The 70,235-nt window shown below is 34.9% G+C and overlaps 7 protein-coding genes and 1 long non-coding RNA gene across 9 annotated transcripts; 5 read left to right on the forward strand and 3 right to left on the reverse strand.

Annotated features, from left to right (window-relative positions):
* Nucleotides 1–101: 101 nt before the first annotated feature.
* On the reverse strand, nucleotides 102–2,008 carry LOC132180108 (uncharacterized). The gene is made up of 3 exons (XR_009440019.2): nucleotides 1,773–2,008; nucleotides 341–406; nucleotides 102–215 (listed from the first exon to the last, which is right to left on the reverse strand). It is a non-coding gene; the product is annotated as an uncharacterized LOC132180108 (long non-coding RNA).
* Nucleotides 2,009–6,987: 4,979 nt separating this feature from the next.
* On the reverse strand, nucleotides 6,988–9,102 carry LOC132179406 (ATP-dependent RNA helicase). Its single transcript, XM_059592134.2, has 2 exons — nucleotides 8,693–9,102; nucleotides 6,988–8,017 (listed from the first exon to the last, which is right to left on the reverse strand). The coding sequence occupies exons 1-2, from the start codon at nucleotides 8,912–8,914 to the stop codon at nucleotides 7,703–7,705; spliced, it is 537 nt and encodes a 178-aa protein (XP_059448117.2). The 5' UTR covers nucleotides 8,915–9,102; the 3' UTR covers nucleotides 6,988–7,702.
* A 9,409-nt stretch (nucleotides 9,103–18,511) lies between these two features.
* Nucleotides 18,512–21,835, forward strand: GILP (GSH-induced LITAF domain protein). The gene is made up of 3 exons (XM_059591292.2): nucleotides 18,512–18,821; nucleotides 21,280–21,406; nucleotides 21,527–21,835. Exons 1-3 carry the CDS (start codon nucleotides 18,628–18,630, stop codon nucleotides 21,608–21,610), a joined length of 405 nt encoding a protein of 134 aa, XP_059447275.2. The 5' UTR covers nucleotides 18,512–18,627; the 3' UTR covers nucleotides 21,611–21,835.
* Nucleotides 21,836–32,286: 10,451 nt separating this feature from the next.
* On the forward strand, nucleotides 32,287–35,761 carry LOC132178979 (zinc finger protein CONSTANS-LIKE 15-like). Its single transcript, XM_059591579.2, has 4 exons — nucleotides 32,287–33,261; nucleotides 33,691–33,891; nucleotides 35,216–35,445; nucleotides 35,534–35,761. The coding sequence occupies exons 1-4, from the start codon at nucleotides 32,401–32,403 to the stop codon at nucleotides 35,634–35,636; spliced, it is 1,395 nt and encodes a 464-aa protein (XP_059447562.2). The 5' UTR covers nucleotides 32,287–32,400; the 3' UTR covers nucleotides 35,637–35,761.
* A 4,282-nt stretch (nucleotides 35,762–40,043) lies between these two features.
* LOC132178982 (leucine-rich repeat protein 1-like) lies at nucleotides 40,044–41,674 on the forward strand. Its single transcript, XM_059591581.2, has 7 exons — nucleotides 40,044–40,116; nucleotides 40,283–40,415; nucleotides 40,501–40,572; nucleotides 40,661–40,804; nucleotides 40,907–40,987; nucleotides 41,173–41,225; nucleotides 41,670–41,674. The coding sequence occupies exons 1-7, from the start codon at nucleotides 40,044–40,046 to the stop codon at nucleotides 41,672–41,674; spliced, it is 561 nt and encodes a 186-aa protein (XP_059447564.2).
* An 8,249-nt stretch (nucleotides 41,675–49,923) lies between these two features.
* On the forward strand, nucleotides 49,924–51,387 carry LOC132178981 (leucine-rich repeat protein 1-like). The gene is made up of 7 exons (XM_059591580.2): nucleotides 49,924–49,996; nucleotides 50,148–50,280; nucleotides 50,378–50,449; nucleotides 50,546–50,689; nucleotides 50,787–50,867; nucleotides 51,077–51,129; nucleotides 51,275–51,387. The coding sequence occupies exons 1-7, from the start codon at nucleotides 49,924–49,926 to the stop codon at nucleotides 51,289–51,291; spliced, it is 573 nt and encodes a 190-aa protein (XP_059447563.2). The 3' UTR covers nucleotides 51,292–51,387.
* Nucleotides 51,388–56,730: 5,343 nt separating this feature from the next.
* LOC132178720 (leucine-rich repeat protein 1) lies at nucleotides 56,731–59,461 on the forward strand. The gene is made up of 7 exons (XM_059591237.2): nucleotides 56,731–57,017; nucleotides 57,134–57,266; nucleotides 57,902–57,973; nucleotides 58,433–58,576; nucleotides 58,709–58,780; nucleotides 58,876–58,947; nucleotides 59,068–59,461. The coding sequence occupies exons 1-7, from the start codon at nucleotides 56,933–56,935 to the stop codon at nucleotides 59,144–59,146; spliced, it is 657 nt and encodes a 218-aa protein (XP_059447220.1). The 5' UTR covers nucleotides 56,731–56,932; the 3' UTR covers nucleotides 59,147–59,461.
* A 1,098-nt stretch (nucleotides 59,462–60,559) lies between these two features.
* On the reverse strand, nucleotides 60,560–68,380 carry LOC132177571 (hydroxyproline-rich glycoprotein family protein). 2 transcript variants are annotated; one of them, XM_059589945.2, is made up of 11 exons: nucleotides 68,076–68,378; nucleotides 67,588–67,660; nucleotides 66,699–66,773; nucleotides 65,821–65,882; nucleotides 65,671–65,739; nucleotides 63,900–63,928; nucleotides 63,590–63,797; nucleotides 63,240–63,500; nucleotides 62,783–62,836; nucleotides 61,495–62,488; nucleotides 60,560–60,822 (listed from the first exon to the last, which is right to left on the reverse strand). In XM_059589945.2, the coding sequence occupies exons 1-11, from the start codon at nucleotides 68,187–68,189 to the stop codon at nucleotides 60,812–60,814; spliced, it is 1,950 nt and encodes a 649-aa protein (XP_059445928.2). In that variant the 5' UTR covers nucleotides 68,190–68,378; the 3' UTR covers nucleotides 60,560–60,811. The 2 variants fall into 2 exon arrangements, with proteins under 2 accessions (XP_059445928.2, XP_088371562.1); XM_088515436.1 differs by lacking the exon at nucleotides 60,560–60,822 and having other exon boundaries at nucleotides 61,332–62,488; nucleotides 68,076–68,380.
* Nucleotides 68,381–70,235: the final 1,855 nt, after the last annotated feature.

Below are 70,235 nucleotides of genomic sequence, written 5' to 3' on the forward strand. Positions count from 1 at the left end.
GTCAAAAACTCAAATATTCAAGCTGCTTAAACGACATGTTATGCAAAAACACACACACACACAAAATAAATAAATAAATAAAAAAAGGAAAGTACATGTTGGATGGAAGAACCTGCATGTGGACAGTTTTTCTAGAAGCCCTCCAAATAAGTGAGAGTTGCGTGTAAAAGCGCAGTCTTGCTTAAGAAACGGCGCACAAGGAGTTTCCTTGAAAACTGCGAGTTTATGACGATAGATACAAATTAACAGGAGAACTACAATTATATTTATTCAGATTTCGTGAATGTCAAAATCAGTGTTGTGGGTATTATAAGTTGAGTAGTAGGAGGGAGTTTTCAACCTTTCTTTCGGCGGATTTCGTGTCCGGAGTGGCGGTTAGATGCCGTGATGGCTTGCAGCATCGGTCCTGGTAATTAAGCCCCTAATTTATTATTATAGAAAAAAAAAAAAAAAAAAAAAACAGAGCATTTTCTACTGAATTGGCTGCCTTGATTGATGAGAAAGTCAACATACAATTGAACCACAAAATCAACACTATGATTAAGTGTAACAAAGACAATATATGTAGAAAAGAAATAGATAATTAAGTTCAGTCATACTTTATGGACAAGTATGGAGGCAGTATAAATTTTTTATAATATATAATCTCCTAAATGAGTTTCTTGGACATAAATGTTTGTAATTGTACTCACTCATCGATGAACTTGAAATGAAGATAATCTATGTCATAAAATAGATTATCAATAATAATAATCCATTTTATGATTTACATATTTAATGGTATATATATTGTCATGTTTAAATGACATGGAATAATGTATACCGTCAATTTTTTTTTTAAAAAAATAGATCATCTCCAATGCACTTAAAAATGGAGAGGTAGATACCCAAAATTCAAAGTAAACATTTTTAACACACCCTTAGGTACTAAAGTTCCCAATTGCCAGAATATCAAAAAGCTAAGACATGGAAATTTGTGATGACTCTATTGAGGTCACGTTGGGATAACTAAATGGGATGGAAACAACCTTTATCAATAAATAAATAAATAAAAAACAGCTTGCAACAATAAATGTGTGAGAGTGCCACATGCGATGCCGTATATGCCGAGGAACTTTCCTCCAAGAGATCAAAACCGAAGATAATTTATTTTTTCCTTAAGATGTTATTGTGAGTCTTTAACGAGCAATGCTACCTACTGCCACTATGTCCTGACTAAACATAGAAAATAACTAATTTCTCATAACCCACCTCATAAAACTTGCATAGCAAATCATTTCTTTTATATATATATATATATATCCAACAATAAGCGATCCATGAATTCACTGCGGTGACATTCTTCTGGGATGATGCCAAGAGCGGAGGAGGAAGGAGATAAAATCACATGGGCCCAATCAACAATGAGCTTGGATGCGAAAATCAGAATGTCCAATGGGCTTTGATTTCTGGGCCCACCTTTACTTCACCATAATGAAGTGAAGGAGCAATACTTGTTCTCCCCAAAAATAGCAAAATATAAGGTATTCAAGGGATAGAGAGGTCTTTCAATTCCTTTTAAATTTTAGATTTTAAAATAATCCCTCATTCATCTCATTAAATTTTAAAACATGATTTATTTTAGACGCTTAAATTAGATAAATGAATGAGATTTATGAATTTGAGAATCTCAAATTTAAAAGAAATTTTAAGAGATCTCAACCCGTATTGAATGAGCCATAAGTAGCGCTCAGCTAAAGATTGGAAATCTGATCATGAAACCGTAAATGTACCTTTTTCGTCTTTCATAATTCTGAATTTTCTCCTCGCATTCATTTTCTTCTCCATTACTTTAGACTCTTTCTCTCCACCATCAATCTATAGAAATAGAATAGCTCTCTCCTCCTTTGCTGCCTCTCCATCTTTGCCATCGTCAAATTTGATTCTGCCCAACTTGTGGACCATTGACGAACCGGTAGAGAATTTCCAGCCAGTCTTTCAAACACCCAAATCTGGCAAATGCTTTGGGTCTGCTGCATCTGCAATTTGAATTCGTAACGCGCTCCCTTCTCTTACTGATTTTATAAACGGACAGGGTCTTGGAATGAGGGACTTCTGGAGGCCCAAGTAGCCCAAATGGAGTAAGGCCCTGCTCTATTCGTGGCTCACTACAAATATATCTTAAACCAGTCCACCTACCTATAGTAAGGCTTAACAATTTTTAAAACGATTTTTGAACTCGATACGAAATTCAGCAGGTTACGATTAAGGGGTATGAACTCAACATGCAAAATTTAGAGCTGACAAATTTTTATATGAACTTAACATAAAATTAATGTGTTATGATTTAGGGATATGACTCATTTAATTAAATTTATCAAACTATGGTTAACATATATGATCTTATATCAATCTCTCGACATGATTCAAACTCGGCAGTTGAACATGAATTGTTACCTCTAACTATAATAGCTCCAATTTTTAATGGACACGGAAAGAGTTGAAAACCAAGGTGACTCATATCACTATATGACAAATAACTGATGGAGACAAAAAATTGGATGGATTTGGATTCCTATTATTTATTATCTAAGATGGAGTAGGGGTCAAAGATAATAAAAAAGAAACAATGAAAATGACTTTCCTGCTCGAGTAAGGAAACTCTTGATTAGATGAGAAAGCCTCTCTTGGATAGAAAGAGTAATGCTAGTGTATAAAACGGATGCCCCTTAGGTCTGAAAATATCAATAAACAATTCCAGAATGGGCAACTTCCGAATGAATAGCTTGATCGCCAAAAGGTAGCAGATATCATGGTCTATATAGATTCAAAATCAGTTGAATAGCGTTGGCCACACAATCTCTGAAACACACAGAAACAGAGAAAGAGACAGAGACAGAGGAAAGAATCTCATCAACAACAGGCTACAGCCTCTATTTCCAAAATGACATTGAATAAATCCTTTCAATGCTACATGTACATCATTCTTCAGCTACCATACATTATATTGGGAGAAACTATTGGTGATCACATGAACACTCAAACCAAGAGATTCTCATAGACGACATTAGAGACAGACAGAGAACCTGCTACCACGTACAGCTCAGCAACTACAAAAGCAAATTAAGGCATTTTTTGCACTTCAATCACAACCGAGGGAAGCTACGCTATAGCCGGAGGCCGATTTCAATTTTGTTTTTGTTTTAATCCCCCTGGACAAAAATTTTGATTTTTGCAACAATAGTTTGGATCTTAGAGTCATCTTAAACAAATCTAGACGACCCTAATTTTGCTAATTGCTTATTCATAAAGTTTTAAGTATTGCATTTCATTATCTCTTTTTGATTAATATGAGATTAGCATATACTTATATAAGAACGGTTCACCCACCTTACCTTTTTCATATTTCGATGCAAAAATTTATGAAGATGTGGAATTCAATTTGATTTGCAAATTCAATTAATTTGCAAATTGCAATTAATCTGATCAATCATTTCTTTTTTGAAACCATTTTACGGTCGAAGTAAATGGAGCCTAAGATTGTATTAGAAAGCAGAAAGGGATTACATGCATGACATGGCAATGTTGTAGGAATGTAGGGTCCATCAAGTTTAATTAGCAATGAGAGATGGAGAAAAATTAATAAGTGGAGTTGAGGAGAATGGAAAAATGACTGACATGTAGAAGTGTCGAAAGATGCCAAAGGGCAAAGAGAAGAAGGACGACAACACAGGAGGGAAGTGGACAAAGTGAGATTCTCTAATGAGAACCATTTGAATGGTAAAAGGATAAAAGATAAATGGAGATTTGGGGTCCTTATCTTTGCTCCCAGTTACCAGTATCCGCGCCCTTTTATCCATTGACCAATTCTATTTCTGCTCGAGAGAGAGAGAGAGAGAGAGAAAAGGACACAAAGAACGAGAGCTAGGGTTTCCTATTCACTCTCCCCTACTCACTCTATCACCAGCTGCTCTCCATCTATCTCTTTCTTATATACTGCACCGCACCTTTCACCCTCACTGCTTAGATTCCCGCCTGCCAACCGACAAGAAAAGGTTCTCTTGGTTTCTCCACGGTCCAGCTGCTATGGCCTATCCCTCCCCCACTGGACCATCCTTTCTTCTGTACCAAAAAAGCATCCCTCTCTCTCTCTCTCTCTCTCTCTCTGAAATACGAATCTTTTAGGATGAAGGGCATCACCTCCACAGTGCATATATACAACTGCACTCTTTCGCATGCATGCCCTTTTACTTTTACATGCAAGCTTCAATTATACCTTTCTCCACCTTCAGATTGTCAACTTGTTTAACTTGTCTAATTTTGTCATGATTCTACTTTACAATTCCAAAAAAAAGTAGTTCCTGGAATTTGAAATCTTGTATAAGACAATGCTAGTTAAATCATAGTTGGTGATTACTGACCATATTGCTTGTCCTTCACCATGCTGCAAAACTGAGAAAAGCTGCTCAATATATTCCTGTTTGGCGTTTGCACTCTATTATGTTATACTGTGCCCAAAAAAAGTAAATTAAGAGGACCATTAACTTAACGTACGAATCTTTTTTACTCAGATCAAATAACCATATATATCTTTTGAAGATACACAAATCTTTAATTAAATTAGCACAACAAGAGTATATACTAGATAATGGTACAATTAATTAAATGTTTTTAGGTCCTATTGTACGTGTAACTTACGTACGGTTCACACCAAGTTGTTAAATAAATTACTTCGCATTCTAATTCTTTTTTTCTTTTTTTTTTCCTCCTTTCTTCAATTAGAATTAAAAGTGAAAACGACACCTGGTAATAGTTCCATTTCCTTTTTTGAGTAGTAAAAAAATAAAAAAAGTACTGAAATCTGTTACTTTTGACAACTCTTAACTCGGACATGTCAACCATGAAGAACCGGAACAGCTAGACTTATAATCAACTTTTGAGGGTGAAAAAGCATCATATATCATATATTTTCTCCGACATAGGATTTGTACGGCCAGATCTTTCTCTTAATTTCCCAATCTCCTCCTTTACACGCTCAGGTTAAAACAAACAAAGTAAGACGTTTATGGTACACGTTATGCTTAAGGTGGAAGTTTACCTAATTCTACTTCTTTTTTTTGGTAGAAAAACGGACTTATCTAATATCCTCAGCTTGTAGAAATAAGTCTATTATTTTACTTTTTAATTAATTATTTTTTTAGAAACCAAGTTGGGTGTTACTGAGCACAAGTACCTCCAAATCTAGGTTAATTTTTGCCCTATTTTATTAGACATGTATGATGATCATAAAACAAAGGGAAAAAATATTGTTCCAATATCATGGAGTTGATTTTTTATTTTTTTATTTTTATCAAATCTCTTACTTTTATTAATTTTATTTTTATAAAATACAACATCATACTTGTAATATTGTAACACATGAACATGTTACACGATCGATCGGACCAAGACCACGTCAAAACGTTATGGATTGCCTTGTGAAAAAAAAAAAAAAATCTAATCTGTAGCGTTGACTTTATTAAGCTGGATGGAAATAAAAGGTTTTGACATGTTAACAATTTTGGCAGTTTATCAAAGAGTGAGATTTCTAATCATTACAAGCCATTCAATCAGCTCCCTATAATAACGGGATCTTAAATTTGTCAAACATTCCCGAGCAGTTGACCAAAACAGAAGCACTTCATCATTAATTGCCAGAGTAGAACGTGAAGAGTGCTACTTACGTGTCGAATAGTAATTGGAAGAAGGTTCCTATTTATATGCTGACACCTGCTGATCTTCTTTGTTCCTGGCCGCATCCAATTTGCGCAAATTCAGAATACAAATCGGACCTTCTCAGGATTTTAATTTGTTTAGATTTCCTTTAAATTAGAAAAAATGTCTTGAAATTTAATTTATTAAACTAGCTAGCTAGAAAGGTTTTTTTTTTTTTTTTTTTTTTTAACGTGAGCACGGATGTTTTGAACATGCTCTAAAAAAATATATTAATTTAATAAATTATATATATATATATATATATATATATATATATATTCCAATTAAACTTGGATGGAAACTCTATCAGATCAAATCGTATACCATGAACTCTTCTTAAAAAAAGATATAAGTACTGTACCCAATTAGGAGATATGAAGTGTATGTGTTGGGACAATTTGTTGATTTTTTTTTCAATGGTAGGATGGTTTTTCTGTAATGTTAAGGTCACAACATAAATCCAACTTATGGCCAACTTCTCTCTTACGTGTCATTTTTAAAAAAAAAAAAAAAAAATTGATAGAGAGGACTTTGAGATTCTAAAAATTTGAAAAAAAAAAAAAGAAGACAATTTGTTTGATTTAATATTCAAATTTTTTTTACATGTAGGAGATAAGTTGGCCATGAGTTGGATTTGTGTTGTGTCCGTATCAAACCTCGCTATGAAAACGGTAAAACTTATTTTGGGCTTGTTTTGCTAGCCCACTCATCTTTTCTTTTTCTTTTTCCTTTTTTATTAAAAAATCAACACACTAATAAACAATTTTCAACCCAAAACACACCAAAAAAAAAAAAAAAAAAAAAACTCAAAACATCTTTTATATATGTTACATAAGAACATTTTTTAACCAAAACATTATAAAAAAAAGTTATCAAACACACCCATTAGTTGCGGGAACAATAGAAACATTTTGTAAATTATGTGCTTCTCTACGTTGACTTGGGTTTTTTATTTGAATAATGCTACTTTTTACACCAATTTATTATACTCATTTTAAATTACTTTTATTTTTTTTTTTGACGCGTCAACATATGTGAACTTGAATTTGAGAAACAAGAATGAAGACTAGTATTACTCTTTGCATTTAGAGAGGCCAAGTTAATATATAGAAAACTGAAAAAAAAAAAAAAAAAAAAAAAAGAAGAGCCAATAAGTAGATGGCTCTAGAATACAATTTGTTCTCAATCTGACTATTATTAACAGCACTACCATATATAGGCTAGTCACCTAAATTCTTTGGCCTCGTGCTCATTGACAGCGTCGCATGCCAAACCCGACTTTAAACACAACCATTGTGTCTTGTCTCTTTTTCCCCCCAAATAAATTGAGATATCAACTTTTCACACACTGGATGATAAGCATATAGGCTTGACTTCTCAGAAATACGAGAGAAACAAAAATTAAATGATAATGAAAGACATTAAAAAAAAAAAAAAGGGTATTAAATGAAAGACAACAATGGATATTCTCAGTTCAAATCCTAATTCTAAATTATGGCAATATTAAAGGTCGTAATTAAAATCAAAAAGGAAGAAGAAGGGAATTAGCAAGGCAAAGCCTGCATATATAAAACACTCCTCCAAGGGGGCATTATTAATTGCAAGCTAGCTCTACCGTCTACACGTTCTAAGAGAACGAAAGCAGCAATCATTGCCAATATTATTCCTTATATCTTCAGCCTTTGACCTTGATTCTTGCATTGTAGAACTCATTTCTAATCTCTATCAGTACCCACTTCAATGGCTTTCGAGAGAAACCCAAATTCACGAATTAGAAAATTAAACCAAAAAAAAAAAGAAAGGAACAGCAAATAGTGGAAAAAAAAAAAAAAAAAAAAAACCAAACCCATTTGTCTCCCATTTCATCAATCCACAATGAAACTTTTCAAAGAACAAAGGGGTTTTTGTAGAAAAAAGAAGAGAAGGATTAAAAAAAAAAAAAAAAAAAAAGATAAGAAATTAATGTCATTCACGGAGATCCATTTTCGGATCGATCAAAGTGGAGAAGTTGACCGCCGCATTTGGGGCAATCTTCAACCTGTTTGGGCACCATGAAATACATGAGACAGCTCTTGCACCCGGCCACAACCAAAACATGGTCTTTATGGTCTTTCTCTACCCTGTAGGGCTCTCTGGAGGAAGGTGAGGATTCTGACGAAGACTCCTCGCTGTCGTATGAGCTATCATCTTCTGAATAGAAATCTCCGCTGCATTCTGCTGTGGTCCTCGGATCTTCTTTTGCTTTCATGCCATTCCTCCAGTTTATATAGTAAATCTCCCCTGTCTACCAAAATACCCAAATAAATAAAGGAAAGAAAAAAAAACCTATGTAATTTGTTCATGAAAATTGTGGAAGAAAAACAAGCAGCATTTGAACAAAATATACTTCTATTTCCTTTTGCACAAAACAAAAAAGTATCAATATTTTTGGAACTACAAACTACATGACCAGTCGACACAGCAAATCTTCTTTTTCTTCCTTGGAAAACCACTCCCTGATCAACCTCAGGAGAGTAATTTTCTTCCCTAAAGGAAATGTACCCATCAGAGAAATTTGTCACATGATCAAAACCCCTAACGGTTTACCAAATGCAAACATCGATCTTATGCTCAAACCCAGAAAAGGTCAGCGATTTGTTTCTGTTTAAAATGATAAAAGAAGGGATGAAGTTAATGAAAACGCCTTTTCCTTTTTAGGGTTTCTCCTTTCTGGCCTTACGCCCATTATCGACCCTTTTAAAGGATGTGTGGGAGAAAATGAGACCAGAACATATTAAATATCCAAACGCAATATATATATGGAATTCAAGTATAACTCCTATATGCTTTATAAATGAAAAAAATCAAAAAGGAGGTGCAAGATCTGCCATGTTCTAGCATTTATTGAAAGAGAAAGAGAAAAATAGACTGAAAGGGTTTTCATTTATGTATTACAAGAAAGAGGAAATAAAAAACGAACCTTTAAATCGAGGCATTGCTCCCATTGGTATGGGAGAGACATATCGGAGTTGAGCTCTAAGGCGGTGTCGGAGGTAGGGAGATCATGATTATCCGGTGTCTCATCTGAGCTTCCTACGCCAAAACCTGCGCCTGAACCGCTTCTTGTTTGGTGGTTTAGCGAACAGTTCCGAAGAGACCTCTCTAAAGAAGCAGTAATGGTCGCCATGTTTGGAGCTGTCATTACTTCTTCAACGACAGAACAAAAATCTTCTCTGAATGATAACTGAGGGAGAGAGATTATGGTGGGTGAGATTTTGGGAAGGAAAATATAGTGGTGCTAAGCCAAAGGTGGGGGAGGGGGGGTGGTTTTGTTTGCTCACTGGGAGATTAGCGGTAGAAAAAGAAATCGCACGCCCTACAAGTGCGCGTAATGATGTTTGTGGAGAAGCACCGGTGGGTCCAATGCCTGTGCACACTAGGAAACCTCTATGTTTGACATTTTGTCTCCCTCACTGTATTGGCTCAGTATCGCACACGCAATGGAGGTGCGTGAATTCCAGACCTACCCCTTAACTACTTATCTTTATGCTCGGTTTAAAAATAAAAATCTTGGGAGGGTTAAAAAGCGATCCGGTAAAAACGCAGTTACCGAAAAGAATGCCGGAACCCGGAAACTGTCTTTAACGGTCACTGGGTTTTTGAATAAGTTCGGTAGCATTTTTTAATTGGCGGGACGGTGTCTGCAAGCCAGCTTGCTCCATTATCTTATCTTATTTTAGATGGGTAAAAACTAAAAAGTCTTGTGATGTGAAATAAAATGCTCTTGAATTTGTGGTAAAACTCTTTTACATTCATCTACGGCCTTCAATCATCATAAAATTAATAAATAAATAAAAATGAAGAACTTAATTACTCTAACCTAACCCTTTTTTAAGAATGAGGCATCCTGGCCTTTAGAGAAAATAATTGTAATCTTCTATTGTATTTAAAGTCAAAATAAAGTAATCTAAATATTTAAAAGTCAAGACGGCCAGCTTTTGAAATTTCATAGAGACACATCGAGCTATTTTGGCATCGAGTACTGGTATATATATATTTGTAGCTAGGAAATTTCCTCATGATGGGCTTACGGCAGCTTAGAAAGCAAATTAAGATATAGAAATATCACAGTCCCCAAGGAGTAGCACAATCGGCTAGGGACCACGCCTCATGAAGCGAAAGTTACTAGTTCGAATCTCCCCACCCCAAAAAAAAAAAAGACATAAAAATATCACACGTAATTCAGGAATATAATAATAATAATAATTCTATAAACATTAAAAAAGAAAAAATTAAAGATGATGAAGTTTTTTCATCAAACAAACAATCACACGAACTAATGTTGTGTGGGTGGTTTTTGGTGCAAAACACAAAGGAATTAAAGGTTATATATGTACGTGTGATTTCCAAGCCTCAGGTTGAGGCTTGAAAATGGCAAGAAAAGGTTAAGCAATGGTTTGAATATGTTAATGACTTGGAAATTGAGAGGGTGAATTGAAGTTGTAGAGGGAAGGAGAGTATCATCGGACAAGAAGAAAGAGACGAGCATGTAAGTAAGAGTGGACAGGCCGAATGTATTGGGGGAGCCGCCGTGGATGGTAAGAAAGAGATATAGTGGAAGAAAGAATAATGTTATACCCTATGCTTTTTGTATTGTAACTTCACAATATATATTGAGATCCTCGAGGCAATGTGAGGGCATGCAATTCTTCAAATCCTAACCGTTGATTTGTCAAGATCATGCCCGACAAACCAGTATTTTACCCCCTTTTTCTTTTCCCTTTGTTTCTCATATGTATAAATATATGTTGCCCCCCTTTTTCACTTCCATGGCTGCCGGCGGCCGTGGAGGAGAGAAAAAGAAAATGGGTGACAATTATTATGTTTCATGACGTGGCATGATTATGACTGTTCATTTTGCAATAAATGGCCAGGATTTAAGAAATGTAAGTGGAAGGCATATCCTAGTTATAACAGGGAATTTGGATCCCCACAAGATGGTTGGAGCTGTTGGGAATACTAAGAGGACCCAATATCAATCGGATTTTTCCAGATTGTGGAATCTATTCTGAACTCTGCAAAGTTCTTTGTCAGTATGGCCCTCTCTCTCTCTCTCTCTCTCTCTCTCTCTGTGCGCTAATATTCCTTCTGATACCGGCAGGGGTCCTTGGGATGTTTCATTGCTTCTTTTTTTTAAAAAAAAAAAATTATTTGCATATAACTTCAGGAATGGATCACGGATCTTGAAGCAAATTCAAAAACAAAATATCTACAGAAAAAATAATAATTCAAAATAATTATCTGTCAAGGTATTCTTACATGCATGATTGGCAACTTAGCATTTATTTACTTTTTTCCTTTTCAATTTTTTAAAGTAGAGGTTTCTAAGTGTTTGTCAGTTGTCACACTACTGGCGCGCAGTGAACAAACCTATAGCAAGACAAAAACAAAACAAAATGTACAAAGAAAATGGTTGTGCCCAACACCTGTTTATATTATAAATAAATAAATAAGAACACACATGATGACGCTCAGTTTTATTATTATTATTATTATTATATATATATATATATATATATATATATATATATATATATTTTATGAGTGACTCACGGTAATGCCAATTTCATAGTTAAAGCTTTAGTTTCTTATTTAGATTTTTTTTTCTTTTTCTTTTTTTAGAAAATGAGAGAGATGCGGATTCTAAGGTGCCCAAACAAGCCTTTCACCTATTTAGATAATTTGAGATTCGCACCCTAATCTCTTATTCCTTACCTGAATTCGAATTCTTTTGAATTCAGATATAAAATTTCAATTTTTTTTCATTTCATATGGTCAAGCACTCGAGCACATTCTTTATAATTAAGGGTTAATCAATATGTAAGTAGTTGAAACATAGAAAGTTTGTGGCTTGTTAGGGTAAGTTTATGAGCACTAATTAAAGGTTAATTTAAATTTGTATTTGAAATATCCCCGACACAGTGTGATTAAAATAGTGGAAATCAACATGGTATGTTTGGGCGGATTTCCCAATTCATTCCCTGCACATTGCGAGGTAGTTTAGTAATGTGGACAAAGGGAACATCCCCTAGTGGCTACCGGCGTGCCCCTCGCTAATGCCGATGGCTACGCATTCTCATTAGTACGGTGGAAATTATATAAAAATCGAATTCTCTGGATTTATCAATTCAAATCATTTTATTTATTTACTGTTGGATTTCCCCGTCATAAATCGATCAATATGAAGCCATTTTGAAAATAAAATTAGGGCCAAGAAACCCATGATTTTGGATATAAACTTGACCATCAAACCACGAATTAAGAACATGCAGGCCATGAAATTTGGCTTCCTTGCAAGCAACACTTACACGGATCCATTAATAATCCATTATCATTTTTTTGAGCCTGGTCTAATTCGATAATTCTGATTGACTCTTAACTTTTACTTCTCTAAGGTAGAAGCAGCTGGAAAATCACCTCATCGATCGGAGGTGATGTCAGAGATTTTCTGATTGTTTTCAACTCCAATTGAAGCAAAAAGCTAGAGGAAATGTATCTAACTCCGGTGGAATCAATGCACAAACCCTATACTCCCAGCCTTCTTCATGCTCATCAAAGCTCCACCACAAGCCTTGAGAACAACATTGCAAGTACGTAAAGCGATCAAACCCAACACTTTGTGTTGCATATGAATATGATTGTAATTATAAATAGCTTTAACGAGTAAATCATAAATGTTGTTACTTTAAGCCTCCATTTGTTTCAATGTAAAATAATTTCGATTAGATTAGCGTTTGACTCATATCGACCTCCGGTAGCAATACAAAATGAATTACAAAATAAATAAATAAATAAATAAGCTCAAACTTGAAAAATGGTTTACTCTTTCTTTTCTTTTTTTCTTCTTTTTTTTTTTTTAAAAAAAAAAAACAAAGTTTTGGTCTCAATAAGTGCGTGCTCAACTCTGGGCTTTACCAACTCGCACCTTTGTGGGGCTGTGGTGACGGGCTCGCCGCTTAGGCAGTAGCTATGGCTCAAACCGGACATTCCATGGCGAGGGGGGGCCCCTATGGTCACGCCCAAGGGGGGAAATCTACACTGGTCGCCCCTCCCCCCTCTTTTTCAAAAAAAAAAAAAAAAAAAAAAAAAAAAAAAAATGCTAATTCTTATGGAAACCATGTTACAAGGAATGTTTTCGGCTTGACTACAATTTTTGATAATTTCGAACACCAAATTTATTTATTTATTTTTTAAAAAAAGTTTTCAAATTAAAAAAATATTTTATATCAAAAGAATGGAGCCTTAGTTTCAATTATCCTCTTAATGTTGAGAAATAATCTCACATTGCCTGTGGACAAAATCTTGGACATGTTTATAAGGAATGGGTCACCCTCTCTTGTAGAACCGGTTTTATGAGATGAGTTAGGCCCACGAATTTCTTCATGGTATCAGAGCCTACCACAGGACAAATGGGGGTCCACACTACTTATCCCGTGACAAAGATCAGGAAAAATACTGGCCTGCATGTGAGGGAGGGTGTTCAAAAATAGTCTTACATTGCCTGTGAACAAAATCTTGGACATATTTATAAGAAATTGACAACCTTCTTTTATAGAACCGGTTTTATGAAATGAGTTAGGTCAACAAATTTCTTCACTTAAAAATGAAAGAATTGTAATTACATCATAATTTTATACTAAAAAAAAAAGGAAAATTACAGTTTACCCCCCTAAAGTTGACAGCGTTTTTCAATTCGAACATCAAAGTTTCAATTTTTGTAATCCACCCCACAAAGTTCCAATTTTTTTCAATTCAACCAATATCATTCCAAAATTCCCATATTGCCCTTGATTATTTTTTTTTTTTTTTTAATGAAAACAAAAACAAATTTGGGGGTGCAAAAATGACCAGATGACCGAACGGCCACCCCGATTTTTTTTTTTTTAAAAAAAAATTATAAAAAATAAAAAAATAAAAATTATGGGCAATATGAGAAGTTATAGATAAAATTGGTCAAATTGCAAAAATTTGGAACTTTGGAGGGGTGGATTGTAAAAATTGAAACTTTGGTGTTCAAATTGAAAAACATTGTTAACTTTGAGGGGGTAAACTGTAATTTTCCAAAAAAAAAACAAAAAACGTCACCCCAATTTTATACTAAAAACAACTTGATTTTGCTTGCTTATTTGGTTTCATGTGATGACGATCTCTCTTTCAAAGGGAGTCTCACAGTCACGGATGGATGAGAGAAATTGCAATGGTAAACAAATTATGTAGTTTTATTTATTTATTTGAAATTAATATAAAGTATCTGTTTTTTTCCCCTTCAATAGAGACTTGGAAGTTGTGTTAGTAATTACCTTTCGCTTTAAGAAGGATGGATGGTGAACACCTCTTCTGCAAGGAGTAGGATTGTGAACTCCCCTACGGACCAAAATTCAGAAGAATCTTATGGCAGCGGTAGGGGAAATGTGAACTCCCCTAGCCACATTTGGGGGCACCTTTAAAAGTAGGATTAATTGACGAATATATATATATATATATATATATATATATGAGAATAAAAGGAAACATGGTGGAATGGACCCGTTCTTCTTTGACTTCATCCCAGGCTTTTCAAACATGTGAACTACTACTCCCTCTTCTTTTCCTTTCTTCAAGCTCGTGCATTTTGACATTCTTTTCTAGTATTCAATGGTCAATACTATACATTACGCATGCCTCAACCAATTGGATTTCGAACAAGTTTTTCCTTCACCAACATTGACTATTATTCTTAATGAGTTAATGTATTTTGAGTGTTTTGTGTTTAAATTTTTTTTTTTTATAAATTAAAAAAACAAAACACAAAAGTAAGAATGAGAATTTCAACCGCAGCCCAATCTAAATTGATGATTGACAATTGGCAACCTGAGAGCCTTTTCTTAAATTTAAGATACAATTTTAAAACTAATTTATTAAATATAACTTATAAATTTTAATTAGGGTTAAATATTTCATTGTGGTTTAACAACTTTATTTTTTGCCTTCTAAGCTTTATTTTTAAAACAGGAGGTACATGTAGTTTACATAAAATTAAATGAAGATGATACTTTTGTCTAAATTCCGTTCAAAATTTGACGAAATGTCATGTTAGCAACAATAACAAATTGACACATGTTCATATAATTAATTAATTATTTAAAAAAATTAAAAACACTAAAAAATTATATTTAATTAATATTTTTTTTTTAAAAAAAAAAGTTCAGGGGTGGCCCTTGGCCATTTGGGGGTGGCTGGCCGGATTAGCGGTTGCGAGCCACCCCTACGGCCCATGGTGTGGTTCGGCCACCCTCACGTGGCCGAAACCACCCCCAAACTCATTGGGGGTGGCCACCCCCCATGTAGCACCCCAGATTTTTAAAGTCTTATTTTAGAGATATTAAATTGATGCTATGATTATATTAATATTCATATTAGGTAATGGCATTTACTTTGAGGTTGAGATATTTATTGATGATATTAGGTAATAATATTTATTCTTGAGGAACTTATTAGATCTTATGAATATTATTGGAATGAATATTGATTTGAGGTTATTATATCATGATGATGATTTTATATTGATTATTTTATTGGGAGATTTAAGAGATATGATAATTGATGATTGATTGGTATAATTTGGAGTATGATTGTAATAATTGGTGAAATAATATGATAGTAAATGAAAGGTAGAAATAGTATAGGGTTGGTGGAATAGTATAGGGTTGGTGAAATAGTATAGGGTTGGTGGAATAGTATAGGGTTGGTGAAATAGTAAAGGGTTGGTGGAATAGTGTAGGGTTGGTGGAATAGTATAGGGTTGGTGAAATAGTATTTGATTTTCTCCTATAAATAGAGCTCTTCTCCTTCAGAATTTTCACAACTCATCTCCTCTCCCATCTCTTGCATATATTCTTCCTTCTTCCGCTTTTTACTCGGTCTTTCTTCTTTCTAAGAGTGTTTACTCAGAACATAGAGAGAAAGGGCGAGACCAAGCGCTACAAGAAAGAAAGAACACAAGAGAAACCGAGAGTGAGATGGGAAATTTAAGACAGAGAGCTGAAGAGGAAGAAAGAGAGTTTAGGCGAGAGAGAGAGAGAGAGAGAGAGAAAGTCAGTAAAGGGATTGTTATGGGTATGGACCAACTGCAGCAGAACGGGTTTCAAGTAATTACCTTTGATGATCCATTCATGTAATCCACTGTAAGTATTCTTACTTACTGAGTATGATATTGATATCCAATAATACGAATTTTTGTGGTTTTATAACTTGTCTAACATTTTGCTATATATGATTCAACAATGATTTATATTATCGGAAATCAATTGACTCACTACTTCACAGTTTTTGTAGTGTTTGCAGGAATGGAAAATCAAGGTAATTATGCAGTTGTGATTAAGAGATTCATATTGAGATGTACAGAGATTCCAAGTTGGTTAAGTTTTGTCGAGAGTTTAGACTGTCGGATAGATTTGTATAAATGCCTTGTACGACATAGCCTTGGGTATTCATGTATGGAGAAAAGTATTTTTTTTGTATTGATAATTACAGTTTTTCCGCAATAATAGATCGAGATCGTTACAAATAATGGTATCAGAGCATTACCAGCCTGAGATGGTGGGAGTGTGCACAAGCCTATGAGGGTCGCTAGTGGACACACGTTGGTGATGCCAAAAGTGGGTTATATTATAATGGTGTCAGTTAAGACACAATGAAATGTATAAGGGCCAAAAGTTAAGGGCCGAGAATGAAGAAATTCCCTGAGGATTGCCAACGGTGACACTGGTGCCCAAGAAGAGTGCTTGTAGAGTCTCACATCGCCTGGGTATGGAATATGTTATGATATTTATTTATGAACAGATTGAATTTAAACAAAATTTTTATAGTAACTTGAGTAAGTTATGGTTCAAGTATGATTTGTTTTTAATTTGGGTTGCTCAATTTGGAGATAGGTGGTAATTTATGGGCTTTAATTTCGAGGACGAAATTCTAATAAGGAGGGAAGATTGTAGCACCCCAGATTTTTAAAGTCTTATTTTAGAGATATTAAATTGATGCTATGATTATATTAATATTCATATTAGGTAATGGCATTTACTTTGAGGTTGAGATATTTATTGATGATATTAGGTAATAATATTTATTCTTGAGGAACTTATTAGATCTTATGAATATTATTGGAATGAATATTGATTTGAGGTTATTATATCATGATGATGATTTTATATTGATTATTTTATTGGGAGATTTAAGAGATATGATAATTGATGATTGATTGGTATAATTTGGAGTATGATTGTAATAATTGGTGAAATAATAGGATAGTAAATGAAAGGTAGAAATAGTATAGGGTTGGTGGAATAGTATAGGGTTGGTGAAATAGTATAGGGTTGGTGGAATAGTATAGGGTTGGTGAAATAGTAAAGGGTTGGTGGAATAGTGTAGGGTTGGTGGAATAGTATAGGGTTGGTGAAATAGTATTTGATTTTCTCCTATAAATAGAGCTCTTCTCCTTCAGAATTTTCACAACTCATCTCCTCTCCCATCTCTTGCATATATTCTTCCTTCTTCCGCTTTTTACTCGGTCTTTCTTCTTTCTAAGAGTGTTTACTCAGAACATAGAGAGAAAGGGCGAGACCAAGCGCTACAAGAAAGAAAGAACACAAGAGAAACCGAGAGTGAGATGGGAAATTTAAGACAGAGAGCTGAAGAGGAAGAAAGAGAGTTTAGGCGAGAGAGAGAGAGAGAGAGAGAGAGAAAGTCAGTGAAGGGATTGTTATGGGTATGGACCAACTGCAGCAGAACGGGTTTCAAGTAATTACCTTTGATGATCCATTCATGTAATCCACTGTAAGTATTCTTACTTACTGAGTATGATATTGATATCCAATAATACGAATTTTTGTGGTTTTATAACTTGTCTAACATTTTGCTATATATGATTCAACAATGATTTATATTATCGGAAATCAATTGACTCACTACTTCACAGTTTTTGTAGTGTTTGCAGGAATGGAAAATCAAGGTAATTATGCAGTTGTGATTAAGAGATTCATATTGAGATGTACAGAGATTCCAAGTTGGTTAAGTTTTGTCGAGAGTTTAGACTGTCGGATAGATTTGTATAAATGCCTTGTACGACATAGCCTTGGGTATTCATGTATGGAGAAAAGTATTTTTTTTGTATTGATAATTACAGTTTTTCCGCAATAATAGATCGAGATCGTTACACCCCAAATGGCCAAACTTTTTTTTTAAAAAAAATTTTAAATGTATTTAAATATAATTTTATAATATTTTTAAATTTTTAAAAAATTATTATTTTTTAATTAATTATATGGACACGTGCCAATTTGTTATTGGCTCTAACGAAACGTTTCATCAAATTTTGAATAGAATTTAGACGGATGTACCATATTCGTAAACCACAAGTGTTTCTGTGATAAAAATTAAACCCAAAAGGACAAAAAATAAAGTTGTTAAGCCGCATAGAAATAAGGTATTTAACCTTTTTAATTATTATTTTAAAATTGAATAATTAAAATTTTATCGTTTCATCATTTTTATTAATTCAACATTTTTAGGAAAAATACTACAGGAATAAATAAACAACAATTGGAACTTCTAGAAAACGTGATTTTGTTGGAAATTGACTTTAGTGCACCGCCAATCAGCGCGCAGGGAAGCTTCCTAGCATTTGCCTGAGAGGACATTTTGGTCGTTTACAATAAATTACATTTACTCTTGGCCAGGCAATTATTCTAATCTTACCAACCAATCCCTTGCGTTTTTTCCAATCAAAGAGAAACGCGCTTACAATAGACTTTCTCTCGGATTTATTCAATCGCTCGAATTCGCTTTCATTTCGATCCAGAAGAAGAAAAGGTTTGAGAAATGTCGAAGGGAGACGAACCGGTCGTCGGAGTTCCTTTCTACGTCGTACAGAATCCGTACCAAGCCGGGGCGGTCCCGCCGAACGCGGTCTTCGGCGATCCCAAGGGGATTCCGCTTCAGCAGACGATTTACCGCGACAGTCCCGCCCCTTTCAACTGCGTTTACTGCGGTAACACTGGAACTACCACCGTCAGGTAAGAAAAACAAATTCATACTCTGTTCTCGCTCTCTAGGGTTCTGTTTTCCTTCTTATTACTTTCTTTTGGTATTGAATTGTAGTTTGTTCTAGATTCATATATAACGTTTGCGTATTTTGTGAATAAGAAAGATTATAAATGGTATAGCTTGAGCAAGCAATATAGGTACTTGAATTTTTTTTAAGCGTCGAAGCCTCGTTAAATTGTTGATGCGTGTTGATCGCTTCTTTAAATGTGATGAGATTAAAATTAAATTTTTGATACTTGAAATTCAATCTTATTGAATTTTTTCTATGTGTGATGAACATGGAAAATGAGTTATGTGGCAACGATTTCATGTTCGAAACCAAATTAGGATGGATTAGCATGAGTGTGAGAAATCCTTTGTCAGAACCTTTAAAGGGACCTTCTGCTCAAGACGGTGTCACCAATGGGAAAGGAATCATCTGATAAATTAGAATCTCTAGAATGCTTATGAGGATCCTGCGAGTGTTCAAATAATTTAAAAGTGGTGATGATGACCAGCTTGTCAAAATCGGGGTACATTGGTTCAATTTTATTTTATTGACGGGTGTCCACGCTTTAGTGGTTTAGAGAAATCATTGGAATACTTTCAACCGTATTTGTTATTGGAATTATCGTTATAGTATTATATTAGGAAAGATGAAAGCATATGTTAGAAGTTGTAGTTACCTTGCCTAGCGTAGAGGGTTTTATTGTGCTAAATTGGATTGAGGTGCTGTACTATAAATAGTACCTGATTCAAAGTCAGAATGTCACAAGTTTAAGAGTCCGTTTGAGATTGTGGTTTGAATAAGTGCGATTTTAAAATTTGCGTTTTTAAAAATTGTGTTTTTAAGGGTCCATTTGAGATTGTGTTTTTAAAATCACTACTTTTTAAAATTGCAAAAATGTTTGGTAAAACATGTTAAAAAGTTTTTTTTTAAATCAAATATTTATTATGTGAAATCGTGATTTTGGTTGAATTTCCTGTTTTTTCAAATAAGCACACTCCTAGCCTGCTTATAGAAAACGCAGATTTTTTTTCCTATTTTAAATTATGTGCTTTTTAAATCGCAATGTCAAATGCACCCTAAGATGATTTTTAGTTGTTTAAAAAAAAGATAAAACCTCTAATAGGTTTTGCATTAGTAGAGAAGGTTGATAGATTGGCAGTCTCTTGAATTTGAAAATCACATGCAAATGAGTTTATCATTATTATTTGAATGCTCGATTTTGTCATGGTAAATCTACTTTTCTTTTCATCTGAAGGTTTAAATTTGGTGACCTAAAACTGTAAATGACATCATTATCTGAAATTCTCAATGACCATATTTTTCGAAATTTTAGGAGAAAAAAATGAGTTAACTCTTTGATTTCTAAAAAGGCAGAGAAATGAAAATATACTTGGTGTTCTCGAATTCTTTGTGGTTAGAATGGTAACTATGATTGGTTACTTTTTCATGTTGTTTTGAGAGACCACCAAGAATACAATTTGATATTATTTTTTCAAAATATTGAAAACTTGAAACAGTATGATGCAAGACAATCAGGCAGGGTTGACCAGTGTCGACAGAGTCTGCACATGAAATGTTGTTATTATCCTGAAATTCCTGTTTCTTCATTGTCACATCTCATTTGGAGCTTCTTGTGAACACAAGAATTTTTTTTGATGACAAGGATCTTATTATAATAATATTTTTTTGAATGCACTATTCCGTATCTACAAAATGCCGTAGATGTCCCTTGTTTATCACCAGGTGTTATTCACCGCACAATTTCAATTGGCATTGCCAAGATGGCTTTTGGGAACACCAATGCTGCCTTTGATGGTTTTTACTTGCTGCTTCACATTCGTTGCACGTATACCTGCTCGAAGCTGTAGCATGTTTGGAGAAGCTCCAACCAATAATAGGAAAGTGAAAGAGCTTTTGTAACATCTTAGTCTCACATTGAAAACATGATTAGCCCACATAGAGTTGGTGGATTATAAAAGAACTCATGGGTGCTATGCCTCTTATTGATTTCTTATTAGGTGAGATTGAGTTTTATAAGTGATTTTAAGGAGCTCTAATTACAACTTGACTAATATTTTTGAAGTGATATTACAGATATGACAAATGCTTGTAATGTTATGTGAGACTATAGCACTAAGGATGTCTGAGATTTTTTTTTGAGGGAGAGGTTGTAACACCCTAATTCTTTTGGAGTGATTGCGTAGATATGATTAGTGTTTTTTCTGGGTCATTACAGCTTTTGTATCTATTTCATTGGATAAGTCTAATCTATCTTTCCTTAGATTGCAATGACAAGGCAAGAGTAAAGAACAGTCAATCAACCAAATTTGAAAATGAATGTTATTGGGTTTGTAATCTTTTCATTATATTTTCAGCTTGATTACAGTGGCATACTTTTTTTCTTACCTACTAATTGTGATATTTCACATTAAATCCAGATCAAAGCCAAGTTTGGCCGCGGTTGTTGGTTGCATGATGCCAATGATGCTTGGAATTTGCTTTCTTTGTCCATCAATGGACTGCCTCTGGCATAAATATCACTACTGCCCCAGCTGCAAGGAAAAGGTATAAGTATACATTTCTGTCAGTTTTTCCTTCTGTTCTTATCATTGAATGTCCTTATGTACAATAATTTTGATTAGTAATTAACATTTTTACTTCTATTTTAAATGGTTCTTCATGTAGGTTGCGGATTTTGAGAAATCAGATCCCTGTGCAGTGATGGATCCTCCTCACTGGACACAGGAAAGCTTTGCACTGCCTGCGTGAGATGATGTCTTCTCCATTATTCAGATCGAGACTGCCGTGTTTCTTCATTTGTATGTGCTTTCTTGTCTGCTTGCTGGCGACTTTTTTCTCTTTACATGAAGTCATAAAGTAAGATTCTTGGTACATATTTTTCTAAAATGCTGCAATATGAACACTTGTATCATACAGCTAGTTGTATTTTGTGAATTGATGTTTTTGCCTAATGTCAATATACAGTATTGCTTAGACTTGCATCTTAGATATTTTCGTCAGCAATGTGAAGCTTGTTTGTCACAAATAATTCTGTATTGCACCTTTACACCTAGCGGCAATTGTAAATAACAGCAATGCTGTAATGATTGGGCTCCATTGGCCCACGATTTCTTGGTTTGTGGGCCAGCGGCTAAGATGTAAACAAGCCAATCAACTATAGGTGTTGCTAGTATCAAAAGGCCCATCGACGTCTAGGCTTTGAAATTTAATAGCACTGTTGAATGAGGATCCTGATCCAGAAACAACCGGAAAACAAGAGAAAAGGTAGAATGATTGAACATATAGAGGGAGGCCTCGTAGGAGATGAAAGAACAGTCGCCATATAGGGTAAATGACAAGGAGGATAATCTTTGAAAGAATGACCCATCACCCATCTATTAAACTCGGGAAAACATGCATAGTACCCTGGGTTAGCCGTTTTCAGAAAAAGCTATCTATGTTTCAAATTGCAGCAATAAAAGTTTTGGATTTCAGTGGTTTTTTAATTGAGTAATGCTAGATGTTCTCCTTGTGTCTCTAAAATTGATGTTACTTTTAAAATTACTATTAAATTTGTAATAGATCAATATTGAATTTTGATTCAATGGTAATTTTAAAAGCCACATAAATTTTGGAGTGAACACAAGGAGAACATTTAGCATTACTCTTTCTAATTGTATCATTCTATTACATTTTTTGTCAATTTCTTTTTTCTTTTTTTCTTTTTTTCTTTTTTTAACGAAAATCATATAAAATCTTAATTATACTCTCCTTAAGAATTGTAAATAAAAAATAAAAAAACTTTAGTGGTGGAGGATGGTTGGATCATTTTTAACGGAAATCATACAAAATCTTAATTATACCCCTTAAGAATTGTAAAAAAAAAAAAAAAAACTTTAGTGGTGGAGGATGGTTGGATCACTCTACCGAATCCACTCAAGGGGTAACTCTACTCGACCATCTCTGCTCACCCCCAATATTTTGTTTTGTATTTTTGTATTTTTTTTAATATTTTAATCCTTAAGGGGTATAATTGGGATTTCATCTCATTTCTGTTAAGAGATTACTCCGAAAAAAAAATTAAAAAAAAAAAAGAAACAGTACGGCTGATCGAAGAATGATTTAATCGCAAAAGTTTTATTATGGTTAGAAGCCCGCAATTTTTTTTTTTTTAAATTACAACCTGAATTGAAATAAGGATTTTTACAAAAACTCTGAAGAGTTGATATATACAAGTATACAACCATCAAATAGTATCATTTAAAAATTAGATTTGTAGATTAAACACTGGATTTAAAAAAAAAAAAAAAGAAAAAAAAGGATCGAACGTACACTTCGCCGGGGCCCGAAACTAATAAACTTGGGTCTTGGGATAGTTTGAGAATGAGGTTGTTAATTACTGAAAACGCGCGGCTTGGGCTCATTCTCTAATGACGGTTGGGGATGCTCGATCTTTAATGTCAACGAAGATGAGTATCACAATTGACGCAATACTGCAATTAGGGAAGCCATTCATGCAGCCGCAGGTTCCATTAAATCATTAACATCCAACATATATAATAATCTACACGTACCCGTCATGATTAAAAAAATTCTCCGTTTTGTTGCCGTTTAATTAGCATGCAGTGAAAAAAGTAGAATTTCCATTGCTGTTTATTATATGGTATCGAAATGATAACAAATTTGTTAATGCACGGCATGAAACGACACATGTTTACACTAGTCAGTTGCCGTGCCCGTGCCGGCCAACTCTTGTTTGCTATTGGCGAACGTGCGTGCAGATGTGTTTTTCCCGGACTCGCTTGTGGACTTCAAGAGCGCAGCGACACAACCAAAAGGTATACCCCCAAAGTAATTTTACCAAAAGCATTTTTCTTATTTCTTCATTTCCAAATGAATAATATTGTAATATCGGCATTCACAAACTCCCTATTAAACTACACTACTGTAACGAAGCATTCAAGTTTTTGGGAATATATAGTACTATATATTATTCTTCCATGAAAATTATGGTGCCTTTACATTACATAATTATGATCATGATGGTAGATGATGACATTGAATTACAAATTTACAATATAGCGGTGTTGCGTGCTCCACTGAGGGGAAGAAAAAAACTGGTAATTCAAAAGCCAAACGCGGAGAACAGTTTCACCAATATCCTATATATATATGACTCCTTATATATAGAAAGACATTGTATGACACGTTTGAAGTGCTAGGAAGACATACAATACCTTCACTCTTAATAAAGGTGTACTAGGTACTGACACCATCAAGATCTTGAATTTGAATAGTCTAAGCAGCACTTACCGATTGGTCGATTCTGTAGCTAGCATTCACTAGAAAGTAAAGAAAATTTCAACTAAAATTTTATTCATAAAATTGAATCTTAATTTTTTTTTTTGAAGATCTATGGGCTAATTTGTATGCTTCATAAATCCTAATTATTGTATAACCATAAAAGGGTTCTAATTTGACAAGGATAGTCCTAAATTACCTAAACTATTCTTTGGCAGTTGGGCAGCTTGTACAATGATAGGACAGTGACAAGGGAGGGTTAATTTTGGTGGGGTACGTTCTTGTTGATAACCATGACATATATATAGGAAGAACTTAATGAGTATTAAAAAAGAAAAGAAAAAAAAAGAGTTACCTTATAAGTTGTGTGTACGTGTCTCATTGGCAGGAAGCTTATCCAGGTAGTAGTACTGTAGGCACCACGAAGAAGATAAGGTCCTGCATGAGAGATAAGAGCTCGTCTCGTTAGCCAAGGAGACTGCCTGTATACCACAAAAGGATCCTAACCTTAACCTACCTACCTACTGCACCCACTGTTTTTTTTTTTTTTTTTTTTTTGGGGGTGTTTTTGATAAGATTACAGGCACAAGGCATAATCCTCGTGAAGCTGCAGGCAAGTCATCCTTGGCTACAAAACAAGGCTCTTTATCCTCATGTAAGACCTCTCTTCCTATAAAGAAATAAATCATGCATCTCTCTCGATCGCTCCAATTAATGGGATGCCAAACACAATGCTCTTGGACTCTATTTATAGATAGCCAATGAGCATTGTGCATTAGATTCAGAGTACAAGCAAGCACTAGCAGCACCCCATCATCAATCTGCATGACCCATTAATCTATGCATGCGCTAGCTTGTCGTCGAATATATTCCGGGATTTGCAGGGGCCCAATGTTTTGCCGCCCATATACAATGATAGCTATAGATCGTCAAGATAGAAATTCCGATCTCCCAAAAATGCTTATTATCTATATATGGACTTGAACCCTTCTCTCACATCTGACATGTCACTCTGCTATTGCTCGGCGCTTTATTACCCTTTAGCCATTTCCAAAGGGTCCTCGGAAAATGGGGGTACATGTCCTTTTGTTCTCGGACCTTTCTGCAAACTTTTTCTTCGTGGTTCCACTTCTCTTTCAAATCAGGGGATTACAAATGGGTTTTGACCTTGCTTACTGTTAAGAGTACATCATATTTCTATCCTTTTATCATATATTCTATTTCTAACACACTTTTTCAACCAAAATTCACCAAAATCTTCAAATTAAGTAGTATATAGTCTGATTGTCAAGTTGGGTTTAAGGGGTGTTGACAAAAGCGCCAATGGCATTGGATTGAGGCACCTCTTGTTATTCCAATTCAACATCAACACGAAGCCACATGTCCACCCACTACAAAGCTATTAGTCAGCGTCTTTACCACCAAGCAAGTATGATTCTTGGATGAGGATTTGTGGCAGCCCTTTTGACTCATGTTAATCTGACAGCTATATATATATATATGTAAAGGAATTCTTGAATTTTTTACAGGATTTCAATTTTCAACCCATAAAGCACTGATATGTCAAACATCACAACGTACGAATTCGAAACTTCTTCTTTAAGGAAGAATAAGAAGAGAAAATTCCCAATATCTGTACGTGTTCATCTTTTTTCAAGCTTCCATGGAATAAGAGGTTAAAATACAAATACATTGAATGGAAAGGTGGACGTGTGAATTAAGCATATATCTTCTCCTCCGCTGCAGTCCTATCTTCTTCTATAATGTGTGATAGGCTATCAACTACATGGTACGAAAGAATACGGTTCTACCTAGATGCCCTTCCTTAAAATGGATCTCCTAAAGTACTTGGGTAATTCACACACACACACACTGCCTCTTTAATTTTGTACGTGTACGTTGTCATTTTATTTGAAATTACTAATTTAGTCCAACATCTGTTTTTATGATTGAAGAGTTCTAAAAAAATTAAAAATGTGTGGCTTGTTGGACTTATTTTAATTTTCAATAAATTTTTTCAATTTTATCTAATCAAATCAATTAAATTGATACGTATGTCATTAATTTTTTTAAGAATCACGTGCATTGAAAAAAAAAAAAAAAAAATCTAAACTTGATTCTTTTCTCATATATATATATATATATATATATATATATACCACGTTGGTCGTGGCATCTGTTGCCTATTAAGGATATATTATTTTATTATGTCTATTAGTATATATACTTCTTCTCTTATTTATTTATTTATTTAATTTTCTTTTTTGACATGATCGTACAGGAGAGGTGAGAAAGATTCGAACTAGTGACCTCCGCTTCATAAAGCGTGATCCCAACAGATTGAACTATCTCTGGGGACAATATTCAGAATTTGCAATTTGCAATATAATTCGAACAGTATTTTATTTTTGGGATAAAATTGATGTGTTTGAAAATAATAGCTAGACACATTCTGCCGCATCGACATTATTTGAAAATAAAATAAAATAAAAAACACGTGAGATCATTCCCGCCTGCCACCGGCAAGAGAGGTCCCACTCTGATCAGGGAGTACGTGGCGGAGAACCCAACTGAGAATTGAGATCATCATCGCCTGCCACCGGCAGGGGAGATCCCTATATGCAACTAGTATAGCGAAAGCCTTTATTTTATCTAAAAATTAAAGAAATGCAAAATTGTTAGTATTACACAGAAGAAACGAAACATGATGATAATTTTCGTCTCACAAAAACCACAACTCGTCCAATTAAGAATCGAGAAATAAGATAAGAAACTAAATAATCCTCTGTTTGGCTGCCAGGAAAATGCAGGAAACAGAATGAATCAAATTTTGAATATTAGATAACAATTATTTAGAAAGGGAAGGTAGAAAAACGTGCAAAACTGGGCAAAACAAAGCAATTGGATTTCTTCCCGACACCAATTCCAAAAACACACACACACACACACACAGGAACTAGAATTTTCCCTCCCTTTTTCTTCTTCCTCCAAATTTATTGGCAGCCAAACACTTTTGGATTTGCAAGTGTAAAGCGGAGAGGGAACAAACCTCAATTTGAATGAAGACGACAACTACAAGAGGACTACAGAAGACTCTGCTTAGAGAGAATAGGAACGCATCGAAAGCGTCCAATGCAGCCATTCTGGCTTAAAACATACCGCTCTGAGCCTCTGCTTTCCAACTAGCTAGCCGAAAACAACGGCGTCAAAGAAAAACAAAGCCCTTGGGTTTTAGCTAATCAAAGTCTCTCTCTCACTTTCTTTTAGATCACCATCAACGTGGGAGAACAACAACACGAAGAGAGAGAGAGAGGAGCAAACAGATATCTCCCCTAGGATGGGATCCCCGCCGTGTGGGGGAAATCCCACCTCCTTGGGTGGTTGCCACTTCCCTGTGTGAAGAACCCCACCACCCACCGGTGGTGGGTTCTCTCCCACAGGTGGGAATAAAGATTTTATCCAAACTGAATTTAAGGAATTTTTTCCATTTCAATTTAGAAGCGGTCTTTTCGTTATTGTTCTTTATTTGGTTGTTGTTTTTTTTTAAAGGATAAATTTTACTTTGGCTTCCTAATGTTTCACTCGATTTTATAAACTCATTTTGAACTTTTAAATTTCTCATTTTAGACCACTGAACTTTCAATTACTCTCAATGTGGACTCCTCCGTCAGATTTTAAACGTTATATAACGTTTATACCCATAACTTTTGTATAAGATTTCAACTTCCAAAACATCTTTTTATTTAAAAAAAAATAAAAATTAAGGACATTTTGGTCTTTTTTATATTTTTAACGGTTAAAATTAACGGAAGGGTTATAATTGAAAGTAATTAAAAGTTTATGGGTCTAAAATGAGAGATTTGAAAATTTAAGAGAGATTTATAAAATCGGATAAAAATTTAGGAGGCCAAAGTAAAGTTTTTTTTTTTTTATTATTTTTTTTAACTAATGCTACGTCCTACGTGGTATGGAAACATTTTGACGGGACACAATAGCTATGTTTGCCAAGAGAAGAGTCCGGCACTGTAGCTGGAACGGCACTGTTCCAGCTACATTGCCATCTGACATGAACAGTGCTAAAATTTGACTTTGTAATTTTTTTTTTTTTAAACCAAAATATTACAATTGCTGCACGCTGCACATTAAAATTTTTTTTATTTTTTTTTAAAGCAAAATATTAAAAAAAAAAGGGAGGAGAACGATGGGGTGGTTCCAGCCACCCCTTGGCCAAAATGGGGTGGCCAGACCACCCCATTTTTGGCCGGAGCCACCCCCTGGCCGATCTGGGGGTGGTCGAACCAACCCCATGGCCAAGGGGGTGGCCGGACCACCCCCAAGGGGCTGGGGTGGTTTCGGCCACCCCACACCGGCCATATGGGGTGGCCGAAACTACCCCAGCCCCTTAGGGGTGGTCCGGCCACCCCCAAATGCACCCGTTCCCTTTTTGTTTTTTTTGGCCAAGGGGTGGTGGGAACCACCCCATCGTTCTTCTCCTTTTTTTTTTTCTTTTTTTTTTAGTATTTTGTTTTTTTTAAAAAAAAAAAAAATTAAAAAGTCAATTTTTAGCACTGTTTATGTCAGATGGCACTGTAGCTGAAACAGTGCCGTTCCAGCTACAGTGCCAGACTCTTCTCTTAGCAAACATAGCTAATGCCCTCCCTACGATTGATCTAGAAATAGAAGACTTTAGATATCATGTGTAATATAAATGGAAATGATTATTTAATTCAATATTTTATTAAAAAAAAAAATTATTATGCTAGTAGTTGTCCACGGCCCTGGCACATGGAGGTAAGGTCTGCATTCTTCTGATTCTTTCACGTGAAAACGTGTTAGTCTGACCAAGATAAAATGCTTCGTTTGAAAAATTGGAGGACAGCTTCTACCCATACAGCAGATAAGCTTCTGTATTTTCTCATGTGCCGCACGTTATGCACGTGCAATTTTTACTAAATTTTTGACGTAAAGGATTGCTCATCAAGCTTCTAGAAAACCTCTCTCGCGACGGTAATTTCTGTAGTCAATTGTGTGACTAGTGTAATTCTCCTCTACCACACGTACGTTCCGCCGGTTCTTAAAATTACAATTACTACCAAAAAAAAAACAAAAAATTCTCAGTGTAAAATAAATTAACACCGATAATCAAATTTTCCACATCATATGACTGTAAATATCACACGTTTGAACAAAAAAAAAAAAAAAATTATATTTCAAAAATAATAATAATAATAAAAACTAGGAGGAATGGAAAAGGTGATGGTGACTGGACCATCCTCACCGGATGGCTATAACTAGGAGCGGAACTAATTTTTTTTGTTTAGGGGTCCAAACATATATATATATATATATATATATATATATAAGAGCCTATACTATGTAGTCAGTGCATAAGAGGAGTGTTTTGCAGCCTCAACGAATGTGTTTACACAGCAGCAAGTTCATTTTAGCAAAATAAAATCAAAACAACAAATTTAAAACCAAAACCAAACCGGTACAGCAAACCCAAACCATCGGCCGGTTGGCATCCGTGCGCCGTGGGTCACCAAACCCACGATGGGACAGGCCACGATCCACGTTGGGTATGGCCAGACCCACGCCAGACCCAGCGTGGGTCGTGGCCAGTCCCAGCGTGGGTTGTGGCCAATCCCACCGTGGGTTTGGCCTAACTCCGCAGGGTCTCAATCAGACCCACGGTGGGTCTGGCCAGACCCAACAGCTAGGTCTCACCAGACCCGGCCATGGGTCACCATCTCGGGCACTATTTTTTGCGAAACCTAGCCTCAAAATCTAATTTTAATGCTTTAAAACTCGTTTCTAATGTCTTAAAACTCATTTCTAATATCTCAAAACTAAAACTAAAAATCTAGAGGGAAGGTTAACCCATTAAAAAAATTGAAATCATGAAAAATAATTAAGTTGGCCGTGGGTCTGGAGCGTTCCAGCAAAGACCCACGGGGTCTCTTTCCTTCTACCTCTTCAGTTCAACTTTTTCTTGATTTTGAGTTCAAAATCCAGTGCATTAAGTTGTAGATTATTTGTGTGCATTTTTTGTGCTTTAGGTGATGTGTCTTTGTGCTATTAGTTGCTGCAAAAGACCCATTTTGAAGATGGACGTCATAGGAGGTTTATTATATATATATGAATTGTTAGTTTTAGAAGCCCAAGAAGTAAATTGAAATCATGAAAAATAATTAGATACAAGACCAAAATTTTTGGAAGCAAAAAGAAAATAGCTTGTTTGTAGCCCCTCCTTCCTTTTTTTTTATGTATTGCTTAGAACCAAAATCACAAAAAATCACAAAAAATCTATTTGTGAAAAACTTGACATGAGTATATAAGTACAATGAGTATCTTAATTAAAAGAGTAATGCTAGGTTGCTAGCCATACTCTCATTTTACTTTCATTCTATTAATTTCAAACTAAATAAAGACCCTCTCTTGGTTGGCGCCACTCCCAACCATCATACCGAGTGGGCAGGTCCACCTAATCTGGTAACCACAACAGTTGTATTTTATTTGGAGGAAATTGCAACCACCCTTGAGCCACCACTCTCAATGGCTCATCAATGACAGTTGCAATTACTCTTATAGCACTAACAACATATACCTAATATCTCAAGACAATAAGGAAAATCTTATATATATATAAAATACACCCACAACAGATGCCCAATAAGTTCCATTGGGTAGCATCGTGGTTAACCGATGCTTTCTATAATAATAATAAAAAAAATGAACATTCTCAATTGTCTCTCCCCTCATGTCTTCTTATTCTGAATCACTTTTATCTACCTCATCTTTTTTTGCTCTCGACTCTTCTTCCCTATTATGGAATTTCCATACTCTCACTTTCTCTTTCTCTCTCTAAATATTTGCACCCTTTTGGTATACCCAATGGAGCACCGGATCAAGGGTTAAGCCTTGGACAATGCCGGTTGCTGACAAGATGAAGAACTGTGGGAGAGTTTGCGTCTCAAAGAGAGAGAGAGGGGGGGAGGCATGATTGTGGCATTTTAAATTGTGATTTTATCAACTGTATTTTTAAAAATTAGATTACATATTTTTACTATTGTTATTTTAAAATTGTACTTTTTTAAAATTATAAACAATAATGGACCAATAAACCTGATTTATCTCCGAGTGTACGACATTGTGTTTTTTTTTTTTTTTTTTTTTTTTTGTTATGACATTGCGTTGTTACTTTAAATAATAAAAGAGTGAGAATAAAATTGAAGTAGCATTTACCTAATTTTAAACCTAAAGTTAAATTTACGATGACTCAGAAGATTTACGTAAACACTTTTTCCCCCCTAAATCCCAAAGAGAACATATTTAAATACTAGTTCAGTTATATTATTTAATTATGAATTATAACACTTATCACACAAAGATTAAATATGTATTGCAGGATGCTGGGTAGCTAAAAACAGGGGAGGAGAAGACGTCATGGATGACGACGAGAGACCTAGAGAGCCGCAAATCTCCGGGCCTCTCATTATAACCGAAAAAGGTTGATCGAGCTCATCTCTCAATGCCCTCCACGTGATTTACATTTTCTGATGGGTCCCTCCTCTTATGATTACCCTCCTCTCAAAATCATAATCACAATCACTATCTTTGAAATCTCTTCGCTGCTGAAGTATCTTTTGTCACCCATTTTTCTTTCATCCAATAATTGTCATGCTCTGTTTCCGTATAGTTTATAGATACTGATTGCTTCCTTCCGTATATTGTTTACCCCCGCAGGCCGTAGGCCGGTGCCCATGTGAAAACACTTCGTCACAGGCAGATTTGGGTCTTCTCCAAAAATCACTTAGCCTGCCTTAAGGATATGAAATGAAATGAATTATGATGATGGTGAGAAAATGCTAAAATGAGAAAAATGAAAGAGAGAGAGAGGAGGGGAGTGCAAAGAACATGCTGATGCACGTCGAGTCCGTCACCATTCACATTTCACCGGGTTTAATGATAAGAGAATTTAGATTAAATATAAAATACATCGAAATGATGGCTTTTTTTACAGTACAGTGTCTAGATAGACGAAGATGCGCTGAGCTATCATGCCAGGTCAGCGAAAAGGTCAAAAAGATATTTTCCGAAATGGGCTCCATCTTTCCCAATATATCATTCCCCCAAAAGCTGAAAATTGTCCCTCTAGCTTAGCTTAGCTTAGCTTAGCTTAGTTGTTGTTTGTAGCTTAGCTTAGCTTGAAGCAACCTTCAAGGGTCTCCAAAATTAGGGTTTTGTTGGTCTACGAAATGGGGAGTCCTGGATCGAGAACCGGAGATGGCGTGGTGGCGTGCGATTTCTGTAGTGAGCAGAGTGCGGTGCTGTATTGTAAGGCGGACTCGGCGAAGCTGTGCCTGTTCTGCGACCAGCACGTGCACTCGGCAAACCTTCTGTCCAGGAAGCACGTGCGCTCGCAGATCTGTGACAACTGCGGGTCGGAGCCGGTGTCGGTCCGGTGCGCCACGGACAACCTGGTGCTGTGCCACGAGTGCGACTGGGACGCCCACGGCAGCTGCTCCGTGTCCGCCTCACACAATCGCAGCACGATCGAAGGGTTCTCTGGGTGCCCCTCGGTGCTCGAGCTCGCTTCCCTCTTGGGCGTCGATCTCGAGGACAAGAAAGTTAATCCGAATCCATCTATGCCGTTGATTCAGAGCTGGACGAGTGGTGGGGGTGTGATGAACGACCCGTCGTCGTGGGGGTACGATAAGCCGAGCGCGGGGGTTGTGTGTCTGCAGGACCTGATTGTGCCGAGCGAGACGGTGGCGAAGAGACAGGGCGGTCGGAGCGGTGGGAAAAGGGGGCAGGTGATGTGTAGGCAGCTGGTGGAGCTTTTAAGGATGAACGGTGGTGGGTGGGAGGGCCTGGGTTTGGGGAGTAGTGGCGGTGATGGTGATGGTGATGGTGATGGTGGGATTGATGGGTTTGTGGGTGCCAGCCCTGCCGTTGTTCAGCAGCAACAACAACAACAACAACAACAGCAGCAGCAGCAACCACCACAGCAAGAAGCGCCGCTCCCGGCTTTGCTTATGATGAATTTGAAGGAGAGCGATCGCATTGTGGATAGGGATGCGTTGTGGGATAGTAATCCTGGTAGTCAGAGCACCCAGGTATTAGATGTATATGTATTAGATGCTGATTTTGTTTGAATTGACTGCTTTCTCTTCCTCCTCCTCCTGTGAAAATACTAGTTTTAGGCACAAACATCACTATGGTGTGGCAGCTAACTATATATGTAAGAAAGTTCCTTCTTTTAAATCAAGGAAATTTCTTCTTTTAAAGTTTATGAGGCTTTCATTGCGAACCAATTAGTCTCTCACATTAATATTGCTAATTAATTTGTTACTTTTTAAATTCAAATACTTTGGCAGGGTATTCAGATTCTTAGTAGAACTTTTTATTTGCTTCTTCTCAGTTACTTGTTAGTTAACTTTTATAGGTTGATAACACTCGGTCGGAGGGTGCCGTCCCCTCTACTGAAAATTTCTATAATCTCTATATAGATATATTACACTGACTTGATGATGGTTCCCTTGTAGATATGGGATTTTAATCTTGGACGGGCGAGGGGTCATGAAGAAACGGGTACACTGGAAGTTGCCTATGGTGCAAATGATACAGGATTTATGATAAAAAATTTTGGTGAATTTTTGAAAGAAACAACTTTGAATAATACAAAAATGTTGGGAGATATGTTCCAGATGAATTGCCCTATTGCAAATGATGATATGGCGTTCAATGTAAGTACATCTGAGTTCTTTAATATTTTAATTGTGTTTTCTTTAATCGATCTCTTTTCCTGCACACTGCATTGTGACTGGAACTCGATATTGTCCCCGGCCATATATGAAATCTTTCTTGTCTCTTAAGTGCTTGTTTGCTCAATCTTTCTTGACAACCTTTTAGCATTCAATAGCTGCGGTTGGAAGATGCTAAATTCTTAGGAAATGCTGGTTTCTTGTGATTTGTAATGTGGATGAAAATAAAAGGGGGCTTATGGCTGCCCATTCCAGAAATTTCTTCTAAATGTTACTTAATTTTCGTCTCATAAGGAAAACCATGAGTTATAGTAAATTATAACCTAATGACATAGAGGGCTTCTTATAATTTGTGGATGGCTTTCAATTTGTGTCACGTCTAGATAGACCCAGATCTGGATTGCAGAAGAGTTTTGTTAAGAATTTAAATGTGCAATGATATCCACCCATCCTTTGTGTTCTTCCTCTTCAGAGTTTTAGGTTAAGAGAAGCGCATGGGCTATTTGTAAGAGAGTCCTTTTCTTATTCTGCTGGCAGTTATTAATATAATTATGCCCCTCAAATTAAAAAAAAAAAAATAGAGAAAGTGGCGGGAATAGCTGCCACGAAATACGGTCATGGGTGGGGTCGACCTATCCACTGTGGGCGACAGCACCCACCCAGCCAGTGATAACACCCAACCATGGTTGGGTCCGTCCCAGGCATGAGCTGGCCTAGTTGCAGTCACCATGTGCCATGGTTGGGTTCTATCAACCAGCCATGCACGGTTGTGGCTTGGATGAGCCAAGCGATGGCTAGCTAGCATATGGCCACCTTATTTATTTATTTATTTGTTTTTTTGATTCCGAGGTGTTGTATACTTATATTTTCACTTAATCTCTGTTATATATTTGGCGGAAACCATTATCGGAGAAATCGAAGTACAAATGCTGAAAGCACAGGTCTAAAATTCATTAGATTGAAAACTTAGCTAGGTCTCAAATGTTAAAAAACACTAAAATAGGGGTCATTATATCTTCTCTCTATTGTTTATAATAGAATGAGTAATTGGAAACAAAAGGGTATCTTTTAGGTAGTCTATGTAGATGGTTTATTGCAGACATGTTCAGATAATTAGCAAACCTGAAGGTTTTTGAGAAGAACACGACCTGGTAGATTGTTTGGTAAGGCTTAAGTAAACCGAATTGGGACTATCTCTGCTGATATAGACAGCATCGTTTACTTCTTTCTTTGTGCAATGTTTCACGCCATCCTGGTACACAAGGGCCCCTTCAATAGTATTGATGAATGTGATTTGGATACACAGAATATCTCGAATAATCCAACAACCAGCCTGGGGCCAGCAACATCTGAGAGCAACAACCTACCAAGAGGTTCAGCAAGAGGTTCTAAAGATTTCAAGCTTGTGGAACAATCTTTTCTTATTGGAGGTGACTGTGTGGGAACAGCAGCACCCACCAAGGCAGAGATGGAGCTGCTGGCACAGAACAGAGGCAATGCGATGCAACGGTATAAGGAGAAAAAGAAAACCCGAAGGTACATTTTCGACTGGGTATTTTCTTTCCAATCTTTGACTTCCATTTTCTAACCATTTTTCTAAACGTTTGAGCTATATCATTGATAGATATGAGAAGCACATACGGTACGAGTCAAGGAAAGCAAGAGCTGATACTAGGAAGCGAGTCAAGGGTCGGTTTGTGAAAGCTAGTGAAGCTCCTGATGGTTAATTGCCTCTGCTGAGATGATCTTCTCCTTCGCTCACTGTGTACATATATTTCATATTCTTCCCACAGTAAATGTATAATTTTGCAGTCTTTTTTTGTTTTTAATTAACGATTATTAGTTATCTGCTCTCTCTCTCTCTCTCTCTCTCTCTCTCTCACACACATGTGCTTCTGCAACTTGGGCCTAAAACGTGGGACAATCATCGTTTGTTTCCGGTATGGGTGATAGGCGGTAGCCGTGGATTATTGGCATAGAATGGATGAGCACAAAACCAACACCAACATCACAGACAAGAGTCCTGGGTGATGTTGTGGTTCTCATAAATTATTGCATAAGGTCTAAAAAGGCTGCGGAATATGGCATGCGTAGGTTTCATTGTCTTAGTAGTTAGTATGGTGGTTTAGAGGCATTAACCAACTTAGATTTTGTCATACAGACTACAAGATATCACTACAAAAAAAAAAACAGGTTTTTGTTGACCAATAGTTTTTGAAGTGCCAAGCATAAACATTTTTTGATGTGTCAATATTGATGTGTGTCAAAGGTTAATAAGGTGGGTGTCAAAAATTTCAATTTTTTGACGTGCTAATTTTGACAAGTCAAAAATTATTGACTTGTCATAAATTGGCATGTGAATTTTTTTTTTTTTTTTGACGTGATAGTTTCACCACGTCAATAACTTATTGATGTGTCAAAAAGTGGTACGTTAAAAAAAAAAAATTGACATGTCAATAATTTTTTTGATCACTAAAGTTTTTTTAAAAAATTTAAAAAATAATAATAATTAAAAAAAAATCATAATTAAAATAAAAAATAAAAAAATTCAGGAAGTTTTTTGTCAATTACATTTACTTCATGTTTAATTTATCATCAAAAATTCAGTTGCAACTTAAAATCCATATGAATCCCTACAAATGTTGAACACCCATATATATCTAACTATTGAATGAAAATTCTCAAAATCTCATCATGAATTCACTACACAAGTACTCCGTTCTCTAAAAAAATTTCTAAAATACTTCAAATCTCCAAATAATGTTGTAGAATAAATCTTAAATTGGGTTAGCAAATTTAACCAAAAAAAAAAAAAAAAAAACTTCTATATAAGAGACTAAAAGATTTAGAATAACTAAAATTCAAGCATTTATACCTTAAAATCCCCAAATCTTCACACCACTTCCCTTTTCTCTCCATTTCTCTTTCTTCTTCACCTTTTCTCCTCTTCTCTCGCATGTTCTTTCTCTTCTTTTCTTTTCTTTTGTTGAAGCTACAAACAAGGGAGGTGGGCGTGAGAAGAAGAAGAAAAAAAAAAAAAAAAAAAATATATATATATATATATATATATATAAGTGAGAACCGAAAGACAAGTAGAAAGAAGGAATTTGGGAGAAGAAATTAGTTGAAAGGAGAAGGAGAAAGGGAAGAAAATAAGGAAGCGATCTCATATAGAAGAGGAAAAGAAAAGAAAAAAGACAAAACAAACCCCAACAAACTTATTTGAAAAGGAAGGTTGCGGGCGCATGCGGGAGGAGAAAGAAAAAGAGGAGGGAAAAGGAAAAAAGAAAAAAGATAAAGTGGTCCAGTTGAGCTCACGCATTCTCGATGAGGTTTATTGACGTGTCTACAGTTGCCACATCAATAAATTATTGACGTGTCACATGTGGCATGTCAAGAAGTCAAGAAAGTCATCATATAATGAAAACATTGCATAATTTTTATTATTAATTAATAACCATATATATTTTGTTACCTAATATTAATTATTTCCAAATAAATTAAAGAATACAAATTAAGCGCGCACGCACACACACACATATATATAATAAACAGTGCATAATTTTTATTATTAATTAATAACTATATATATTTTGTTACCTACTATTAATTAATAACCATAAATTAAAGAATATAAAGCACATATATATAATAACCATTTTTTTTTTTTTTTAAGAAAAGATCTTTATATTCCTTAGAATCAAATAACAAATGAAAAAGAATTCTCCATCAAAATTATATCACAGATACAATCGGGAATTTCCTACAACCAATTCTTATCTATGATATCTTTGGTTGCTTCCTTAGCCAACCTATGTGCCGCCCCATTGGTTATACGACTCACATATTCTATTTTCCAATCGGTGAGACAACGAAGGGCTGTATGAATATCCATACAGTGAATATGCTTTCACTATATAATAACCATATATAGTGAAAGCATGGCATAATTTTTATTATTAATTAATAGCTATATATATTTTGTTACCTAATACTAATTAATAACCATATACCAATTGTACATATATATATGTTATACATATACCAATTAAATTTTGCTATCTAATATTTTTTTAAAACAAATAATTAATATTATTAATTAATTAATTATTGACGTGTTAAAATGCTACATCAATAATTATTGACGTGTTAAAATGTGACACGTCAAGAAAATATATTAAAAATAATAAGAAAAAAAAATTATATGATCACTTATTTTAAAAAAAATACTATATACTTAAAACTAAGATAATACATATATGTATTAATATTCCTACAATATTGAAAACGTGATATGTATTAATACTATATCACTTTAATTAATAACCATATATATTTTGTTACCTACTATTAATTAATAGCCATAAATTAAAGAATATAAAGCACATATATATAATAACCATATATAGTGAAAGCATTGCATAATTTTTATTATTAATTAATAGCCATATATATTTTGTTACCTAATATTAATTAATAACCATATATAGTGAAAGCATTGCATATAAGAGACAAGAGCATTAACTAGTTTTATAAAATTTTAATGGGTTTGAATATATCTCTTAAAATATGACTGACATATACCAATTATACATATACCAAGTAAATTTTGTTACTTAATATAGGTACCAATTAATTTTTTTATCTAATTTTGTTAACCAATTAATTAAATTTTGTTACTTAATATAGGTACAAATAATTAATATTATTAATTAATTAATTTTTGACGTGTGAAATAATGATATGTCAATAATTATTGACGTGTCAAAATGGCACGTCAATAATTATTGACATGCGGAAATGCACCACGTCAATAAAGTTTTTATTGATGTATCACTGTAGTCACGTCAATAATTATTGATGTGACAAAAAGTGTGTTACTATTTGACACGTCAAAAAACACCATATTTTTTGTAGTGTATATGCTTGCTTGCTGTTTTGATCTAATCCTCCAAATGAACGAGACAAATCTTTTGTTTATTTGGCACATTTTGTAAACATTTTTTAAGGTTATGTAGTATAATTATATACATGCGAACCACAATATGAGACTGCTTTCAAGGATGAAGTTTTCTTTCAATGAGAAAAATGTGAATTTAGTCTATTAAATTGATATTAGTCTTTAAAGTTTTTTTTTTTTTTTTTTTGTTATATATGCATGCATTTTTAAAGAATGCATATAAAACTCACATGCTTTGTTAATCCTTAAAGCTTAAATTGTGTGGCGTGGTTACGTTTTTTTAATAAGAATAAAAAAATGTTTGTTTTTATATATTTTTTTTAAGAAATGTATTGGTTTTCAGAAGAGTTTTGTAGCTTGCTCTAAAAAGTTGCATATTTGAAAATTTGTTTGGTTAACGAGTTTTAGAACAGTGTTTAGCGATCGAGAAGTGAACGATATTTAAAAAGTTTACCAAACTAGCCTTATATAGTTTAAGGACAAACATTAATTTAATAGAATAGATTAAAAGAATTTGCAATAACTAAGTAGATCAAATGATGAATGGGTCCTACGATATGGATATACGGTTGGAACTAGAATGGGTCTCCCTTAGAAATCATAAAGAAAATGCGAGTCCAAAGAAAGCTCTTTCATCCTCTGTTTTTAAATAAAAAATAAGTCAAAATGTAAATTTCACATAATATGATATTCATTTTTTCGAGCTTTATTTGACGGAATTCGGAGTAGGGAATGGGCTTTTTAATGCAGGCAAGAAAATTGGCATGTTTGTCTTGACTCTATCGTATTTGTTAAGGATATAAATCCTTTGTGATAAATGTTGATTTTGTATTCCCTAAATTAAGGGATTTAGATGATATTTGTTAACCCAATTTAAGGAATATGTTTATACTTGAAATATTTCAAATCATATGTACATAAAGCTCTATAAATAAAGTCGTAGGAAAGATGTAGACTATAATAGCTTTAACTTATAGATGTAGGCCATTAATAGAACCATCTTAATTAATCTCTGTTTCCATCTAATTTCATACCTGTTTATATTTAGTATATTGTGTGTTTTCGTAGTATCCACATTACCAAATTACATACGTTAAGGCAGTATTTATAGAAAAGCTACTGATCGAGATTATTTAGATATATATAATTGCCAAGGATTCTTAACTCGTCCACAATGGTTTCCCCAATTTCACTAGTTTCTCTTGTATTTGCTGTTGCTATTGCATCGGTAGATTGCAACATTGAAGGTTTGGAAATTGATTTCATACGTTTGATAATTTTTTTTTTTGTTTGAAAATTTGTTTTGACTTTATAACAGAAAACAAAAAGACAGTTGCATGTGGCAAATGGGAAAACCATAATGTTGTTTAATAATGTCTCTCAACCTGAGTTGATTTTGTTTTGTTAAAACAGTGGATGCTCTTTCTGCCTGGAAAACCAACTTGGTAGACCCTAACGGTTACCTTAAGAACTGGGATCCAACTTTGGTAAATCCATGCACCTGGTTTCACATTACTTGCAACGATGATGATCGCGTCACAAGGGTGTAAGCATTCTTCTTCTTCTCTACACCACCTTGTCATCTTCTTCTTCTTCTTCATCAAGAATTAACTAGATTTCATGAATTGTAGGGACCTCGGCAAAGATGAACTTTCGGGAATTCTTGTCCCTCAGCTTGGAGACTTGTCTAATCTTCAATATTTGTAAGATCATAGTTTTCTGGGAAATCTTTCTCTCAGAAAAGGGAAATATCAAAATATATATTAATCGTGGTAATTTAATTGCTGGCAGGGAGGTATATGGAAATAACATAAGTGGAGACATACCAACGGAAATTGGTAAACTAACGACCCTGATTGCCTTGGACCTGTACGAGAATCAACTTTCTGGGACCATCCCATCATCTCTTGGAAACTTGGTTTCCTTAAACTATTTGTAAGTATCTATCTCTCTCCAATTTTCTTTCAAGTTTGATGAAAGAAATTATGAGAGAATTTATTTAGTCTTCAAGGGTGATTTTGTATGTATTGTCTGTAGGAGATTAAACAGTAACAAGCTTAGTGGCGCAGTACCAGCAGAGGTCCTTCAACTTGTTAAATCGGGGAATTTGCTTGTTTAGTGAGTTTACTTATTCTCTTTTGAGTTCAAGCCATATTGTGTCTAATATAATTTTTATTTATTTTTAGTTTCTAGAAAGAATTTGCAATTTAGATTTTTTGTTTTTTTTGGATAAATTATTAGATGAAGATTTTTATCAATTACCATTCATCCTTCATATTTTTCTAATTGCAATTATTTGTCAGTAATGTATCAGACAACCAGTTGGTAGGGAGTGTCCACCGCACAAACACAGCAGGTAAACATACTACTTTGCCATTAGCGATTTCTACAGATATTCCCACCTATGACAACATGCTCCAACACTTTTTTTTTTTTTTTAATTGCTAATTTACTAATCTCCAGCTTATACTTTTTCTTTTTCTTTTTCCAAGAGCTCGGAAGTAAATGACCATGGCCAACATAACACCTGCAAGCTACCATACAGCTTTGGAAAAAATTTGTAATTGTTACCATACAGCTTTGGAAAAAATTTGTAATTGTTGAAGCCCATTGTTGGTGCCTATAAATAAACCTCTCTACAGTCTACATACTGGTTTGTAGCTCTTATATGGCTATGATATATATGGGTTTTTTTCCTACCAAAATACATTTCCTCCCCCTAATTTCCTTTTAGTTTTAGAAATTCATATAATTGGCATGGATTGACCTTTTCTAGTAACTTTTTATGGGGGTAAATCAGGCTAAGCCCAAAACTTATGGATCGAATGTTGGTTACGTACAACTCTGAAAAGCCTTATTCATACTTAACAGGCCACAACATAGCAAAACGTGCTATGATTGTTAAAACACAAAACACCAACTTACAAAAAAAAAAAGTAACTTCACTGAAGACCCCTGAACTTTCATTCAATTTGACACCCCCCTAAACTTCAAAATCTCTCAATTTAGTCTCCTGAACTTTCAATTGCAATTAATTTGGACTCCTTCAACAATTTTAGCCGTTAGAAATACCAAAAAGACCAAAATATCCCTGATTTTCGATTTTTTTTTTTTTTTTTTTTTTTTTTTTTTTTTTAATTTTAAAAAACCGATTTGGAATTAAGGCTAAAGTTGGAATGTATAAACGTCATGTAATATTTAAAATTTGATTGAGGGGTCCACATTGAGAGCAATTAAAAGTTTAAGGGACCAAATTGATAGATTTTAAAGTTTTGAGAGGTTTGTCAAATCGGGTGAAAGTTCAGGAGTCTTTAGTTAAGTTACCAAAAAAAAAAACATGTAACTTATATGTTACATGTTATGATCTCAAATGTCTAACATGGCTTAAGTACAATCTTAACTATCTGTATATAAGTTTTTGAGCACTCTCCCATTACAAACTGATTTTTCATGATGAGTTATACCTAATGTTTGTATCATTTGGCCGGTATCAGAAACAACTACTACGTCGAGTAATAAATCATAGAGGGGGCGACCTATTGGGTCGATTAAAATGTCTTGGTACTGTGTATAGACATAGTATTAAGTCATTGAATACTGATATATGAGTGAAGTCTATAAAAGAGCAAAGATTGTCATCCGGTCAATGTTAAAAGAATGGTCCGCCGTAGTTGTTGACGTTGGTTGCGGAGTGTCGTGATATCTATGTTAGGATTTTAAGTGTTGCACATGCATGGCTTAATTAAGTACAATCTTAACCATTTGTATATAAGCTTTGGACACTTTTATCTTACAAGCTGATTTTTAATGGTGAATTTTAAACAAAACTTGTGTCATTATATCAAAATACTTTCTTTTTTTTTAAAAAAAAAAAAAAAAGAAAAGAAAAGAAGAAGAAATCAAACAAATTGACGAACATTCCCGTTTCCTTATCCGATTCCCATGATGGTGGTTCCCGTGCTTATGGATCTTTTAAAATTCAGTAGGAGGGCCCCAGACAACTAGCAAACCAGGCAAAGTAACTTTGGTTGAAGCTTTAAAAATAAATTGAATTTGACTGTGGAGGAGGGAAAAGGATCGTGGCCGGGAAGTTGCTTGCCTTTATTGTTAACATATTGTCCGGTTTGATTATTGAAACCAAAAGATCCTTTTGACCCTTGTTCTTCCTTTTTACAATATGATCATGAGGGATCTTAGGCCTTTTCTCAGCCTCTCTCTTCAATTCTTCAGGAATTTTCTCTCTTTTTCTATTTATTTCTTTGGGTGGACAAGGATGTGTGATCAGTAAGAATATATCAAAGCATATATGAATGTAGCTAGGTGAAGTGGATGGCAAAAGAAGTTTAGAGGTGTCGAAGAACATACATGTTTTTGAACATGAAATTAATTAGGTCAATGGTCAACCATCCAATGCCTTTATGTTTTAATGGTTTGGAGAAATTCGTGAGGCAGTGATTATACACTCGATGGTCCGTATAGAAAGCTTTTTGCTCTTTGAACAAGCAGTAGAAGAAGGCACTTTTGGTGTTTCTTCCACCTTTTTGTGCAAAATATATGATTATGAATTGAAAGGAAATGAGAAGCAGTAGTAGCGAGTACTGTTAGTGGGTTTTGGCTTAGTCAAGTCACTTCTTTTAAGGAGAGGAATGGTGATGATAATAGTATAGTAGAATGTCTTTAAGATTACAAAGGTGCTCTCCATGTCCCACTTCCATTACAAAAACCAAACATGCACATGCACATCAACTAAAAGGGAGGCCAATGCCATCAACCCATTAAGTCAATATTGAGACATGCATGGGCCCCCCGCCGCTCAACAATTACACCCATTAATGTACATTAAAAGGCGAGTCTCTCACATGTCACCGTGCAAAGGTTTAACAACATAACTAATCTAAATTATCATGGTTGAAAATTAGAAATAACATTCACAAAGAGCGGACACAAAATAAAAAGAGGAATATTTTTAATTTGATAAAATAACTTGCTTACATGGATATTTATAAGATACAAATGACCCTTCTAACTTCTTCACAATAACTTTATTTATTTACATTTCATATAACTCTCATACAACTCCTATGTAAAATAACTCTTGAAAAACTAAAAGACACAACATCTTCAACTCACTTAGTAACATATGAAAATATGAAATGAAAAGACTCAACTAAATATTAAAATTAAGTTTATTATTCAACAACCTTCCCATCATACTCTCTTCGAGAAAGAACCTCGTGCTGGAGTTCCAACAGTTGATTTGGGTCTTGAATGCAACAGAGAGGACTACACAAATAAAGCTAAACAAATAAAGCTAATCAAAGGATAAAAATTCAGATATACATTCGAGAAAATTTTCCCACACTAAGCTTAATCTGTCATTAAAGCTTTGAAAAACCAAAATCACAAATTTTGAGATGTGGAGCAGGGCTTCCCATCCAGCAAGGTATTCTCCAGCTTCAAATCTCTGTGGCATATTTGCTTCAGACCAGGAATTATAGGGAAAAGTCAAACTCATGTAGAAAAAGAAGGCAAATTACATATCAGGACATCTATATATATATATACATAATATATTCCTAGAATTGAAAAAAGATTAAAAAAAAAATAGCAAAGAAAAATACATGAACAAAATTTAATTTATAATATTTTATACTCTGTTTGGCTGCTTAGAAACGCAAGGGGAAGAAAGCATATGTAATTCAGATATTTGTAGTCATTTTTTCTTATATTGCTAAATTTGTTTTCATAAGTAAAGTCATCCTTTTAAATCACACATACTGTGAGATCCAAAAAAAAAAAACTAAATAAATTACTCTTCGGGTCTTTATCTTGAATTTCATAATGAGGAATATACATTTCATGTAAATATACATTCATACATTTCTTTTTCTTGAATTTTATACTCCAATAATGAGGAATATGATGGCTTTTGTGCCAATATATAGTAAGGAAATAAGAAATGAAACTCTCATGTAATATTGAAGAACTGGAGTTAAAATAAAATTATACTCATCGGGTAACTCAAATCATATTTGTTTTGGTAGCAGATGTTTAAATCATGTTGTTATATGTAATCTTTATCAATAGTGATGCAGCGTAGGATTGTGGTGAATAAGAAAAACAGCAAGTAGAAAGGATAAATATTTTTAAGATTGTGATACTATCACAAAAATCAAAGAAATCTTCTTAAAAACTATAAATTCTATCTATGGTTTAAGTAAAAACACAAAGAAACCCAACTCTGAGTAATTTTTATTAAACAAACTCAATAATAATCATAAACTGAATTATTAAAGGCTATAAGCATATATTTATAACCCAAGACTCCTAACCCTAAAATAACAATAAAATAAAGTTAGTTTAGAAGTCTATGAAAGAAGACTAAACCAAATAGAAGACTAACAAAGAACTTAATTCAAAATGAAAGACTGAAAGATAAGATAGAATAACAAACTAACGAATAAACCTAGTTTAAACAAAAGACTGAAATGTAAAATAGGATAAGATAAGATAAGCCGTTCTAAACTATATCTGCATCATTCTCCCCATGTTGGAGAGAATTCGTCCTCGAATTCGGCCGGTTCTTTCCACGGTCCTTCGGATGTACTGTTAACTCGTTCCATTCTCCGTTCCTCAAGATCACAACAAGGCAACACCCCAAAATAAATGTGACGCTTCTCATCATCGAAATACTTTGATGGTTGTCATGAAAACCCCATACATCATTTGGTAATACTGCAGGTTTGCTCTTCGTTCGTTCCTTCTCCCTTCCATGTGCCTTGAAGATACTTAACAATTGGTCAACCATTGTTTCCCTTGTGAACATATAATTTTTCTCATCCGTATAAAACTCACTATAATCTTCGTTAGGAGAATTTAAAATATCTTCAATACCAAGGAAATCAGCATAACCTAATTCTTCATCACTAAAATTAGGTAATGCACCTGGAAGGTCTTCTTCAACTTCTTCATAATCAGCAATGACATCCGTGGGCCTTTCCTCTTCCAATTGGCCATCTTCTTCTGGATAGAGCCCGTCAAACATGGGAAAAAACCCATCTTTTTCGTGCTCCTACGTGGGCCTTTCCTCTTCCCATGAGTCATCTTCTTCGGGCTCCTCATCATAGGTTGGTGGTGAATCCCAATCCTCAAACCCTTGCGAAAGATCTTCAACATCTTCATGTCTGAATTCATCAATGAACTCAGATTCCTGAAACTCTTCATCCACATATTACTTTTCCTCCTCCACAGAATATGGATTTGGTTGATGGATTTGAGGCTCGGGAATAATGGTCAAGTTGGCTTGTCGCGGCATCTCCATCTTAATTCGTGCTCTCCATTTTTCAGAATGTGCCCTATGACCGACAACCACATTATCCTCATCCACAAAGCGTGGATTCGTTCGATGGTGACGAACTTTAGGGCTTCCCCGGTTGTCAATTTGGGTTGTGAAGATCTTTATCTCTTTTCGTAGTATTTCCACCTCCTCCATCAGGCGTTTCCAACGAATCGCTGCTTGATTCGTCTTTAATTTTTTCCGCAGCATCTCTACCTCATCCACCAGGCGTTGCCACTGCTCCTCCGTGCGTGTTTCACCGACTGCTTCCTCATGTTCATACACGTCCTCCTGATTTGCAAAGCGGTTGCCCCTTCTTCTTGTGTTTGGCGGTGCCATGGAAAGAAAACTGGAGCTCTGATACCAACTAATGCAACGTAGGATTGTGGTGAACAAGAAAAACAGCAAGTAGAAGGGATAAATATTTCTAAGATTGTGAGACTATCACAAGAATCAAAAAAATCTTATTAAAAACTATAGATTCTATATATGGTTTAAGGAAAAATACAAAGAAACTCAACTCTGAGTAATTCTTATTAAACAAACTCAATAATAATCATAAACTGAATTATTAAAGGCTATAAACATATATTTATAGTCCAAGACCCTTAACCATAAAATAACAATGAAATAAAGTTGGTTTAGAAGTCTATGAAAAAAGACTAAACCAAATAGAAGACTAACAAATAATCTAATTCAAAATGAAAGACTGAAAGATAAGATAGAATAACAAACTAACGAAGAAACCTAGTTTAAACAAAAGACTGAAATGTAAAATAGGATAATATAAGATAAGCCGTTCTAAACTATATCCGCATCAAATAGTTTAAGTGGGTAATGATATTTGCGTCTTTATTCACTTGTTTCTATCTTTTTCCCTGGGTTCCATCAAATGCATTTGCATCTTTATGTGTTTCTCTCTCTCTCCCTCTCTGATTCTTTAACATTTTTCTCACTTCCTCTTCGGTTCCGTACGTAGAAGCTCTCTCTCTCTGTTTTAGTTTTTCTTCGTTTTCACTCATTCCTCCAAACACCACGGCATCGTTTAGGTGGCCAAGTAACAGAGAAGAGCCATCTTTCATGGTATGTCATATTTTCTTTGTTGCACGCGTGTCATAGTTTTTTTTTTTTTTAATTAATTTAGTACATTTAACTCTCATTACTTTTGAATTAGAAAAAAAAAAAAAACTCTCATTACTTTTGAATATAGGGATAAATAGTCAATGATGGACCTTCTAGTGCTAGTTAACTTTCTAATAGTATGACTTTGACTTGGCCATGATGTTTTCAATGATGGACCTGCTAGTGCTAGGTAACTTCCTGATGGTATGAGTCTTTCAAAGCATTGTCAACCTTACTAGTTTACGTTACTACTGCAGTTTGCATTGGACAAAAGCAGAGTTGTCTCTCTTTGTTCTCCTTCTTGATTTCAGGTTAGATAACCATGGCTGTGGGAGAGGCTTTCTTTCTGAGAGCAACAACCAACCAAGAGGTTCAGCATTTGGTAAAGAAAGAGGTTCCAGTGGGTCTAAAGATTTCCAGCTGGTGGAACAATCTTTCCTTATTGGAGGTGACTGTGTGGGAACAGCAGCACCTACCAAGGCAGAGATGGAGCTGCGGGCACAGAACAGAGGCAATGCGATGCAACGATATAAGGAGAAAAAGAAAACCCGAAGGTACATTTTCGACTGGGTATTATTTTCTTTCCAATCTTTGACTTCCATTTTCTAACCATTTTTCTAATTTGAGCTATATCATTGATGGATATGAGAAGCACATACGGTACTAGTCAAGGAAAGCAAGAGCTGATACTAGGAAGCGAGTCAAGGGTCGGTTTGTGAAAGCTAGCGAAGCTCCTGATGGTTAATTGCCTCTGCTGAGATGATCTTCTCCTTCGCTCACTGTGTAAATATATTTCATATTCTTCCCACAGTAAATGTATAATTTTGCTGTCTTTTTTTGTTTTTAATTAATGATTATTAGTTATCTGCTCTCTCTCTCTCACACACACATGCACGTGCTTCTGCAACTTGGGACTAAAACGTGGGACAATCATCGTTTGTTTCGGATATGGGTGATAGGCGGCAGCCTTGGATTATTGGCATAGAATGGATGAGCACAAAACCAACACCAACATCACCGACAAGAGTTCTGGGTGATGATGTGGTTCTCTTAAATTATTGCATAAGGTCTAAAAAGGCTGCGGAATATGGCATGCTTAGGTTTCATTGTCCTAGTATGGTGGTTTAGAGGCATTAAACAACTTAGATTTTGTCATACAGACTACAAGATATATGCATGCTTGCTGTTTTGATCTGATCCTCCAAATGAACGAGACAAATCTTTTTTTTTTTATTTGGCACATTCTGTAAACATTTTTTAAGGTTATGTAGTATAGCTAAATACATGCGAACCACAATATGAGACTGCTTTCAAGGATGAAGTTTTCTTTCAATGAGAAAAATGTGAATTTAGTCTATTAAATTGATATTAGTCTTTACATGCATGCATTTTTAAAGAATGCATATAAAACTCACATGCTTTGTTAATCCTTAAAGCCAAAATTGTGTGGCCATTGATGGGCCAACCACACAACAGTGGTTACGTTTTTTTTTAATAAGAAAAAAAAAATGATTGTTTTTATATTTTTTTTAAGAAATGTATTGGTTTTGAGAAGAGTTTTGTAGTTTGCTCTAAAAAGTTGCATATTTGAAAATTTGTTCAGGTACGTAACTAGTGTTAGAACAGTATTTAGCGATCGAGAAGTGAACGGTATTTAAAAAGTTTAAAAGAATTTTCGTTTAATGATCAATTGGCATAAGTAGATCAAATGATGATGGGTTCTGCAATATGGATATACGTACGGTTGGAACTAGAATGGGTCTCCCTCAGAAATCATAAAAAAGATGTGAGTCCAAAGAAAGTTCTTTCTTCCTCTTTTATTTATTATTATTATTATTATTAATTTTTTACATGTATACACAAGAGGGAGAGGGGAGATGTGAGTCCAAAGAAAGCTCTTTTATCCTCTTTTATTTATTATTATTATTATTATTATTTTTTACATGTACACACAAGAGGGGGAGAAGAGATTCGAACTAGTGACCTTCACTTTATGAGGCGTGATTCCTAGCCGATTTAGCTATCTCTTAAGAACCTCTATTTTCAAACCAAAGACAAGTCAAAATGTAAATTTCACATGATATGATATTTATTTTTTTCGAGCTTTATTTGACCGAATTCGGAGGTGGGGATGGACTTTTTAATGCAAGCAAAAAAATTGGCAAGTTGACTTGAATACATCGTATCTATTAAGGATATAAATCCTTTGTGATAAATGTTGATTTTGTATTCTCTAAATTAAGGGATTTAAATGATATTTCTTAACCTAATTTAAGAAATGTGTTTGTATTTGAAATATTTCAAATCACATATAAAGCTCTATAAATAGAGTCGTGTACATTCAATAATCACGGAACGATGTAGCTTATAATGGCTTTAACGTGTGGATGTAGATGATTAGCAGAAGCACCTTAATCTTTGTCTCTCTCTCTTTTCTATCTTTCATATCTTATTATAGTTATTTCACTTTATATTTAGTTATGTGTTTTTATAGTATCCACATTGCCAAATTATATACGTTAAGGTAGTATTTATAGAAGAGCTACTGATCGAGATTATTTAGATATAATTGCTAAGGATTCTTAACTCGTCCACGATGGTTTCCCCAATTTCACTAGTTTCTCTTGTATTTGCTGTTGCTATTGCATCGGTAGATTGCAACATTGAAGGTTTGGAAATTGAGTTCATACGTTTGTTAATGTGTATTTTAATTTTTGTATGAAAATGTGTTTTGACTTGATAACAGAAAACAAAAGACAGCTCTGGCAAATGGGAAAACCATGTCTCTCAACCTGAGTTAATTTTGTTTTGCTAAAACAGGGGATGCACTTTTTGCCTGGAAAACCAACTTGGTAGACCCTAGCAATGTCCTTCAGAGCTGGGATTCAACTTTGGTGAATCCATGCACCTGGTATCATATTACTTGCGACCTTAATGATCACGTCACAAGGGTGTAAGCATTCTTCTTCTTCTTCTTCTTCTTCTCTACACCACCTTTTCATCTTCTTCTTCTTCTTCATCAAGAATTAACTAGATTTCATGAATTGTAGGGACCTCGGCCATATTGGACTTTCGGGAACTCTTGTCCCTCAGCTTGGAGACTTGTCTAATCTTCAATATTTGTAAGATCATAGTTTTCTGGGAAATCTTTCTCTCAGAAAAGGGAAAATATCAATATATATATATATATTAATCGTGGTAATTTAATTTTCTGGCAGGGAGGTATATGGAAATAGCCTAACTGGAGTCATACCAACGGAAATTGGTAAAATAACGACCCTGATTAGCTTGGACCTGTACCAGAATCAACTTTCTGGGACCATCCCACCATCTCTTGGAAGCTTGGTTTCCTTAAAGTTTTTGTGAGTATATCTCTCCAATTTTCTTTCAAGTTTGATGAAAGAAATTATGAGGAATTTATTTAGTCTTCAAGGGTGATTTTGTATGTATTGTCTGCAGGAGATTGAACAGTAACAAGCTTACTGGCGCAGTACCAGCAGAGGTCCTTCAACTTGTTAAATCAGGGAGTTTGACTGTTTAGTGAGTTTACTCATTCTCTTTTGAGTTCAAGCCATATTGTGTTTAATATCATTTTTATTTATTTTTAGTTTCTAAAAAGAATTTACAATTTAGATTTTTATTTTTTTATTTTTTTGGATAAATTATTAGATGAAGATTTTTATCAATTATTTACCATATATCATTCTTCATATTTTTCTAATTGCAAGTGTCATACTATTATTTATCAGTAATGTATCAGACAATCAGCTAGTAGGGAGTGTCCACCACACAAACACAGCAGGTAAACATACTACTTTGCCATGCATTAGCTATTTGTACAGATATTCCCACGTTTGACAACATGCTCCAACTCATTTTTTTTTTATTTTTTTTAATGGCTAATTTACTAATCTCCAGCTTATTCTTTTTCTTTTTCTTTTTCCAAGAGCTCGGAAGTAAATGACCATGGCCAACGTAACACCTGCAAGCTACCATACAGCTTTGGAAAAAATTTGTAATTGTTGAAATAAATTTGTAATTGTTGAAGCCCATTGTTGGTGCCTATAAATAAACCTCTCTACGTACTGGTTTGTAGCTCTTATATGGCTATGATATCTATATATATATATATGGATTTTTTTTCCTACCAAAATACATTTCCTCCCCCTAATTTCCTTTTAGTTTTAGAAATTCATATAATTGGCATGGACTAACCTTTTCTAGTAACTTTTTATGGAGGCAAATCAGGCTAAGCCCAAAACTTATGGATCGGATGTTGGTTACAGCTTTGAAAAACCTTATTCATACTTAACAGGCCACAACATAGCAAAACATGCTATGATTGTTAAAACACAAAACACCAACTTACCAAAAAAAAAAAAAAAAGGTAACTTTATTGAAGATCTCTGAATTTCTATCTGATTTAATAAACTTCCCCAAAACTTCAAAATTTCTCAATTTAATCTCATGAACTTTCAATTGCAATCAATTTGGACTCCTCCGTCAATTTTAACCGTTAGAAATACAAAAAAAAAGACCAAAATATCCATGATTTTCGTTTTTTTTTTTTTTTTTAAATAAAAAAAACGTTTTGGAATTAAGGATAAAGTTGAAATTTTATACAAAAGTCAAGGGTATAAACGTTGTGTAACGTTTAAAATCTGATAGAGGGGTTCACATTAAGAGCAATTGAAAGTTCAATGGACCAAATTGAGAGATTTTAAAGTTTTGGAGGGTTTGTCAAATCGGGGTGGAAGTTTAGGGGTCTTTTGTGAAGTTACTAAAAAAAAAAAAACATTTAACTTATATGTTACATGTTATGATCTCAAATATCTAACATGGCTTAAGTACAATCTTAACTATCTGTATATAAGTTCTTTGGCACTCTCTCCTTGCAAACTAATTTTTCATGATGAGTTATACGTACCTAATGTTTGTATCATTTGATATCAGAAATAGCTACTATGTCGAGTAGTAAATCATAGAGGGGGGTAATCTATAGGGTCGATTAAAATGTCTTGGTACTGTGTATAGATATAGTATTAAGTCATTGAATACTGATATATGGGTGAAATCTCTAAAAGAAAAAATCTGTGTTGATAGAATGGTCCGCCGTAGTGGTTGACATTGGTTGCAAAGTGTCGTTGTATATATGTTAGGATTTTAAGTGTTGCACATGACTTAAGTACAATCTTAATCATTTGTATATAAGCTTTGGACACTCTCATCCTACAAGCTGATTTTGAATGGTGAATTTTAAACAAAGTTTGTGTCATTATGTCAAAATATTTTTCTTTCTTTTTTTGAAAAAAAAAAAAAAAAAAAAAAAAAAAAAAAAAAACCGAAACAAATTGACAAACATACCGGATTCCTTATCCGATTCCCATGATGGTGGTTCCCGTGCATATGGATCTTTTAAAAGTCAGTAGGAGGGCCCCAGACAACTAGCAAACCAGGCAAAGTAACTTTGGTTGAAGCTTTAAAAATAAATTGAATTTAACTGTGGAGGAGGGAAAAGGATCGTGGGACGTTGTTTGCCTTTATTGTTAACATATTGTCCGGTTTGATAATTGAAACCAAAAGATCCTTTTGACCCTTGTTCTTCCTTTTTACAATATGATCATGGGGGATCTTAGGCTTTTCTCAGCCTCTCTCTTCAATTCTTCTGGAATTTTCTCTTTTTCTATTTATTTCTTTGGGTGGACGAGGATGTGTAATCAGTAAGAATATATCAAAGCATATATGAATCTAGCTAGGTGAAGTGAAGGGCAAAAGGGGTTTAGTGGTGTCGAAGAACATGTTTTTGAACATGAAATTAAGGTCAATGGTCAACCATCCAATGCCTTTAATCTTTATGTTTTAATGGGTTGGAGAAATTCGTGAGGTAGTGATTATACACTCGATGGTCCGTATAGAAAGCTTTTTGCTGTTTGAACAAGCAGTAGAAGAAGGCACTTTTGGTGTTTCCTCCACCTTTTGTGCAAAATATATGATTATGAATAGAACGGAAATGAGAAGCAGTAGTAGAGAGTGTTAGTGGGTTTTGGCTTAGTCAAGTCACATCTTTTAAGGAGAGGAATGGTGATGATAATAATAGTAGAATGTCTTTAAGATTACAAAGGTGCTCTCCATGTCCCACTTCCACTACAAAAACCAAACATGCACATGCACATCAACTAAAAGGGGGCCAATGCCATCAACCCATGAAGTCAATATGTACTAAGACATGGACACCCCCCCCCCCCCCCCCCCCCAACAACAATTACACCCATTAATGTACATTAAAAGACGAGTCTCTCACATGCCAGCAATTACGCCTTCGATCTACTTTCTGTTTAATGGCCACCATCCATCATTACCTAGCTCTAGCTAGCAGCTACTACATCAATATGTCCATATTATACATGTTGTCCAGTTAATTTGCTCACAGAATCTGTGACAACTTTTGACATTATTAGTCGTCGCTAATAGCCTTTTTTGACGGAGCAATTGCGACAACTAATCGTTCTTGCTTAAGGTCAAATTTTTTGTAGTGAAAGGTCAAATTTTTTGTAGTGAAACAATACGTGAAGTATTTTAATTGGAGTCCAGCTAAGCTAATGAAGATTTCACTGTTTTGGCAATATAATGTGTTCAGCGGACCACCATGAATTCAAGTAATGAAACCCTTAAGGTTTTCCTGAAGGATCGCTGTGTGTTAAACTTTGTTTTGTTTCCCTTGATCTTGGCAAAATTAAAACAACACAGGATGTAATAATTTTCTCACTCTCTTATCTTTGCATGAGATTTGAGAGTATATTTATAATATGATCAAGTACTATTTGAAAGAGAGTTGGTTAATTTACAAATGATGTCACCATAAGATAATGACAATCTATTAATTTACAGACTGAAGTACAAAACTTGTTTACTTGAGCCGGACCTTTATCCGGCCTTATCACATAAATCTTTCTTGTCCTCTATTTGAGTTTTACTTAAAAGCCTATCATTTGGATTTTGTTGGGTTGAAACTTCATCCGGTTGTGTCGAGTGTCACATTAGTTTGAAGAATTATCATTTCATTGCAGAACATTTGACCGTGTGTCGAGCTAATAATTAGAAGTACCTGCTATAAGGAGTAAAGAACTTACTAAAGGAGTTTGTCATGGTGGACTGATGGGAGATAGTTCTGATATTGCTTTACCACTTAGGAATTAAGGAGAATAATCATAGAGAAAACAAAGATGGCATGCAAAGAAATGAGACTATGGATAATCACTTTTTACCTTATATTTGCCACTCTTTATGCATATTCTTCCATAATTACTACTTCATTGGAGATTTCCTTGTTGCAAATATATAATTTCTACATCTGACGACCCTTATCATGAAATTGCCTCATGCCCGGGATAATGGAAATGGTTACTGACGTGGCAAAAGAGAGGATCTCGTGTGTTGTCATGCAGATGTTTTCAGGTCGGTTGGTTAATAGATCGGGTACTAAGTCCACATGACCAATAAACGATAGAATAGTTTTTGGACAGTTTTTTTCAAATTGAATTGAAAATTTTTATTCCAATAGAGTCTATAAACTGAGATACATCCGCAACTTTCTTCATAATTTTTTTTTTTTAACGAGTGATTCCCTAGGGACTTCCTTTCTACAATTCGGTTGACTTATTGTTACTCGAATTTTCCTCCTTAAAATTGGGCCTCTCAATACCGAATCTGTGTAAAAACAATTTTTTAAAATGAATAAGAAGCACAGGAATAAAATTTATGGGACATAATAAACTATGTGTTTACCCTACCACCACAATTTTCCATCATGTTATTCTCTAATTAATGCCCATGCACTTCTGCGTTTGTCTATAAGCTATATACTCTATTCTTGTTCTTCAAAAAGAAAACGAAGAGTAGGAGGGTGTTTTTGTCCTCTATGCTTGTTTTATTTTTAACTTTTAAAAATGAACATAATGCAATCTGAAAAAGTAGGCAAGTGTCAGTTTACAGATGCCAAGTCTCAATTATTCTGGTCTCTATTGGTTTGGCTCCGACAGGGTTCAAAAATTCTTTGGCCAAAAGAATTCAAAGGATATGTCTGGATTCTCCCACCCATTGCCCTTTTCATTTCTCAATGCTGCCATGCACGCACCCCGGCCCCTACACTACTCTCTAATTAATTCTATTATGTTGTTTCGGAGATTAATATATATATATTAAAGCATCATGGATTCATGGGGACTTGAAGGCAATTGAACAAACATTTTCTTCGATCCTCACCACTTACGATTAGATACTTCATTACAAATTAAAATAAAGGTCGAATAAGGACCATATATATGGTACCAAACTCTCAAGATATGTTTGTGATATAGAAATGATTAGTTTAATTGAATCGAGATATCATCTAAATTAAAGCTAGGCTGCAGGTTTATGTCCTTACAAAATTTTCTGTAACCATTTTCTAACGGATAAATATTAGAAACATAAAATGGGTCAATTTTTCGGAATTTTTTTAACAAAACTTTCATCATTCCAGTAATTTAAACAAATAAAATAAATAAATATATGGCATGATGAAGACTACTGTGGTCCTTTCGGCCTACTCCAAGTCTTGCTCCACCCAACATCACTTTATTAGTCCCGTACTCTATTGGCCTCCTTAGTAGTAACACAAGGAGGCATGTAGCTAATTAGCCGGCCATAAATTAAAGAGTAATATTATAATTAATAAATTATATTTTATTAATCAGCTATTTAATAAGGGTTGATTGACACTCGATCGTGTCACTCGCACTTGAGCATAATTAATAAGATAATAATAAGATAAAATTATAATATTTAACAGTAAACTCAAATAAATGTGAAAGAGATAGAGGGCCGGGCAGAAGAAAATTTATTCTCATTCATTTTTGACTTAATGTTGAACGAACCTCGTCATCAATGCATCTATAAAACATACAAGTCTTTAATATGCTACTACCCCATCCTCATCCTGATGTGTCACATCAAAGAGTTGTAAAGGAATAAATATTTTTGTTGCATATATAGCAATATTGTAGTTAATTAGTCTAGGCATCCTAATACCCCCCCGGCCCCTTTAGTACATGCAAGTTAAGAATTGATCGAGGTCTATTTTATGTTGTAATTTTGTTTTATTTGTATTATTTTAAATGATTTAACAATATATATATATAAAATCGAATTTTTATAAATAATTGGATCATGTGATTTCACTTATCGCCCTCCCCTTTTTCCCTCCACTTCTTTATATATTATTTAACTTTATCCACATTATTACAAGTTTGATATATATATATATATATATATATATATATATATATAGTGGACCGAAAAAGAAAAAAAAAAGTAGAAATATTTAAAGATTGGAATAATTGTTTTGGTTTGGGTATACACTAAAATACAAGTAGCAGTCCTTTTATGGGCTCTATAAATTCTCCCAACAAAGCTCAGATTCCTTGCGTCCTTGCTTAGAAGAAAGAGGCAAATTAAAGCTCGATCTCTCGCCCTCTCTCACAGTATTCATATAAGCAAGCATCTTGACTTTGAAATCCATTCTTTGAGTTTTAAGTTTTAACCCACAGATTTCAAGGTTTTTGGTCATGAAGATCTGGGCCATGTTTCGTCTTCTTGCTGCTTTTCTTCTTTTATCGACCTTTTCAGCACCTGCAAATGCGAACTTAGAAGGTATTAATGCTTAAAGAACCATTTGTATTTGACATATATATACTTAAAATACTTTCTTGCCTGCTCCTATATATATATATTAATTCTTTAATGGTTTCATGAATTTGAATCAACAGGGGATGCTCTTTACGCGTTGAGGAGGGCTGTGAAGGATCCAAATGGGGTTCTTGAGAGCTGGGATCCGACCTTGGTGGATCCCTGCACTTGGTTCCACGTTACATGCGACACTGATAATCGGGTTACCCGACTGTAAGCCATATTATTCCCTTTAACTTTCTCTTCTTCTTCTTTTTTCATTTTTAATTTCTCTCTCTCTCTCTCATGTTTGTCTGTAGCTTGTGTTTATTTCTTTTGTCGGTCGCTTAAGTTGGTCTTTGTTTGTAAACTTGTCTAAAATTTGTCGAATAATTTTTTTTGCCTTTAAAACAGATTTTTATTTTCGAATATATATATATATATGAATTGAGATTAGGAAAATAATATTCTTCTTATGGATGAACCGCTCCCCTTCTCTTGGAGGTAGTCGATCAGGTCACTCTGAAACTCTGCCTGTCGGTTGTTAATTAAAGACAAAGGACACCTTCAGCTCTGAGTTTGTCTATTATGCATGTATGAGATTTATTGGCGGATGGCAAGCTCTCCCATTTACTACTTTACTCTTTTAAATCATGTAAATATACATTTCTTTTTCTATATATATATATATAAAGGAATTAAGAATTAATGAAACTCTTATGTAATATTGAAGATCGAACTGGCCGGGGTCAAAATAAAATTATACTCATCGGGTAACTCAAATCATATTAGTTTTGGTAGCAGATGTATAAATCATGTTGTTATATGTAATCTTTATCAATATTTTAAGTGGGTAATGATATTTGCAGAGACCTCGGAAATGCAAAGCTGTCGGGCAGTCTGGTTCCCGAGTTGGGGAAGCTCGAGCGTCTTCAGTATCTGTAAGTAGATTACTATTGTTTATCCAATTTTTCACATTTTTATATTATATATGTCTGGTGAAGTTTCACTTGATTTAAAAAATAAATAAATAAATAAACAAGTATGCAGAAGAAAGGGGGAGAAAAAAAGTTTGTATTTTAATAAGGTTTTGTTATTATTAAATTAAGGTAGATAGTAGATACAAACAAAAATTACCAAATTTAATAGAGGCACGTAAGATGTAGCAGATATATATATAAATATGTAGAGATGGAGCGGTGGAAAAGCTAGCATTGATCAGTACATCACCTGCCCTACCAGCCAAATAGGCAATATTAATTAATGGATCTGGTGTTAAAATTGGCTACGCGCAGTTAATTACTTGATTGTGCATGAAATTGATGCTGCATTTAATAAAACGTGGGCGGTACTGGGCATGGTTGGTATATGTGATATGTATGTGTTTGCTGTTATTGCAGGGAACTGTACATAAACAACTTGGCGGGTCCCATACCGGAGGAACTGGGAGGATTGAAGAGCCTTCTGAGCTTGGATCTTTATCACAATAACCTCACCGGATCCATCCCTCCCTCACTCTCTAAGCTCTCCAATCTTAAATTCCTGTAAGCATCAAAAATCATGGTTTCAAATTACTTTTCTTTTGAAAAAAAAAAAAATTGATAAATTTAATTTAGACTTTCCTCTTAAATATGAACATGCTTTGCTAGTGGTTTACGTAATCTCTATCCATGCAGGCGATTGAACACCAATAACCTGACTGGAAGAATACCGAGGGAACTTACCAAACTTGGAAACCTCAAGATTTTGTAAGTTTTAATTCCCTAAAATACCCTTCTCTCTTCGTTTAATTAATGTTTATTAATTGCCCTTATTAAACAAGTACTGAATGTGAAATGTGTAGTGACGTGTCAAACAACGATTTGTGCGGTACATTTCCAACCTCGGGCTCGTTTTCTAAGTTGTCGGATGAAAGGTACTGATAGATGATCATTTAGAGAATAAAAGCTCTAATCAAGTTAATGCGTCCCTTTTTTTATTTTTTTATTTTATTTTATTATTGATCATTTACAAACGATTGATTGTTTGGATGCAGTTTCAAGAATAATCCAAGACTTGAAGGACCAGAACTGATGGGATTTGTTAGATATGATGTTGGAGGAAGCTGCAAATGATGTATCAATAGGGCAATAATGCGTTGCCCAATCCTTTTGTCTTAATGTCTCTTCATATGAAAGAGCCTCGTGGTTCACTAATATAATCATTACTTAGTGTTAATTACTAAACACCAACAAAGCTCCTTATATTTAGTATAGGGATTTTCATTTCCATATTTAAGATTCAAGTTTCAACCACTCGTTTTTCCAATTTGATGATGTAAATTTGCTCCTTTCTTGGAGCTGTCGGGGTGGTTTGGTTTGTGGATGGTTTTTGTACCATATATATATATATAGATAAATATGGAAATAAAGCAGGGAAAATTTTGATCCTCCCCATTGTGTAATGTTATCATTAATCACATAAGATTGAACTTGAATAACAATCCTGCTTGGTAAATTAGATTGGAGGAATTTCCTCTTACCCTAATGTCAGATGCATTTTAGTCAATTTAGTAAACTAAGTGAAAATTCTTGTAATCTTGTTTGAAGGAAAACTGTCTGCCTATAAGACATTGATACCACTGATTACTTTCTTAAATCCATTGGGCAAAAAGGGTTTATATTAGGGTTGTGGCTTCTGTCCCTAGTTGTTCCAAGACAAGGATACAACTGCACATTCCGAAGGCTGTTGTTATGTTTAGACGTTTCTCATAATTTGGAATTAGGGCAGACAATATGAGCCAGAAATTGCAGAACCTTAAGAGATAAATGATTCAACAAAATTATGTGAACGCTGAAACCACAAACCAATACTAACAAACAGTTTGATTACTGTGACTAGTTTATCAAGGGAATTATAGTTGAATAAATTGCTGATTAGGAGTAATAAATGTAACTAATAATGTTAAATATTATTTGTACAGCACTATAGCCCACGGAAAGGGAAATTAATTAATACATATCAAGTATTATTAAATCATGCACTCTGTGAGTTTTTTTGAGGGGGTCCATTATACACCCTGAGATTCGATGATGCATATCATCCAATAGCTCAGTTGATTTTTTTTCTTCAGGCGGGTGAATTTATCATTGTGGGACAGATCTAATATTTTAGCTAGACAGCAGGCCACTGATTCGAATTATTTCACAAATCCTATCACTACGAGGCAATTTCTGAGGACAAAAAGAATTCCATCTCCATTATTTTATGTTGTTGACACCAACTTTCTTTCTGGGGCAAAATCAAATTTTATACAACAACCAAAGAAGCCCTTCCATTAAGTTTTTAAAAACTTCCAACTCCTCGGATAAAGCACTAACATAGTTTTAACTCATAAAGGATGAAATTCTAGACTCAAGTTGGGTTAAATGCGTTAATTGATTATTGTTGAAACAAACCAAGCAGAAAAGATTTCACTTGGAAACTCAGGTACAAGATAAGGAGCTCACATGGACCGTAAGAGGGAGGAAAGAAAACAGTGACTCAACTATTATTTGCTTGCACTAGATAACACATTCCTCAAAAATGATGAAACACATTGGAATTTTATTCAATGAATCTATGCCAAGTGCCCATCAAACTAAACAATTGGTGAATGCAACAGATAACAGAAATAAACAAAAATTATAATGAACATATTTACAGATCTACCGCCATACCAATTGGTGAGAAACAATCTCGCTCCCACAACTTAGGGTTGCCAAATCGAAACAAAATTATCACTGAATATGTGAATAGACTCAATCCGCACCTGTGTCCAAATTTATCAACACTTAGAAACAAATAATAGGTCTTACACTCACACCAGGCAGAAAAAGTAGTAGACATCCACACTAATAATTTGTCAACATTAGAAACACGTTTGTTAGCTAACTAAGTTAGGAATATTAGTTTTTATAATAGGGGGGAAATCTGGTGCACAAGAAAAGGAACCAATCCCCCCCTCCTCCCCCCCACCCCCACCCCAAATTGACATATAGTAATAATTGAAGCATGTGTGTTTTCAACATCTTCTGAAAAACAAATAGGACTTACGTACTAGATGTTGAGTTGTTTGAGTTAGCTTTATATGGATATAAGTAACTTGGCTCTTTCTATTTTTTGAGGGATATTCAGCTACCAGCCAACAAAAGGCCAATATATAGTGGTTTGGACCGTTTGGTCATCTAATCAAATCCTGATCTGGATGGATCTATCAAGTATGTGTGCCATCATTTAGTTATATATATATATATATATATATATATATATATATATATATTGATAAGTAATCGAAGTATCAGTAAAATCAGTTAGTTCTATATGGGTCCTACAAAGTGAATTTCCAGACATGAAACATATCAGATCATTAAAGCAGCCTCTAATGTCTATATCTAGGCATAATATATTTTGTGGAAAAGAGAAGCATCAGTTTCTACATTACCTCTAATATGAACGGCATGAGTGACTGTCTCAGAACCAGGTGATGGCTGCTGGTTGCTGGAAAGGGTTATCGGTGTCAAAGGAGGCGAAGCAACATCTTCAACCTTCTCTGTGCCACGAAGAGCTTCCAGAGGCTTGGATGCATGTGAAGTCATCACACTAGGACTACTTGAGGGTATAGAGAAACTACGTGCAATGGTTTGAGGAGGCGTTGGCAGTGGAGATGCTGCATTTGACACAACCGATTTCCTTTTAGCAGAAAGCTCTTGATCCCTGGACCCCAAGGGAGCTGAATGACCAGTGAAATCCATAGGTCTTGAAGACTTGGAGGTTGAACTTGCAGGGGGCCTAGGAAGCTCATGAAGCTCACTTATTTTAGGTGAGGAAATATAAGTAGGGGAAGCAGTTGGAGATGTTGATGGAACCTGAGACATTGGATTTCGAAGAAGAGGTCCAGAACACAAATGGGGGATTTCCACTGAGACAGACTTGGTAGACCATGGCTGACTTATCAATGGACCAGAAAAAGCATGTCTTTTGAGTTTTTTAGGATCAGAAGCAGCAAGCCTATAGCGCTGCAAAAGTAAAACCCTATCAGCCGAAGGAGGGGGCAGCCAAGTGGATGCATTATTGTTGCTCTCCTTGAGTACAGACTGAGCACTTATAACAGTGGGTCCAGAGGATTTCTCATCTACCAAAACTCTTTCTAACTTCTTTTGTTCCAGTGGAGATGAGTGCCACAAATTCTGAGTATGCTCGTTTAGAGTAGTCTGTGTTTTATGAGGAATTGGATTACATGATCCTGTAGAAATTGAACTCTTCGTATCAACTGGAGTGGGTAGTACATACGTGTGCAACTTCCGCGTTGATGATAACAGCATCTGTCTTGTTTTTTCAGCAGAATCAAATTTATTCTCAGCGAAAAGTGGGGCTGATTGGCTGCCGGGCCTAGCTCTATAGGAAACAGAACTCTGGCGAAGCCTGTCCAGATTTTCCTGCAAATATGATAAAAGGGGAGCATACACCTCAGAAGCTATAACATTGATGTTTTCTGCATCCTGAAGATCTAATCTTTTAGAAGGGAAATTAAACATAATAAAAGGTCCAGGATCTGGAGTGCTTTATGGGATTATACACATGCATTTATGCAATTACTTTTGTTATCAGATCAAGCATATACAGATTGTTAGCAGAAAATTGTGTTTCAACTTTTTAAAACATTGTCTAAATTGCAACATATATCCTGCTCACTATGAACGAATGAATCAATAACAGAAGAGGCTCTTCACCTTGACAACTTCCACAGTTGTAACCTGGGGAAATGTAATGTCCACCTGATCCAGCTGCATAAAATGCTATATAGTTAAGTAACAAGTCAAGCTGAGATACAACTTTATGGCAAAATTTAATATTTCAGAAATCTAAAAATAAACACAACCGTCACTGTCTAATTTATTTGTTATGTTAGGGCATTGATTAACACAAATCAAAATTCTTTCTTTATCTTCAAATTGTGCAGAACTATTTCACAAAAGCGTGTCATTGCCCTAGGCGTGTTAAACACAAAATTCTTGGAATCACGAGAGAGATATGAGCATCTATGCTATCATATGCATGACATTGAAGCTATTATGAGTTAGTATTATGTGAAATAATTGTACGTGTGCATCATGTGGTTATGTATCCACTTATTTCGGATGCACTTTAGTACTTAGTAGCCAGAAGCAGAAGAAAATAAATCTTCACCTCCATTAATTTTTGGGATGTAGAAATGCTGTGCTCAGTATCATTTTGTCCATAGTCAAAACTCAATTCCCCATCATCATCCTCATCATAGTCATCGTCATAATCGTCTTCTTCACTGTTGTCATCATCATCATCATCATCGCCTTCATCCCCATCATTAAGTCCACTGAACTGGTAATCAATATGCTGCTGTTCAGTTACCAATTTCACATGTGGTTCTACTGCCTCAAGAGTCTTGACTGCCTTCTTGAAGAAGCACAACTGTTTTCAAGCAGAAAAGAGACAATCATGCAACACGAAGAATGATGGTGTTTGATGAAGAAGATGACGTAGAAGAAGAGAGAGAAAACCTGAGCAGCATGGTGACGAGCTGCCTGTGTAAGAAGACTTCGGGATTGTCCCTGCTTCAGAGATTTCAACCGGAAAACAAATAAGGTTGCTTCCTCATCGTATTCATCACGAGCAGTTTGTACCTGCTGCATAGAAAAACTGTTTCCTTTTCCACTTCTTGATCGCCCTTTTTCTCTTTGTCTTGTCATCATATGCTCATATACATCTCTGCAGATCACATACCAAAATAAGAATACACACACATACACATATATGGATGTAAGTATAGAGAGAGAGAGAGAGAGAGAGCGAGAGAGTAAATTTTTTAACCTTTTTTCATCACATTGTCGCTTCATCTCCTGCATCAAGAAGAAAGGAAAAACCTCATTGACTGTTATTCTATATGGCCAATAAATTAAAAAACAACTATGCAATTGAATATGCATACAGAAGCAGTATCTGCAATGTCAAAATTCTGCCCATGAAAAACTAAGCATTTGGTACACAGACGCTCGTGCTCCAGGAAGGAAAGTAATCACTAACACAAAAATATAATAATAGGGAACATCAATGCCAACAAACAGAGTTCAAATCCAATAGTCCTAATAATTCTATATTTAACTATAATCTGCATATTTAGATATAAAAATAAGGCCTGAAAGACAATTTTCCCATAAGCCTTTACAATGTTGGAAGCATCTGAATTTTCTCAAGGGCATCCATGGCCTTTCAAAATCTTTTTGCGAGTCTCTCCATGAAAGAGTCCATAGGTTGGTTAGTATACTTAGTGTTGAGAATACATGTGTGGGTGTAAGAAGATTGAGTCTCACATTGGAAAAATGTCACAAGAGTAAGTTGTTAATATCGCATAGTTAGGACCAAACCCTTAGGCTTAAGCTTTTAAGTTAAGTGGTGTTCCAACATGCTATATTATGGTTTCATTGAAAAAGACTCCTCAATGTGATAATCTCCCTAACAAGTGATATTAGGTTGATGGTGGTGTGTGATATGGTGGGAGTGGTGCAGGCACAAATAAAGGATCCCTAGAGTAGGAACAATGGTGCAAGGTACGAGCATGGATGAGGGTCTTACTATAGGAGGAAAATTGCATGGCACAGGAAAATCCATATAACCCTCAAGTGATCCTGGAGATGGTGCATAAGATTGATAAGAGAAAAAAAAAAACCCTATGTTTGAGGGAGGGTGTAGCAATGTGGTGATGGCCTCACACGTAAGGGGGAGATTATTGAGTATACACGTGTAAGCATAAAAAATTGAGTTTCACATTGGAAAGATGTTCGAAGTGTAAGTGGTTAATATAATATAGTTGGGACTTGGGACCAAACCTTTAGGCTTAAGCTTTTTGGTTGAGTAGTGTTCCAGTATGCTATATTATGGTTTCACTGAGAGAAAAAATTAAAAGTTAAAAAAAACTCTCCAATGTGTTAATCTCCGTAACACTTAGGGATGGACAACCACCACCAGCACAGAGCATTGACCGGGTCCTCTTTTTACCAACATTAAGCTCTAACTAGGATAAGGTCCTTTCCATGGTGCATTTCAAATGACAGTAGAACCTGATTTGATCAGCTGATCGAGCTGCCATAAGCTCGCGCAATCTCTAATTAATTCCTAGGTCTACTGTTTACACATTCAGTCCTGCCATTGTGTACCTGGGTTTTTTATTTTCTCATATTAGAGGAGAGGCTAATAGAGCCACTCACTGAGTTGCCGCTTCCTTGTTAAGAAGGAAGCTCCAGACTCTGCCACCTTCCCTCCTTGGTTCTCCCCAAAATCCTCCAGTTAACTTCAAGTTTCAGTATTTTTATCAGTCTCCATTCTTGTTCTCATACCTCTCATACCAAAAGAATAAGATGCGATAAATGAAAATGAATGTCACAGCAGGGTGTTCTACATATATTCGGAAATAGAGGCTCAACAACTAAACAGATGCCCAAAAGGGGGGAAGAGAGCAAAAAAAAGAATGTAAATCAATATCTAGGATGCAAACAGCAAGATCATGCCAAATTTATGCATGGGACAAGAACCAATATGAAACTTGTCATAAGCTAGTTAGATTAAAGAATTCATACAAACAAACCTCAACTGTTTGAAGTTCATTAAGAAGACTTTCTGATGGGTTTATGATTGTCTGGGATATATGAGAGCGCTGAAATATGCAAAGCAATAACTCATTACCAAGGCAAAATCAAGGAGAGGTTTCTTCAATATTTTATACACAAGGACTCACATAGCTATCAATAAGTTTCTGCAGTTCAAACTGTACTTTTCCTAGCATTATCAGAACTCTGCCTGCACACGCACAAAAACAACTAAAGATTATTTTGCCTCTAACCACAATGAAACAACCACAATATAATGATGTGCATTCCTGACGAAAAAATTTAAGAAATTAAAGTTGGAGTAAATTGGTATGAATCAAAAATGATGTTGTGCATGAAATTACCATAAAATATATGAAACTAGGAACTAGAAGTAGATATGGATTCCTAGTTCCTACAAGACTACGCAAAGCCAAGTTTACTTGCTGAGTGCAATAACCACACAGTAGAGAAAGTCAACTTAATAAAAATCTTAATGTAAACACAACCACCCCTATTAGGAGAATTAGATTTGAGAAAAAAAAAAAAAAAATCAAATACATTAGTTGGGGCATTGTTTGCTTTCAAAAAGGAAAGGAAAGAAAAAAATAACGACCAGCTCTATGATTTCTTATGCGGGTCCAATAAGTCATAGATGCTACTTCAATATTTAAGCTTTTGAATTATCTTATGTAGGTCCAAAAGTTATAGCTGCTACTTGAATATTTAAGTATTTATGTTTTTTAACAAATTTAAAGAGTAAACAAAATCCAAAAACAAGATTTAAGTCTTGCCTAAAGGCAGCATGGGGCTGGGGTAAGTCTTACTTGAAACCAACACACAGAAAAGAGACATGTTCCTTTTCTTATTTTTCAAAGCTGAAAATACTCAAGGTGACAAGATTTGATCCTCTGTGAAGCTTAATGTAAGTCTGAAGCAGTAAATCACTTACTATTTATTCATGTCAATAAACAAACAAAAAAAAAAAAAAAAAAAGACAAAAGAATGAAGTTTTCCTTCACTTTACCACTGTCTTCATCGTCATTCAATGCTGTTTTCTCAAGAAGACAAGCACCTATTTCCCCCAATGACTCTGAGAACTCTGAAAAACAAATGGACTGCATAAGAATACTACTACTTGAAAACGAGACAGCACAAACTAATTCAAAATTTAAAATGAGTAGATAGACATTTCATCCTGCCAAAGCTCAAATTCAAAACTCAAAACTCTGTGACATGGAACACAGTCACATCATCATTTGACATACACAAGTAATACAAGCTATATTATTCACCGGATGCTAGTTCATAATATCTGACTGCCTCCAGCAAAGAAGAAAAAATATAATTCAAATAAATCTGGCATTTCAAGACATGCTATTACTTTAGTGCCAAGCCATTTCAATACAACATCACAAGAAACCCAGCTTCAGGCACTGATAAGAGACCAAACCTCCAGAACCAAGGTAGCTCTTCTCTAATATACCATCATAACGTACAATAATTTATTTTTTTTGATAAGTATAACGTACAATAATTTATTGATGTCACATTATCAATTTTAAGCAAAATTCTAGTGGATGCCATCCAATTTTCTAGTGGCAACCAACAAGACCACTGCCTAGACTTGCTTGTGCGTTACATAACTATTATAGGAGCCAAATCCAAGGATAAATTACAGACCCAATTGCGAGTTCATATCATGATGCAATGTTCTAGTGGCAACCAACAAGACCACTGCCTAGAGTTGCTTGTCGTCCCATAACTATTATAGGAGCTAAATTCATGTACGAAATACAGACCCAATTGCCAATTCATCACTTAAGACAAGCACTCTGGCACTTTTCTCTGATGATACACACACAAAGAATAAAAATAGCATATCAGACAATGAAATGAAGAACTAAACAAAGTACCATAAGCACTGTTTGTGGTCGCTGCAGCCGCAGAAAGTAAGCTGTCATAGCAGTCTCTCATTTCTTGCATGCCCTGAAAGAACAGAACTCTATAGATTATAAACAACTTTATAACACATTATTTAAGCAAAACATTCTGTGAACTCGACCAAGTTTCAAGCTGTAAACAATTTTCGTTCTTCAATCTCAGCCAAATAATAAAAAAAAATAGAATTCCCTTCCGCAATTTAAAAAAACCCTAGCATTTGTGGTTCGTCATGAATATGATCAATCCAAATAAGTTTCCGGTCAGGACCGAATGCCCCCGTACAAAGAGGAAGCCCGATCAACACGTTTGGCTGCTGGGAAATCATAGGAAAAAGGAGAAGAAAGCTAGAGAATTCACACGAAATAGGTCGCTCTTGCGAGATTCGTGACCTCATTTTCGTTCCTCTTCCTTCTCACTTTATCGGCAACAAAAAAACATAAGAAAGAAGAAGAAACCGTACCTGCGCAGCCTGAGCGAGCTCGTCCAATTGCGCCAAAGGCAGAATATCTCTCCGCTCCTTGGCCTCTGACTTGTTTAGTCCGAGACCTCGTAACTTTCTCAGCGAAGTTTTCATCGATTCTGTATCCTCCTACTCGTACAATCTCTCTCTCTCTCTCTCTCTCTCTGCGTCTTTGTCTTTGAGCTCTCCTCTAAATTCAAATGCAATGAAGAAGAAGAAAAAGAAGACGTCGAAGAAGAAAAAGAAGAAAAAGAAAGAAGCTGGAAATGGAACAACAATTTCCTCTTCAACTCCACCATTCTAATGGTTACGTCAGGGTCAGAGAGACGACCTCCGCACATTAATTACAATAATTACGACTAATACTCCCAATTCGTTACCACTACTTTGAACAGAAAAAAAAAATAAACATAAAAAGGTGGACCGGTAAAATGGTGTTATTTATTTGCGGAAAATTAGTAGAGCTTATAAAATAAAATGGTGTTATTTTTCCACCGGAAGGAACGAAGGCCCATTCCATTAGAGTCAAGTGGCCAATCGAGGTCTGCCACGCCAGCATCTCAAGCTGAATTATACATATAAAAGAGTTCAGTTTATTTTGGTGAGTTTAATTGGTCTACATCCACTTAATTAAATTGCCCGCCAAAACAGTTGCCCTGCTCGTCAAACTGACTGCGCCTGCGATATATATATATATATATATATATTTTCATTACTTTTTTATTTAAGGGAATAAAGGTAATTGTATTTTGTCGAATGGCAAAGATAATTCTTTTCAAATGGTATTTTACCTTTCTATCTTTCTATGCACACCCATTTGGTTGAAAATAAGCCATTTTATTATGTTTTTATATGATGACCATTCCTCAAGAGTCAAGATCACCTTCCTTGCATTTGCATGGACACGCTTTAGCCTTGTCCATTAAGAACTACTTTTCTTTTCTTTTTTCTTTTTTCTTTTTTCTTTTTTCTTTTTTTTTTTTGTCTTTTCAGTTGAGGTGACCACACCCTCTCCAAGTTAACAATTCAAAATCACCTCTTGAGCCGCCACGCGTGTCATACCACAAAGAGAAATAATACAACTACATTTTTATCTTATTTGGCTAATATGACATTGTGAATCAGTTCATAGATCAATTTTTATTTTAAAAACAATAGTTTAAAGGTTAATAGACAGTATCACGTCAACAAAGCAAAATAAAAGTGAGATAAAAATGTGGTGTATATTATTACAATAACAGAAATAAGACCAAATTTTTTAAATTAGAGAGTTTTTGTAGTTATCTACTCAATGCAATTGGACAAACTCTCGATGGAGTCTACATGCAAAATAGATCTCGAGCCACTTGTTAGGTCAAGTAGGCTAACAATGTCAAAGTCATGCATGTTGTGTATATGGTGCTAGTTTTCTTTGTTTGTTTGAGTGTTTCTTAAATGATAGTGTCAAAATTCAAAAGTTTTCTTCGCTCCTGTCAGCACTATATCAGATAAAAATTAAAAAATTTAAAAAATAAAATAAAATAAATGCCTCACAAAGAACAAAGTGAGAAGACTATTAGACTCTCTCTAATCAATAAAGTGTGTTTTGTGATGCCTAAGCTTCTTATTAGTCTCCGAGTACTATCCTTACTTCCAAATGACTTTATTAATCACAGAGCTAATGGCAGCCATCTAGAGGATTCACTCAATTTGTTTGGAGTGATCCATCATGCGGGAAGTGGACCGTCCTAAATCTAAGTATATGTTTCAAATTTTTAATTACCATGCATTTATATGGATAATATATGTTATCTAACTTTTCTAGCATTAGTCAATATTACGCTTCACTTCATGTTTTCGTCTTCTGTATGATTCATCGCAATGTTAATTGGCTTGCTTATCATCTAGTTAAATATATTGCTTCTACAAGTCAAAGTGGAAGCATTCTGCATTTTGTGTTTGCCCACATTTGTGATTGTTTCTATATGTGACCTTAACCCTCTTTAGGGTTCTATCTCCTGTGTCTTGTTGTTCCTTTGCTCTCTTTTTGGTTGTTTCTTTGTTGTATTGTCTTCTCGCACTTTTCATGCGAAATTACCCATTGTAGACGATTTTGTATGCGCTTGTGGCGGCAAAAAGAAATTGTCATTAGGTGATCGATCATTGCCCGTATGTGAAGAG

Source organism: Corylus avellana, chromosome 4 (genome assembly GCF_965113065.1).
Source record: "Corylus avellana chromosome 4, dhCorAvel1.hap1.2, whole genome shotgun sequence".
Taxonomy (NCBI): Eukaryota; Viridiplantae; Streptophyta; class Magnoliopsida; order Fagales; family Betulaceae; genus Corylus; species Corylus avellana.

What these genes read in the sequence shown, in the direction of transcription:
- LOC132178982 (XM_059591581.2), top strand. Translation starts at nt 40,044, where the DNA reads ATGGTTTCCCCAATTTCACTAGTTTCTCTTGTATTTGCTGTTGCTATT. An exon ending in GGTAGATTGCAACATTGAAG is followed by an intron (nt 40,117 to 40,282) that starts GTTTGGAAATTG and finishes TTGTTAAAACAG; the next exon opens with TGGATGCTCTTTCTGCCTGG. An exon ending in GATGATCGCGTCACAAGGGT is followed by an intron (nt 40,416 to 40,500) that starts GTAAGCATTCTT and finishes CATGAATTGTAG; the next exon opens with GGACCTCGGCAAAGATGAAC.
- LOC132177571 (XM_088515436.1), bottom strand. Translation starts at nt 68,189, where the DNA reads ATGAAAACTTCGCTGAGAAAGTTACGAGGTCTCGGACTAAACAAGTCA. An exon ending in GACCACAAACAGTGCTTATG is followed by an intron (nt 66,774 to 67,587) that starts GTACTTTGTTTA and finishes TTTGTTTTTCAG; the next exon opens with AGTTCTCAGAGTCATTGGGG. An exon ending in CATCCCAAAAATTAATGGAG is followed by an intron (nt 62,837 to 63,239) that starts GTGAAGATTTAT and finishes CATTTTATGCAG; the next exon opens with CTGGATCAGGTGGACATTAC.
- LOC132178720 (XM_059591237.2), top strand. Translation starts at nt 56,933, where the DNA reads ATGAAGATCTGGGCCATGTTTCGTCTTCTTGCTGCTTTTCTTCTTTTA. An exon ending in GATAATCGGGTTACCCGACT is followed by an intron (nt 57,267 to 57,901) that starts GTAAGCCATATT and finishes TGATATTTGCAG; the next exon opens with AGACCTCGGAAATGCAAAGC. An exon ending in CTTGGAAACCTCAAGATTTT is followed by an intron (nt 58,781 to 58,875) that starts GTAAGTTTTAAT and finishes TGAAATGTGTAG; the next exon opens with TGACGTGTCAAACAACGATT.
- LOC132178981 (XM_059591580.2), top strand. Translation starts at nt 49,924, where the DNA reads ATGGTTTCCCCAATTTCACTAGTTTCTCTTGTATTTGCTGTTGCTATT. An exon ending in AATGATCACGTCACAAGGGT is followed by an intron (nt 50,281 to 50,377) that starts GTAAGCATTCTT and finishes CATGAATTGTAG; the next exon opens with GGACCTCGGCCATATTGGAC. An exon ending in TCAGGGAGTTTGACTGTTTA is followed by an intron (nt 50,868 to 51,076) that starts GTGAGTTTACTC and finishes ATTATTTATCAG; the next exon opens with TAATGTATCAGACAATCAGC.
- GILP (XM_059591292.2), top strand. Translation starts at nt 18,628, where the DNA reads ATGTCGAAGGGAGACGAACCGGTCGTCGGAGTTCCTTTCTACGTCGTA. An exon ending in ACTGGAACTACCACCGTCAG is followed by an intron (nt 18,822 to 21,279) that starts GTAAGAAAAACA and finishes CATTAAATCCAG; the next exon opens with ATCAAAGCCAAGTTTGGCCG. An exon ending in GCCCCAGCTGCAAGGAAAAG is followed by an intron (nt 21,407 to 21,526) that starts GTATAAGTATAC and finishes TTCTTCATGTAG; the next exon opens with GTTGCGGATTTTGAGAAATC.
- LOC132179406 (XM_059592134.2), bottom strand. Translation starts at nt 8,914, where the DNA reads ATGACAGCTCCAAACATGGCGACCATTACTGCTTCTTTAGAGAGGTCT. An exon ending in AGCAATGCCTCGATTTAAAG is followed by an intron (nt 8,018 to 8,692) that starts GTTCGTTTTTTA and finishes GTATTTTGGTAG; the next exon opens with ACAGGGGAGATTTACTATAT.
- LOC132178979 (XM_059591579.2), top strand. Translation starts at nt 32,401, where the DNA reads ATGGGGAGTCCTGGATCGAGAACCGGAGATGGCGTGGTGGCGTGCGAT. An exon ending in ATGATGATATGGCGTTCAAT is followed by an intron (nt 33,892 to 35,215) that starts GTAAGTACATCT and finishes TTGGATACACAG; the next exon opens with AATATCTCGAATAATCCAAC. An exon ending in GAGAAAAAGAAAACCCGAAG is followed by an intron (nt 35,446 to 35,533) that starts GTACATTTTCGA and finishes TATCATTGATAG; the next exon opens with ATATGAGAAGCACATACGGT.